Genomic DNA, 69,298 nt, shown 5'->3' on the forward strand with positions numbered 1-69,298 from the left:
ATGATTATTATTGTTTCAATCAATGTTTGGTTCTTTTTTTTTTTTTTTTCAATCAATGTCCCTATTGATCGACGAGCATTATAAAAAGGTCGAGACTTTTACTTGCTTGAGTTCACACTTCGAAAGGGAGGAAGGTTGTGTCAGCTAGGTTTTCTAGGAGACCATCGTTCTAACATAAACACTAGTTGGGAAGAAGATCACCACCTTACCACTAGATAAACTAGTACTCGATCACTATCCGACCAATAGATAACCTAGAAATTGATCACCACTCGACTAATAGATAATCTAGTACAGTTTTCTCGAGAGGTGGACAAAAGTCATGAGACACCCTAACAGCCCTTATCTGCTTAAGGACATTCATGACCTTACGATAAAATGATGAGATCTACGAAAAAACGAGTCTCCTAAATTTTCAAAACCTAAAATTGCTCTACATTTTTTAAAACAAATGGCTTAGATGATACATATTGATAGATTCCCGACAAATAGTATCAAAATCATGCTAAAAATGGAAGCTTTCAAATACGGGTATTCATATAACTCAAAATTTGATCTAACCCAAACTATCCAACCCAAACTATAAAAATTAGGTCAGGTTAGATTTTTCTTCGATTGAAGTTGAATTGAATTTTTAAAAAGTGAGTTTGACATTTGTTTTAGTCAACCTGACCAACCCAACCTAACTCGAAGATAGAGAATTTGGTTAGGTTGGATAATAAATTCTATTAGGATTGTTCGAGTCAATCCAGCTCACGATATCTCATATGGATCCATCAAGCTAAGGCCATATGAGAATCGGCTAGCCCATTGCACTAGGCCCAAAGTTAATCCATTAGCTCAATTCAATTCAAATATATTATTTATATTTTAAAATTTGCAGATTTTTATTTTTATTTTTTAAATTAATTACTTAATATATATATATATTTTTTTATTTAAAAAAAAATAATAACTTGGTCGGTAATCCTTTATTAGAGAATTAATTAGCCAATTAGCACTAAGAGAGAATTAATAAATTGATTGATTTTAACGTGTCAACTATAATTACCCTTTTATAGAAAGTCATTATTTGATGTATTTGTGGGGTTGAATATTAATATTATCAAATTATTGGATGTGAGACTTTTCTCCTAACAATCCTCCCATAATCAGGACCCGGAATCTGGATTTGGGACTTGTGTATCCCGACATTCCCCTATTTCTCCTGCAACATGAGTGAAGACTATCATTACAGACCAACACGAGCTCTTCCACAGCATGATTTGCCCTCACATACAGTTACTCAAAGCAAAGTATACTTAACCATGAAGTTTCTATGATTGAGCTATCAAAAAACAAACTGCACCTTGTTAGTATAGCTAGTAACTTTCAATTCTTTTAAGCGTTTCTTAGTCACATTATTCTCATGATCGTTTTTATTTGAATATGATATTGGTTCATTAAATATTTTATTAATAAAGAGGTCGAAATTTTCAGTTATATTTAACATATGTTTTACCTAACATTTAAAAAAAAATCACAGAGCTATTTAACACAAAATTTATTAAAAATTATATTATGAAATTAAATATATACCTTTAAAAAAAATTTAAAACTAAACTAATAATTTAATTATATAAAGAAATATATTGGTAAGAACAATTTTAAAAGAAAATCTAAGCTTCTTTAATTATCTATGAATTCAATTATACATCATAATCAAATTTAAAATAGAAAAACGTGAAAATATAAATATAGAAATATAAAATATATTGGAAGGAATCTTTTGGCCGTTTCAAACTGAAATTAATAGCCAACCATATGATTTTGACAGAAGTATTTCTTTTATTATTATTATTTATTTATTTTTAAAATTACAAAAATTTATATAAATTCGGTCAAAATTAAAGTTTGACTCGTTCTCGACAATACATTTATTTATTAGATTGAATATGAATCACTATTTTAAAGATTGAACTGAACCATCCGTTGATTTATTAGAACCACAACTCGTTGAGCCACCCGTGTATTTATATATAGTTTTTAATATTTTAAAATATATATTTATGTAATATAAAATTCAAAATTTTTAAAAATAACATACTAAATATAAACTTATAATTTTATTAGATAATTAAATTGAATTTGTTAATAGATCTTGTTAGATGAACACGACTCTCCGCAATGGTATGATATTGTCCATATCGTTTACTTTTAGTATACGCTCTCATAGCTTCCTAATGCCCTAAATTAGACGATGTGGGACTTTCATCCAACACCTCCCTTCGAACAAAGTACGTCTCCCCCTAATTGAGGCTTGAACCCTTTTCTTTTGCCTTTGAGGCTTACAATACTTTTGTTCGACATTTGAGGATTCTATTGGCATGACCCTAATGCCATGTTAGATGAACACGACTCTCCACAATGGTATGATATTATCCACTTTGAGCATAACCTCTCATGGCTTTACTTCGGGTTTCCCCACAACGCGTCATACCAGTAGAAATAGTATTCTTTGATTATAAACTAATGATTATTCCCTAAATTAGCGGAGATGAGACTTTCATCCAATAAATCTGACTCAAATTCTAACCCAAAATTTGATTCAATGAGTCAAATTTAAGGATTGACTTCATAGACTTTACCGTTTAAGATGGATCAATATGATTATGTAACGACCCATACCCATAATTCAGAATCTAAATTCAGCATCCAATAGTCCCAACATTTTCTTGCATCCATTGTGATATGGTTACATTACTTACTCCTCGCTTCTCATGATGAAGAAGCACGGTTGACCGTGAAGTTCCTATGATCGAGCTACTGAAAGGGAAAGTGCATCTTGATGGTATAAGTAGTGACTTTCAAGTCTTTTTAGTTATCTTATTCTCAGGATCACTCTCATTCAAATGTGGTCTCGGTTTACTCGTATGTCACATTGAAAATTTTAACTCATTTGGATTCGAATTTAGGTGGAGTTTGAGTCGGGACCACTAGTAATCGCTCAAATTTTAAAAATATTTTAAAAAAGATATTGAGGAAATAAATGTTATGAGCCACAAGAAAATATAGGGGCGTGATGCTTGGGGCCAAGGAAAAACAGAAGGGTATTATGGTCAAATTGGAAACACACAGAGAAAAAAGAAGGGTAACACGGCAATGGTTCTGTCACGGTCTGAAATGGAGATGAATTATATGGTTCCCATGTCTAAAAGCGAACAGCCATTCTTTTTCTTCCTTTCAATTCCATTCTACCATTTCACCTCACAACCTTTTCTCCACCGATATCCCAAATCTTGCTGAATTTCAGTTCAAGTTTGATCTTATCACGGCGGTTTCTTACCTCTTGAATCTTCAAGTGAATTGAGTTCAGTAGCACACCGTCGGGATTTTGTTTCTCCGATCTTGTTCTACTTCCCACTTGTGTTCTTAGTTTTTCTCGACAATGGCGAAGCGTGGATATAAGCTACGTATCCTTTGTAATCTTAAGTATTATGATTATTGTTTTTCTTTTGCTCAGACGTTTAAAATTAGCTTTAGTTTGATGATTTTCAATTGTTTTAGCTTTATCCTCACTGGAACCAGGTTTCTCAGGCGCTTAGAAGCTCCTTGAATCTAACCCATAATCCGATTTTAGAACTGGATTGATAGCGCTAGGAATTTGGATGCTCATTTCTTATGTTCTATGCTTGATTTATCGCATAAGGAGTAGAACTTGTTTTCTGAGGAGTTCAATTCAACTTCAATCTGTAGTGTTATGAAGAAACTAAAACGATATGAAGTATTTTCTTGACCTATTTGAAACTAGAGGAAATTGCGGCACACTCGGCTAATGTAAACTGTCTGAGTATTGGGAAAAAAGCTTGCCGATTGTTCATAACTGGTGGAGATGATCACAAAGTCAATCTTTGGGCGATTGGAAAACCCAACTCTTTGATGGTTCGTTGAATGCCTCCTCTTCCATCTTTTTTATACGCAATCAGAAAGTTGGGTTCTTATTTTTTGAATTTATTCATGAACTTATTTGATGGTTGCATAAAAGAATTGTATATTTTTTATCCTCACAATGTGCTTGATGATTATTTGCTTGTAGTTATGATTTCTCTAGTGATAGACTTGGAGTGTTTTCTTGTTCTTGTGCAGAGTCTTTGTGGTCATACTAATCCAGTCGAATCGGTAGCTTTTGATTCATCTGAAGTTTTGGTGCTTGGTGGAGCTTCTTCTGGTGCAATAAAGTTATGGGATCTTGAAGAGGCTAAAAGTAAGTTTACTCGACTAGTTTCTTACTTTGACGAAATCGAATATTAAACTATTAGAGAAATGATGTGATTTACTATTGTGTCGTGTTAATGAATACCTATTTTAAACATGGTTTTCGTGATGGCTTTTCATTGTTCATTTATATACCTTCAGATTTCCACATTTCAATTGTGAAGAAAAGCATAAGATTGATTTCCTTCATTGATAACCTCTGATCTTTTGCAATGTTCTTGAAGTGCAGTAGTTCGCACTCTTTCTGGTCACAGATCGAATTGCACAGCAGTTGAGTTTCATCCATTTGGCGAGTTCTTTGCATCAGGTTCTAGAGACACTAATCTTAAAATCTGGGATATCAGGAAGAAAGGTTGCAGTCACACATACAAGGGTCACACTCAAGGCATTAGTACGATCAAGTTCACGCCAGATGGTCGCTGGGTGGTCTCCGGTGGATTTGATAGTGCTGTGAAGGTAATAACGAGTCACACTATTAAGTGTTGTAACTTTCTATCATCGTCATTATAATGGCAATAATTTTAAGTTTCTCTTGCATAGGTATGGGATCTAACTGCTGGAAAGCTGTTGCACGATTTTAAGTTCCATGAAGGGAATATTCGGTCCATAGGTTTTCATCCACTTGAATTTCTCCTCGCGACGGGTGAGTGAAAGAAAATGAAGCAATTGATGCTTAAGTGGAAAGTTTCTTGAATACAAAACCATTAGTTTCTTGGTATACTGCTTGTAATACAATACTCGCGTATTCGAATTCTAATATTACCCGCTCTTTATCGCAATACCTCTCTGAGTAAAAAGTGACTGTGTCCAGGGTCAGCTGACAAAACTGTAAAGTTCTGGGATTTGGAAACCTTTGAATTGATTGGATCAACAAGACCTGAGGTATATCTATTCTTTAAAAGGAAAAACAAGTTGCCTTAGCTTTGCAATGGATGTTCAGTTTCTAGTGCTTCCTTTAGTTGCAGAGACTGTTAAGTTCCATGTTTTCTGTGCCGAACCTTTTTCAACCGTTTCTTTAGAAGTTATTTCATTAGCATATCTTTTATACAGGCTACTGGAGTTCGTGCAATCACCTTCCACCCGGATGGGAGGACCCTGTTTTCTGGTCTGGATGAAAGTTTGAAGGTGAGGAGTGTTACTATTTCACAACTTTGTGATACAGAATAAAGTGTTACTACCTCCAAACATGTATCGGCACATTAACGTTATATCTCTTTTCTCTGATACTGAAGGTATATTCATGGGAGCCTGTCATTTGTCATGACTCCGTGGATATGGGATGGTCAACACTTGGTGACCTTTGCATTCATGATGGGAAACTTTTGAGTTGCTCATTTTATCGAAGCTCTGTTGGAGTTTGGGTAGCTGATATATCGGTATACTAACCTATATCTTTTCAGAAACTTGTTCATATTGTATTTATGTGCTGTTTTGTATTACTATTACCCACTTATCTTTCAAGTATTCTCAATTCCAGAATATTGAGCCTTATGGAGCTAGTTCAGTAACTGGGCAAAAGGAGCCAAAAGAACAGAAATCTAATTCTGCTTTCAAGAACAGTTTAGCTTCAAAAAGCTTTGGAGCTGGTTTGATGACTTCAAATTTACAATCTCTGTCTCCTGATTATGAAACCAAGGAGATAAAGAATATATACATAGACAGTAAGTCCTCATCCTTTGTCTGCAAGGAGGGGTTGTGTTAGAGGTGTTATGCAATCCTTATATAGGAGATATGTCTCTATTTGTGATGTATGCGACTCTTGGTATTATTTTCCTCAACAGACTTTGAATTGACAACTTCTTTGGGTAGAGTCATTTTTCGACACCAAGGAACAACTAATGATTTTGTGTGACATGTAGCTCACTTTGTGCATGCTTGTCTGCCTTCAAACATTGTTTTAAATCTAGTTTCTCGTCTCTTTTTTGTTTATGATAGCCACCGGTGGAAAGCCTGAGGCGGCATCTTTAAGCTCCCCAAAAGTTGTATTTGCATTGGGTTCAAAGGAGATTATCTATGATGCAAGCAAAAAGCAAAGTCCTGCATCAAGAGTAGAAACGAAATCTATTGAAGTATCAACGGTCAAACCCCCGGTTGTACCTTGTGATAGTCCTGAGGTTAAAGACTCCGCAAGCTCTATAAGGGAATCTATCACATTTTCCAAGACAAGACGTGGTATGTTACTCAGACCAGCTCATGTAAGAAAGCCATCAAATAGTAAAATGGATCTCGAAAAACTATCAGTGTCAGTTGATTCAAGTAGAAAAACTGATCTTGAGAGACTAGCAGTTGTAGATTCTGTAAATATCTGTCATACCACCAATGATTTGAATAAAGCTCCAGAACCAAACTTCGTAACACGGGTTGTATCAGAAGAAACACAAAAAGATTCTCATAGAATAAATTCTGATATCAGAAGTATCGAGACGTTTGAAAACATTCCCCGTGTGTCTTCTGAGACAACTTCAGAACAAGAAAGCTGTAAGATGTTGTCCTTCCCTTGATATTAAAATTGTTTATGTAGTTTTTCTCATGTTAATAGTATTTTCCCCCCAAACTTGCAGGCAACAAACCAGTTGTTAGTAGAAAAGGGACAAACTCTGTTAAATTTGTAAATGGAGGTTTGTCATCTTTGTCCTCTTAACTACTTGTCACTGACAGGAAATATCAAGTAAACGTGTGGGAAATTTTTGGTCTTATATCCTATTTTTGCAGTTGCAGTTGTTCCTGGAAGGACACGCACTCTTGTCGAGAAGTTCGAAAGGAGAGAACAAACTATTGATGTACAGACGACAATTTCACCATCTTATGTCCTCGAATCGGAAAAGACAAAGGAGAAAACTAATAGCTATGAAGCACAGGTGGTAACTCCTCAGATCCTTGAAACTGAGAAGTCACACGAACAAGCTAATACCTATGGAGTACAGGCAGTGGCTATACCTTCTCACGTCTCCGAAACAGAGAAGGCGCGTGAACGAACTAATAACTACGAAATGCAGGCAGTGACGATTCCTTTGCACATCTCTGAAACTGAGAAGGCAAGAGAACGAACTAATAACTATGAAATGCAGGCAGTGATTATTCCTTCGCGCATCTCTGAAACTGAGAAGGCAAGAGAACGAACTAATAACTATGAACTACGAGCAGTAATTACTCCTCGTACCCCAGAAACTAAGAGGATGACTACTAACTATGAAGCAAGAACAAGAAATAACTATGAAGCAATGACAACTCCTGTCACTTCTCTTGTCCCTGAAACAGATAAAACAGACAATTTACAGGTATGGTTACTTTGAAACATTAAATAGGCACTTAAATTATGATGATATCTGTTTACAGCATTTCATATGGGCATCCTTTTGCAAGATGCGTTTTAAAACCTATAAGATCCCACATCGGTTTCCTTTTGCAAGACGCATTTACAGCTGATCTCCTATGAGATCCCACATCGATTGGAGAGGAGAACGAAACATTTCTTATAACGGTGTGGAAACCTCTTCTTAGCAGAGCGTTTTAAAACCTTAAAGAGAAAGCCCAAAGAGGACAATATTTGCTAGCGGTGGGCTTGAGCTGTTTCATCTCCTTCTTCCTCTTTCTTTTTCTCATCTATCTTCTTAGTACTTAGAATTTTGGGTTACATTTGAAGTTATTTGAAATGATATGCATTTGAGAAATTTCTAAGCTGGCAGAAAATTGCCAATGCCAAAGAATGCTCACAAATGCGAGTCAGATGAAGATACGCATTTAAATTGTTTGTTCAAACTACGTAGTTCTGTGTTTTTTGCTTAATGACAGAAAGGAGAACCTCAAGCTTCTGGAAGAGATTCTCCCTGTGCAAATGATCGGGATGTCATTGAAGACATAATGCAAACTCATGATGTATTCTTAAGTAGCCTTCGATCCCGGTTGACAAAACTGCAGGTTATTTTCTTTCTGCATGCAGATAATACAATGAACTAATTATGAGACTGTGAGATCCCATATCGGTTGGAGAGGGGAACGAAACATTCCTTATAAGGGTGTGGAAACCTCTTCCTATCATATGCGTTTTAAAACCGTGAGGCTGACGCTGATACGTAATGGGCTAAAGCAGACAGTATTTGCTAGCGGTGGGCTTTGACTATTATAAATGGTAGTAGAGCCAGACACCAAGTGGTGTGCTAGCGAGGATGCTCAGCCCCCAAGGTGGTGGGGGGAGGGTGGATTGTGAGATTCCACGTCGTTTGGAGAGGAGAATGAAACATTCCTTATAAACGTGTGGAAAACTCTCCCTACCAGACGTGTTTTAAACCATGAGGCTGACAGCGATACGTAACGGGTCAACGTAGACAATATTTGCCAGCGGTGGGCTTGGATTGTTACAGAAACAAATTGTGAACTACAACTATGGCTTTTAACAGCGGTTTTCTTAACATTCACTTGGGGGGCGGGGTCATTCAAAAGGAGAAAAAACAAGGAAAAAAACACAAGAAACGTTGTATTTCACCGAAAAAGCATGCCGACTAATTAATGAGCTTGGTTTGAAAACAACTTTATTCTGTGACTTTTATGTCTGTGAGGATTGGAATACAGCTGATAAATCTTAAAGGTTGTTTTTTTGGACCATTAACTTTTCTCGAACGTTACGTTCATATCAACGACTGTACTGCAGGTGGTACGACACTTTTGGCAGCAGAATGACATGAAAGGTGCCATCAATGCCATGACAAAACTCCCGGATCATTCTGTACGTATCTTTTGAGTTAGTTTATCCGTGTTGCTTTTTTATTTTATGCATCTTCAGTTTCACAAGCAACTAGTATCTTCTCTGTTCTCAAATGGGGCTTTTCTAAGAACCATGTCATGATGCAGGTGCAAGCAGATGTGATCAGCGTTCTCATCGAGAAGATGAATGTCCTGACTCTAGATTTATTCTCGTGCCTACTTCCCGTACTCGTGGGTTTATTGGATAGCAAGATAGAAAGGTAAGACAACGGCATAATGCACGTCGAAAAAACTGCTAATTTCAACAGTTCAAAACTATCTTCCTTAAGATATAAGTTCTTATGGCTCACATTGTATCCATAGGCATGCCAGTTTGTCCATGGAGATTCTCTTGAAGCTTGTAGCAGTTTTTGGTCATGTTATAACCTCAGCAGTATCAGCACCTCCAGTAGTTGGTGTTGATCTTCATGCAGAGCAGAGGTGAATACATCTCGTTTTCACAACGTTTCAAATATGTATTAACCGAACTAAATATCGTGTTATTTGCTTGTATCTCGAACTCAGGGTACTTTGCTGCAAGCAATGCTTCACCCATCTGCAGAAGATTCAAAAAATTCTTCCATCATTTGCAAGGTATAATCATTTTCTTCTGGGAAACTGTCGATCAACATCTCAACGTGCATCCCAAGCGCCCAATAGGACATTACCGCTCAAATAACTCATTTTTCCTGCATAATTTTGCTGCAGGAGAGGTGGTTCACTAGCAAGAAGTGCTCAAGAATTGAATCTAGTACTTCAACAATGTTAAGTTTCGTTCACTATGTCAAATTTTTGGCAAAGAACAGATAAATAGTTAGGCTGATACCTCCAATAGAAAGAACTTGGAGATGCAACACCTTTACAAGTTGAAGCCATAAGCCATGTCCCACAATTTTGTGATTCATGGAGGGTGAAGCCGAGCAGAAAGACAACGGAAAACCTTAGACGACGAACGTGAAGTCGGCAGGTCGGGTTCTTCAGACGGAACAATGGAAGCCCTCCTCATTTTGATTCTTCATATTCCAGGTATTGTCTGTATCTTCTAATCAACGTCTTGTAAGTATGTGCCAATTCAAACATGTAATGCATGGAGATATTGAATGCAAGCATATGGGTAGAGCTGTTTGCTTCTGCTTGAAAGAATGTTATGTCGCTGATATGCCCTATGCCCAATTATGATTGTATCAGTAGCAGTGGCACATAGGAAAGTTGATGAAACTTATTATGGGGAAGGCAACTAGAGATGAACATAGTTTAATCAATAAGAAGGATAAAATTGGTTCTAAATGACAAAACAAAGGTGCCCAAAGTCCATAAGTCCAACTTGACCCGAACCGAGCCGACCTGAATTGGCTGAGTACCTATAACGTCTTACCTTTTGACTTCAATTAGCTAGCATTGGAGTGTACGTGATAAATATCATAATTTTCTTTGTTTCGCATGACACTTATTTTTTTTCCAAAAACATAAGTTAAGGGTGTTCAAATGACCTAAAAACCCGACCAACTTGAAGTACCCAACCCAAACCATAAAGATAGGGTTGAGTTAGACTTTTTTTACGTTCTGGGTTGGGTTGAATTTTTGGTAAAACAAAAAATTCGTTTACAAGTTAACATTTTTTTTTGTTGGGTTAACAAGTAGGGTTATAACCTAATACAAAATTCGAATGTTAGGAATATTTGACGTTTGTAACTGATGTTAGTGATACATTATGTCTGGTGAATGTTTTGTATTGGAATAAAATAGTTAAAAAAGAACCACCCGAACATCCTAACTTAACTAAGGTTTGAGTGGCTTGAGTCGATTTTTACAACCCCTACATTCCTAAGAACAACTCTCCTTAACAACTTGCCTCGAAAGAGTATACTTCCTCACAAAAAGTGTTGCAGTGATCAAGTTGGATTTGACAGGTGAAAAGATTTTTTTTTTAATAAAGTTGCCAATGACATCTAAGAAGCTACACCTATATTTTCAATAAATCAAATACCAAAAATAATATAAGAGTCCAAATTAATTATAATTTTTTATTAGTGAAAGGATAATCCTTATTTTAAATGGAAAGTAAAAAAAAAAAAAAAAAAAAAAAAAAAAAAAAAAAAAAAAAAAATCTAAAATATATTCAATTCTTACCCTATTAAACACAACTTCATAAATTAATAAAAAAAAATTTACACCTTATCTCAAAAACATTTTTAAATTTAAAAATTTTAAAAATAAAAAAAATACATTTATGGTTAGTTTTGAATTTTTAAAAATTTTAAAAATAAAAAAAAAATACATTTATGGTTAGTTTTGAATTTTTAAAAATTTTAAAAATAAAAAAAAAATACATTTATGGTTAGTTTTGAATGGAAAATTTAATTTTTTATTTATTTAAAGGTATCTTTCTAAATACTCTCAAAATTTAAAAGATTTCATTAATACCTCAAAATTTTTAAATTTTTTTTTATTATCAATATATGGATGGACAGATCTCGTCTATCGACCCCTCATAGATGATCTCACTCTTTAATGTTATCGGTAACATTATTTTTTTTGACGTTTTTAAAAATAAAATATTAACTGTATTGGTCCTGGTCCGACACTATTTAAAAAATAATCAATCTATCCATATCTATATATATATAATTTCAAATAAATATGTTTTTTAATGGAAAAATTAAATACTATAAAATTTTTAAAAAGGTTAAATTATTTGTTTTGAATTTAGGTGATTATTTATTTATTTATTTATTTTGCTCTTCAAACCCCTATTAAAAGCAACCAGAAACCCCAATTATCGCGATCACCAATAAAACCCCAAAATCCATTACTCACAAATAACCAATTTTTGTTTACCAAATAAAAAAAAATGAACTGAACCCTCCAACCTACCCATCACCGTCCTCGCCCTTCTAAATCCGCTAATTCGCGCACCGGAAAACCATCTTCCTCTTTCAATACCTCTACCTTAAACCGCTTTTCGCTTTACTTTTAAAGGCCAGCTAGGGTTCCGGTGACTAATACGGAGCGAATTCTTTCGTCGGCGCTTGTGAGAGAAACATGGGAGCGGAGGCGATACAAAAGCAGTGGGATACATGGGAAGAACTTCTATTAGGAGGAGCCATACTCCGCCACGGAACCACCGACTGGAACCTCGTCGCGGCGGAGCTCCGGGCACGGATTGTTCGTCCGTGCGCCTATACCCCCGAGGTAACTGCAATCTTTTTTTTTTTTTTTTTTTTTTTTTTTTTTTTTTTTTTTTTTTTTGCCTTAATTATTTTAAACAAATAACACGAAGAAATCGTGTAATTTTCCTCGCAAATTTCAGCTAATTTATTAAATAAATTTAATAATTAAATTATAAATTTTAAAAAGAAAATTAAAGATATTTGATTATCGAAAAAAGGATGTAATCTGATTCCTCTGGTGTTCGTTATTATTATTATTTTATTCCTTACAAAAAAATAAATAAATGTGTTGACCTGTTCAATTCAACCATTTGAACAGCGTATTTATTTATATATATATAATGAATGTTTATAAATAATTTTTTAAAAATTGGTATGTTCATATTTGCAGGTTTGTAAAGCCAAGTATGAAGATTTGCAGAAACGTTTTGTTGGATTCAAGTATGGGCAAAGTTTGGAATAACTTTCGATTAAAATACTTCTGAAAGAAAAAAGTTTTTATATCTTTACAAATTTTCAGAACTATTTTTTGGAGAATAAATTATAAAAAATTCTCAAAATTATGTGTTTGGAATCTGAAATATAAATTGTTTGTTGGGTATATCATTAATAGAGCTTGGTATGAGGAGCTTCGGCGGCAACGAATCATGGAGCTAAGACGAGCTCTCGAGCACTCTGAAGACTCGATAGGGTTAGTATTATGTTTTGTTGCTCATAAACGCTAATGTTTTGATTTGAAATTGTGAGATCCTATATCGGTTGGAGAGGGGAACAAAACATTCCTTATAAGAGTGTAGAAACCTCTCCCTAGGAGATACGTTTTAAAATCGTTAGACTGACGGTGATACGTGGACAATATCTACTTGTGGTGAGCTTGGGCTGTTACATATACTATCAGAGCTAGACACCGAGTGGTGTGTCAGCGAGGACGCTGGCCCCCAACGGGTGGAACTAAGCATTCCTTATAAGGTGTGGAAACCTCTCCTTGGTAGATAACATTTTAAAACCATGAGGCTGACGGTCATACGTAACGGGCCAAAATGGACAATATCTGCTAGCGGTGGGTTTGGGCTATTACAAATAGTATCAGAGCCAGCACCGGGCGTTGTGCCAGCGAGGACGCTGGACCTCCAAGGGAGTAGATTGTGAGATCCTACATCTGTTGGAGAGGGGAACGACACATTCCTTATAAGGGTGTAGAAACCTCCCCCTAGTAGACACGTTTTAAAATCATTAAGCTGACGGTGATATGTGAACAATATCTACTTGTGGTGAGCTTGGACTGTTACAAATACTATCAGAGCTAGACACCGAGTGGTGTACCAGCGAGGATGCTGGCCCTAAGGGGTAGATTGTGAGATCCTAGATCGGTTGGAGATGAGAACTAAGCATTCCTTATAAGGTGTGGAAACCTCTCCTTCGTAGATAACATTTTAAAACCATGAGGCTGACAGTCATCGTAACGGGCCGAAATGGACAATATCTGCTAGCTGTGGGTTTGGGTTATTACAAATAGTATGAGAGCCAGACACCAAGCGTTGTGCCAACGAGGACGCTGGACCTCGAAGGGAATAGATTGTGAGATCCTACATCGGTTGGAGAGGGGAACGGAGCATTCCTTATAAGCACTGCCAGCGAAGACGTTGGGCTCCCAAAGGGGTGGATTGTGAGATCCTACCTCGATTGGAGTTGAAGAGGGGAACAAAGCATTTCTTATAAGAGTGTGGAAACCTCTCCCTAGTAGACGCGTTTTGAAACGATGAGGTTGACGCCGATACGTAACGTGCCTAAGTAGACAATATCTGCACGCGGTTTGCTTCAATTCTATGGTAACTAATAAGGTTGAATAGATTTCAGGTCATTGGAATCAAAGCTTGAGGCTCTTAAGTCTAGGAGTGGAGACAAGTCTCTTGTCAATAGCTCTGATAGATCAGAGTCTTGGGGAGTTGTTCATAAACCAACAAATGAGCTATCTGCTGGTAGCTTTACACAGGAAAACCGAACGTGCAGCTCGGTCGAATGTCGGTCAGCTCCGTTTTTGGCTGACGAGACGGAGATTAAGCCGGAAGCGTCGCAGTTACGGTGTCTCGAATGGGGCAAGGTAGGAACAGTGAAGAAGAGATCAAGAGGGAAGAGAAAGAGGAAGGATTGTAGTAGTAGGGATGTTAAGGAAGGAAGTACTGGTGAAAATAACTTGTCTGAATCAGCTAACCCTTCAACTGTTTCTCATTCTAAAGATAACTCATGCTGCAACTCGTTCGAGCCACGTGAATCTTCTGATGCAAATGAAGCTAGCAGAAGCTCAACCATGGACGGAGTTGATGTTGATGTTCTAATGGCTGCTTTAAACGCTGTTGCCGAGAACAAAAGTGCCTTGGTATTTCGTCGACGCCTCGATAGTCAGGTACAATGCAACAAAGATGCTCTTCCTTTCATTGAATTGTGTTCATTGCTGATGACCATGTGAATATGCAACAGAAGAGAGGAAGATATAAGAAACTAATACGGCAACATTTGGATATTGAAACAATAAGGTCAAGAGTTGCAAGTCATTACATAACAACGCAAAAGGAGCTATACAGAGACCTGCTGTTGCTTGCTAACAACGCCCTCGTTTTCTACTTGCCGAACACGCGGGAGTATCGGTCTGCAGTGCTTCTCAGACGCCTCATTACGAGTACATTTCAGAAGCTTTTCAAAAACTCCCACGACAAAAGAACACAAACACGTGATCAGATGGCAAAACCGCATCGTTTGCAACCTGCTAAACGTAATGAATCTAGAAAAGAAGTCAATCCAGGGGATGCCAAAACTCCTAGTGGGAATAGAAGGAGAAGTAATGCTAATTCTCATTCCTCAGTGGGATTAGCGAAGACAGAAACTTCGGCTTCAACAGTAAAGAGAGAGCCTCGTGGGACGAGAAAGAGTGTCGTTGGGACGTCGAAAAGTGAACGGTCTGCAGCAACGGTCGCTCGGGGAAGAAAACGAGGGAGAACGAAGTAAACGGTAAGAAATTTTGAAGTTTGCTGTTGTAGATTCTGAGCTAGAACTTGTAAGTTGATTGTAAACCAGGTAGGTTTAGGCTTTAGAAAGATAGTGGGAGTGAAATGGAGTACTCATTGTGTCATTTCGTTAGCTTGGAATGATTTATATTTTGAGTTTATCTGTTTCAAACAAAGCAAATGGAATGTGTTTCGATTTATGAAGAACATGAAACTCATTTTAGTGATGCAAAATTTAGAATAACTGAAGTAGCTTTTGTTTTATTTATTTGATAATCTTCAGATCTCACCTTGGTTGGAGGAAGAAACTTCTTCTTAAATCACTCATTTTAAAATCGTGAGGTATGGTAACGACCAATGCGGACAATATTTGTTAACAGTGGGCCTTTGGAGCATTAAAAATGGTAGATATGTAACGAGTTAACGTAGACAATATTTGTTAGCAGTAGGCTTTTGGGGCATTACATATGATATCAGAGCCCAACATCGGGCGGTTGCTAGCGAAGATGACGATGATATGTTATGTAATGGCCTAACGCAGTGGGCGGTTGCTAGCGAGGATGACGACGATATGTAATGGCCTAACGCAGTGGGCGGTTGCTAGCGAGGATGACAGACGATATGTAATGGCCTAACGCAGTGGGCGGTTGCTAGCGAGGATGACAGACGATATGTAATGGCCTAACGCAGTGGACTTTTGATACATTACAAATGGTATTAGAACCGAACCGATTGGCTTTTAGACATTACAAATGGTATTAGAACTTGGGCTGGGCTTTTAGACCTTACAAATGGGGCTGGGCTTTTAGACCTTACAAATAGTATTAGAACTTGGGCTGGGCTTTTAGACATTACAAATGGTATTAGAACCGTTGATCAGCCTATCTCACCTGTGAGAGAAACCTCTAAAATTAAAAAATTAATAAAAAAATAATTTTATTAATTTAATCCATTTAAATTCAAAATTAAAAAATTAATAAAAAAATAATTTTATTAATTTAATCCATTTAAATACTTAAATGAAGGGAATAATTAGCTATAACTCAAAAATGATGATAATAATAATAGTAATAACAGTAAATTCCATGCATGATTGACACTTGTGTCACAATGACCCTGCCCTTCCATGCATGATTGCCACGTGTGTCACAATGACCCCTGCCTAGGTCCACTTGCATTTCTGTCTTACACTTTTCTTTTTTTAAATTATTTACCAACCAAATATAAATATTAACTAATTCCTAATATTTTATAATTTCAACCGTCATTTTAACGTCATCAAGTGTGATACATGACAGTTAAAAGATGTACGGCTACGATTTTCTGACAGCTTTCAGGTCCAAGATTCGCACACGTGACATGCATACGAGGTTTCATTTTAATATTATTAATAATATTCCTCTAATTCAAATCAAATTAATTTAATAGCATATTAACATCATAATCAAGGTTTCTCCTTATTCAAATAATTACCTACGAATTATATTTTATTTTAATTTTTTTTATTACCTTTGTCTATTTATTTTGTATTATTATTATCATTATTACCTTGTTTAAAAAGTTCCTCTAAACCTGAAAATATAAGAGTATTTTTTAAAATAAATATTAATGATTTTTTACTATTTCTCTTCTTATATATATAGTTAAAGAGTATATATATATATATTTTTAATTATATTAATAGTTTTAAAAAAAATAAAAGGTTTTAAAATATTTTTATTAATTTAACTTTTTTGTTATTAAAGAATAAATATTAAATGGAAGAAAAAAAAGACATTACACATCAAAGTCAGAATGAAGGTGGCAAGTTGGAATGATTTGATTCAAATTGTTCATATCGAGATATATGAGTAGAGATATCGTATACAATGAATTCGTAGTATTAATTAATCATATTAATAAATGAAGCTAACTGATCTCTACAAACTTAAAGTTCTTGCTCTCATTCAAATGCTTTATTTTTAGCTATGATATTTCTAATTGTTGGATCTTTGAAAAGCAATTTTTGTTTGAGTTGGTTTTTGAGTTTGTTGTTTGTTCTCTTATTTCTTGGGTTTACACTGTCACGTAACCCTTATTTCTTGGCTATTGCTCATATGTTAGCGTTCTCCCTGTTGAGTACGGTTAGCAGAGGAATACATCTCTATTTGGTATGAGTTGGAACCAAAAGTAAAAGTACGAGAGCCCATACTCAAAATGGATAATGTCGTGCTGAGTCCTTGTCCTTTTATTTCGACGGGCTGCCCTGGTCAGTACCTAGCCGGGCTCTTTTTGTTCCAATGAATCGTAGATTGTCCTTTTATTTCCACGGCCTGCCCTGGTCAGTACCTAGCCGGGCTCTTTTTGTTCCAATGAATCGTAGATAAAATTATTGATTTTATTTGAAAGCACAAGATGTTTTTGAAACAAAAAAAATCGAAACAACAAGAATCATAAGAAGATTTATTATTTGATTCCTATGATATAGAATCAAGGTGCCATTCCTTATCATTATTTTTTATTTTAGTACTCTACTAGAATAGAATTAAAAAACTTGTTAATTTTTTAATTAAAATCAGTTCTCTTTTCCTAATCTCATTAGTCGAAAATAGGTCAACGTTCTAATTTTCATGATTCTTTTTTGATCCGATCTTTTTATTATTTATTACTACCACTTATTTTCGTCTTCGACAAAAGATCAATTTATATGCAATAATTGCATTGTAGCGGATATAGTTTAGCGGTAGAAGTGCGATTCGATTAATTTATATGCAATAATTGCATTGTAGCGGATATAGTTTAGTGGTAGAAGTGCGATTCGTTCTATTAATCCCTCAATATTAAGGGATTGGTAATGCTGTATTCGCAAGTCTAATAAATAATGTACACAGTTTTAATAGGAAATAGATATACTTTTTGTGCTGAATTCGGAAGTCTAATAAATAATGTACACAGTTTCAAAGTTTTAATAGGAAATAGATATACTTTTTGTGTTGATGTTGATGCAAAATGGTGTTTTTGCTCCCCTTAAAACGTGGCGCTTCCTTCTATTTCGTTCTTGACTCACTCTTGCTTTCACCCTTTTCTCGCTCTCTCTCTTTCTCTTGCTCTGTTTCTCCGTCGTTTCCATTTTTTTGCTCATCGATCCCTTTCTTTTCCCCTTTTCATGTTTTCTGTGATTCTTCACTGTTTTTGATCCACTGGGGCGTGACCCTTTACTGGGTTTAGCCAAGGATCTCTGTTCTTTGCATTTGGCGTTTCAGCTGGACTTCTACAGATCTCTGTAACTGGGAATCTTGAAGGTAAATTTGTAGTTCTTGGGTCGATTTTGTATGCAAAGATCTGGCCCCACTGCCCATTTTTGGACCTGCGGTCGGGCCCCTTGCATTGTATGGTCTGTTCGTAAGTTTGGGTTTCGAAATGGGGAACAACTTTGAGATTTAGCCTAAAACATGCCTTAATCTTCCCATTTTCTGAAGTTTTCTTCGTCTTTGATTTAGCAATTTGGATCTTGTGGGTTCTTTCTTCTAATCCTCATAGATTAGCATCTTAAATGAATTGTGGGTATTATCATGAGACGGATGACAGATATTGTCCTCTTTGGTCAGTTACGTATCGCTGTCCGTCTACTAGTAAGAGGTTTCCACACCCTTATGAAGAATATTTCCGTCACTCAAACCTGTGCATTCTGCATATGAAGGGGACAGGGGAGTTGCTGCGTGCAAGCTTCTCTTGCTTTGTTTCATTCTTATCTCAGCTGTCCATGATCATGTGACCATCCATTTTACATTTAGTCTTGGATTTGTGTTGGGGTTTCCTTGTATATAACAAATTATTGTTCTTAAGCTTGTTGAGCTTCTGTTGATTGGATTGCTTTTGCTTTGGTTACTAATGATGTGATTTCATCTTGTTTGTGTAGTTATGGTGGCCTCTATGAACTCAATATAGGAGGGGTTGATGTCTATGAAGCCACATAAATCATGGGACATGTTCAGAGAAAGGATAGGAATCTACCTTCTGATGGGGTTTGTTCATTACTTTTTGCTATTAGGTTTTAGGTTTAGTGGAACTATGCTTTGAACTTTTCGAATAAGATGTACCCGTTCTGCCTATGCGATGTTTGGTTTTCTTCGAGTATCCTAAGCGTACGATGGTTGTGTAGGGCAAATACGGCTTCAAAATGAAGCAGCTTCCATTTATGGGTGTTATTTGTACTGTAATGCTGTTCATTGTATACAGAACTACAAATTACCAATATTATCAGACGAAGGTAAGGTTGTTTTCATTGTATGGGAATTTTATGTTTGTTTGGAACAGTTGAAATCTGATATTTCCGGGGAACAAAACATTCTTTATAAGGGTGTGGAAACCTCTCACTAGTAGACGCGTTTTAAAAATCTTGAGGGTAAGCACGGAAGGGCAAACCCAAAGAGAATAATATTTGCTAGTGATGGGTTTGGGTGGTATAGAGCCGGACACTAGGCAATGTGCTAGCGAGGAGGCTGAGCCCTGAAAGGGGGGTGGACACGAGGTAGTGTGCCAGCAAGGATGCTAAGCCCCGAAGGGGATGGATTGGGGGGTCCCACATTGATTGGAGAGGGGAATTAGTGTCAGCAAGGATGCTGGGCCCCGAAAGGGTGTGGATTGTGAGATCCCATATCGGTTGGAGAGGGAAACAAAGCATTCTTTATAAAGATGTGGAAACCTCTCCGTAGCAAATGTGTTTTAAAAACCTTGAGGGGAAGTCCGGATGGGAAAATCCAAAGAGAACAATATATGGTAGCGGTGGCCTTGGGCTGTTACAAATAGTATAAAGCAAGACACCTGGCGATGTGCCAGCGAGGAGGCTGAGCCCCGAAGGGGGTGGACACGAGGCGGTGTGCTAGCAAGGATGCTGGGCCCTAAAGGGGGTGGATTGGGGAGTCCCACATCGATTGGAGAGGGGAACCAGTGCTAGGGAGGACGTTGGGCCCTAAAGGGGGATGGATTGTGAGATCTCATATCGGTTAGAGAGGGGAACAAAACATTCTTTATAAGGGTGTGGAAACCTCTTCCTAACATACGCGTCGCGTTTTAAAAGTCTCGAGGGAAATGTCACCTTTGAGGTTCCCATCTGTAGTGAATAGATCATACACAGATACTCATCCAGTTTGGTCTATAAGTTCAAGCTATACTTAACTCTTTTTCCCTCTACAGATTGAAACAATCTTGCAGCCCTTCGAGAACGCAAAGGTAAAAATCCTGTCATTCCTGCCCATGTTTGACGATATCGGTTCCCTCCCCGCCTCCCGTTCCGGTGTTAAAATTACAATTCTCGTGATTATCATAAGTATTTAAATTTTATTCAGTAGTCAAGAAACTTTGTTGCTGTATCTACATGCTTGAATAAGGAGCATCGAAAATAAATTCTCACCATCTTCACCAATTCTTGTAAATGCCCTTTTAGGACTTCATAGAGGAGTCTAAAACCTTGAATGAATTGCCTCGTGGCATAGTAGAAGCTAGATCAGATCTGGAGTTGAGACCTCTATGGGGAACTAGTAGTTCGAGGTTACAGGTTGAGTTCTATTGCTATTTTGTTTCGTAAGGCTTATACTACAATGTGTTCTAGGTTGAGTTGTATCGTAAGGCTTATACTTATACTACAATGTATTCTAGTAGTTCATGTCACGCTCGTATAAATTTCAGGCTCATGATCACAGCAACCGTAATTTGCTCGCAATGCCAGTTGGCATTAAACAAAAGGATAATGTTGATTCTATTGTACAGAAAGTATGATCTTGCTATCATTTGATATTAATCATATTCATTGGAGTTATTCTGTATCTAACTCCTTTCATTCCAGTTTATTCCAGAGAACTTTACTATTATACTCTTTCATTACGATGGCAATGTCGATGGATGGTGGGATCTTGACTGGAGTAACGATGCTATACATATAGCTGCTCGGAACCAAACGAAGTGGTATGTTCGACTCCTCTGCATTTTGCCCCTCTATAACTAAGAAATTGCCAATCGTGTATGGACTTAGAACGGCTGCTGCTTGATTTTAATGGTTTCTCGTCTTTTGTTTCTCGTCAGGTGGTATGCAAAGCGCTTTTTGCCACCGGCAGTTGTGGCCGTTTATGATTACATATTTCTTTGGGATGAAGATTTGGGGGTCACAAATTTCAATCCAAGAAGGTATAGAAATAAACTCGTTTATCTTTAAATGTTCTTATCATGAAATCATCAATACTCGTTCTTTCCCTCATCATCACATTTGTGAGATCCCACATTGGTTGGAGAGGGGAACGAAGCATTCCTTATAAGGGTGTGGAAATCTCTCCCTAGTAGATGCGTTTTAACACTGTGAGGCTGAAGGCAATACGTAATGGTGGGCTTGGGCTGTTACAAATGGTAACGGAACCAGACACCGAGCAGTGTGCCAGTGTGGATGTTGGGCCCCAAGGGGGTGGATTGTGAGATCCCACGTCGGTTGGAGAGGGGAATGAAACATTCCTTATAAGGGTGTGAAAATCTCTCCCTAGTAGACGCGTTTTTAACCCGTGAGGCTGACGACGATACATAATGGGCCAAAGTGGACAATATCTGCTAGCGGATATCAACGTTTCAAGTTATCCTGATTAAAATATCCTGATCAACCATGTACACACACCTAACCTATCTGCAACCACCTAACCTAACTGCATCAGACCCTCACATTAGGATGAAACATCTCATTTGATAAATTTCAGTTACCTGGAAATTGTGAAGTCTGAAGGGTTAGAAATATCTCAGCCTGCATTGGACCCGAATTCGACTGACATACATCATAGAATTACTCTTCGTTCTCGAGCAAAGAAGATGCACAGGTAAAAGGAATGGTTTAACAGAACTCTATGAAGCATACGTAATCCACATAAATTTTTATCTAACGTTTAGTAGTCCGTGCAGACGAGTTTTTGGTCGTAAAGGCCATACGAAATGTTCACATCATAGTGAGCAGCCACCTTGCGTTGGGTAAGTGATTGTTGGATGCACTTACGTTTTCTCGCAAATGCTATTTATTTCGTCTATTATAATAAAACAAATCACATTACTTTTCTACCATGTATTTTAAAAAACATTCGGACACGTCGAGCAAAAACTTAGTAATATCTCGGTTTTGATTCATCAAATATAAATGCAAGCAAGATTGGTATCTCTTCTTTTGTGAGATCCCACCTCAGTTGGAGAAGGGAACGAAACATTCCTTATAAGGGTGTAGAAACGTCTCCCTAGTGGTGGGCTTGGGTTGTTACAATGGTATCAGAGCTAGCCAGCGAGGACTCTGAGCCTCCAAGAGGGCTGGATTGTGAAATCCCACGTCGGTTGGAGAAGGAAACAATGTATTCCTTATAAGGGTATAGAAACCTCTCCCTAGTAAATGCGTTTTAAAATCGTGAGGCTGACGGTGATACGTAACGAGCCAAAGCGGACAATATCTACTAGCGGTGGGCTTGGGCTGTTACAATGGTATCAGAGCTAGACACTGGGTGGTGGGCCAACAAGGACGCTGGGCCTCCAAGGGGGGTGGATTGTGAAATCCCACATCGGTTGGATATGGAAACGAAGCATTCCTTATAAGGGTGTGGAAACCTCTATCTAGTAGACGCCGTTTTAAAATCGTGAGACAGTGATGCGTAACGAGCTAAACCAGACAATATCTGCTAGCGGTGGACTTGGGCTATTACAATGGTTTCAAAGCTAGACACTGGGCGATGTGCCAGCGAGGATGCTGGGTTTCAAGAGGGTGGATTGTGACATCAGTCGAAGAAGGGAACAAAGCATTCCTTATAAGAGTGTGGAAACCTCTCCCTAGTAGAAACGTTTTAAAACCATGAGACAACAATACGTAACGAGCTAAAGTTGACAATATCTATTAGCAGTGGACTTGGATTGTTACATCTTTCGTCTCGATTTCCTATCTGTATGGGTAGATAAACTAATATTTGAAATATTCCCGTTTCTAGATTTGTAGAAGGTATGGCTCCCGTATTCTCGAGAACGGCTTGGCATTGTACTTGGCATCTTATACAGGTAGTTTCTTTAATCTAGATCAACAATTGAGCTTCCTCTCCCTAACCACCCCAGTTTCATTCTAACATGTTATTTTGTTTATCCAGAATGATCTTGTCCATGGATGGGGAATGGATATGAAACTTGGCTACTGTGCACAGGTAAGGCTTTCTTGTTCATGTGTCACTGAACTAGCACACCCCTCACACCCATGCCACCCTCCATGTCCATATCACTGCACCAGTATCTTGACTGATTGACACAGCTTAAAATGAAACAGGGCAGCTAAGTGTTATTCTCATCTTCCCTTTCGAAATTTGTTAACATGTTCTGCAGGGCGATCGGACACAGAACGTGGGAGTAATTGATAGCCAGTATGTTATTCATAAGGGCATACAGACTTTGGGTGATGGCGAAAGCAAGGTAATTTCATCGCTCGGTTATGATTCGAGTATATCATATGATCGGTACCGTTCTCGACATGCTTAATTTTACTGTCCAAGTTTTCTTGAAAATCTGCAGAGTACTCAAATGTAACAATAAATTCTAAATCTCTTGCTGTTTTTACTCAGAAACATAGCCACTCCATACCAACCGGCGATGATGTTCGAGCCGAGGTTAGAAATCTGAAGTTAATTACATGGTTTCCTTCTCATTATCAGTTCCAATATCATAATGAGTTCTGATATGAACATGAGCAGATAAGAAAGCAATCGACATGGGAACTTCAGATCTTCAAGGATCGATGGAACAAAGCGGTATCTGAAGACGAGAATTGGGTCGATCCGTTTAAAGAACAATCAGTGAAAAGTGACCAAAGACGGAGGACACAAAGAAACCACCACCGCAACCGCCGCCACCACCGCCACTTTGTTTAGTATCTAGCAAGCAAGCATCCTAGCAGAGATTCATCAACATGGCGGTTTTCACTTCCTTCTCCCCCATAGCAGAAAGAAGAAAAGAAAGAAATTTGTAACTAATGGTATTGTTCTTCTGATCCCTAATGCCAACTGGTCTGCTTTTGACATGATATATACAATCAACTGGCTTCTTTCTAACTACCCATTGCTCTTTCTCGAGTGTTGTTGAGTGTTGTCAATTGAGCTATACTCCGGTTGGCACAACTAGTGATTTGCCATCTTATTCAAGTATTTATTATTTCATCAATTTTTGTAGTATAAGGGATGGAAACGTCGACATGTCAATGAAAGTTTACCTTAAATTGTGAGTTACAATTTCTATGAGATCCTACGTCGGTTGGAGATAAGAATGAAACATTCTTTATAAGATTGTGAAAATTTCTCCCTAAAAGACACGTTTTAAAACTTTGAGGAGAAGCTCAAACAGGATAATATCTGCTAACGATAGACTTTGGCTATTACAAATGGTATTAGAACCAGATATTAGGGGATGTGTTAGTGAGGAGATTGAACCCTGAAGGGGGTTGGACACCAGGCGGTGTGCCTACAAGGACTCTGGGCCCTAAGGGGGGTGAATTGGAGGTCTCACATCGATTGGAGAGGGGAACGAATGCTAGCGAGGATGCTGAGCCTCGAAGGGGGTGGGTTGTGAGATGGATTGGGGAGTCCCACATTGATTGGAGAGGGGAATGAATGTTAGCACACTGGGTCTCAAAGGGGGGTGGATTGTGAGATCTCACATCAGTTGGAGGAGAGAACGAAACATTTTTTATGAGGGTGTGGAAACCTCTTCTTAATAGACACGTTTTAAGAAAATATCTTTTAGCAGTGGGTTTGTGCATTTGGGTTTAAATGCAACGATTAAAATGAAAGGATGTATAATAACAACTCGAGTTTAGGACCCCTTTGCAAATTTTCCTTAGAAAAAGTTTAAAAGATGAAGAAGCTTCATTCATACTATAGACATGAGCACGTTTTTACAAGTACAAGCCTATACGGTAGCTTCCATGGAAGTCCTAGCAGAGATTTATTGAAAAGTGTCCAAAGATGGAGGTGATGATATCATATAATGAAGCCATGATATCATAGACAAGACGAATTCCAGCTAGCGTCAACAGCTCTGATTATCTTATCATGCAGGTTAGCTCCAGAGCAAGCAATGACTCCTCGGTCGAGACCTTCCAAATACATACCGTTCGAGAAGTTGAGCGGACGACCTCTTGCATCCGTGACAACACCACCAGCTTCTTGTATGATAACCACACCAGCTGCATGATCCCATATCTTCTCCTTGTAACCAGCCTTGGCAAACTTCATGAAGATTTCAGCATCACCACGAGCTATGGCTGCATACTTCACCATGCTGTACACTCTCAATGGTTGGTTTCTACAGCCAAACATGTAAACATAATCATATGGCATGTTTGGACGATTATGGGTTTATAAGTAAAGAATACATCTCCATTGGTACGAGGCCTTTAGGAGAAACCCAAAGCAAAGCCATGAAAGCTTATACTCAAAGTAGACAATATCATACCATTGTGGAGATCCGTAGTTTCTAAGAAATAGAATACAAGAAAAGCTCGGTACCTAAGTCCGACACTATGAGCAAGTCCTGCTGTGAATGAATGGCTCGAATTCGCTTTCTCAACTGGTTCACAGAACGTCGCTATAGCTGGATCGTCAACGGAAGACACTTGAATTGGTATAGCATAGTTTGGCCATACTAAGCTTTTATTTGCACAAACTAATGGTTGCATCCACGCTACACCGCTACCCTTTTGAGCATACACCACGCAGCCTTTGTCCCAACACTCCGATGTTGCAGCTGATAGCTTCGATATGATCCGATGGTAACGAGGATGGTAGCATAGCCATTCTCTTCTCATTGGGTAATTTGGACATCCCAGGACGCCCAGCACCACTTCCCCATCTTCTATCAAGGCTAGAGCTACAGCATATTGGTCGCCTCGTATGAACCCCAACGTGCCATCCACAGGGTCAAGGGTCCAAAATCTTGCAGTTGATCCATCAGATGAGTGGCTGCATTGGGCGATGGCTTCAAGAACCTCAGAAGTAGAGAGGGTTCTTTCTGGACGTTCCAATCCAAAGCGATGGGCTTCAGAAAGACACTCATTCACGGTTTCCACTACACATGCCAAGAGTTGGCCTGCATCAGGCTTGGAAAGAGTCTGGACATCTTCTTCAGCAACAATTGACACGTTTTTACTCCCAAAATATTTGGATAGAACCCAGCTGATAGTTGCCTGAACGCTCCAATCTGAAAGCAAGAAACCGAAAATCATGTCTCAAATGAACTAACAAACCGATAATTGTCCACTTTGAGCATAAGCTCTCGTGGCTTTGCTTTGGGCTTCCCCAAAAGACCTCATACCAATGGAGATAGTATTCCTTGATTATAAACTCATGATCATTCCCTAAATTAGCCTATGTGAACGATACTCAACAATTCTCCTCTTGAACAAAGTACACTATAGGAGCCTCGAACAGCCTCCCCTTAATCGAGGCTCGACTCCTTCTCTGGAGTCTTTAAACAAAGTACACCCTTTGTTCGACATTTAAGTCACTTTTTACTACACTTCGAGGCTCACAACTTCTTTGTTCGACATTTGAGGATTCTATTGACATGACTAAGTTAAGGGCATGACTCTAGTACTATGTTAGAAATCACGACTCTCTATAATGATATAATATTGTCCACTTTGAGCATAAACTCTCGTGACTTTACTTTTAGTTTTTCCAAAAGGCCTCATTACCAACGTGTCACTCTCTCTCAACAATCTAACCGTTATGCGAAAAGAAGAAAACCCAAACGAATTACCAGCGACAGTAACAGGGGAATGGTCATCCTTGGCTTGAATATGGGCGTTGTTGTTGTTGAGCAAGTTGCTCTGAACTCGCTGACAAAGAAAGCAAGCCATCTGAACAGCTCCAACAGCGATTTGAAGTTCTTGAGAAAGTGATTCCGACCCAGAAATCAAAGGACCGAGCTGTTTAGATGTTGTACAAGAAATGCGAGATGGGAGGTTGGGGGAAGAATTATGGAGGTCTGCATAGTTGGGTATGTTAGTGCTGTTCATTCTGCTCAAATGGAAGCCATGGCGGACATTAATGCCCAAATTTGCAGTATGTAAGGGCATAATCAGTGGAAGGGGAAGAGGAATTCAAACAAAGGGAAGCTCGAAAAGGGAGAAGGAGGGCTTGAAGGTAGCTGGAAGAGGAGCGAGGAGCGAGTGTATATATAGTCTCCGAACAGAGGTTTTCACACTCTCTACTCTAGTTCTATTAGAATTTAGTATAAACAACCAATAATTAATTAGATATAATTATTGAAAATTAACTTGAAAATGACGTCTTTATCATGTAATAAGTGTAGATACCTTTCAAGTTTAAACTCCTATTTTAACGAGTCTTTGTGGACAAAGTCTTGAATAGGTCATTTAATCAAATTTTCGCGTACCCAATACATAGTACAAATCAATTTAGGGATTTTAAGTCTATTTTGCACTTTAGTTGGTTAGTGTGTAACCCTTTCTTCAAAACTCGAGTAAGTTCAGCTACTTTCATCGTTGATGAACACCTGCGATAATAAAACTTCTAAAACATGTTTGTGACTAACATCTCGGCATAATACATGTCTTAGTTTCGTTAAGAGTTTAAAACTCTTCCTAATCTTTACATTACAAGATTCCATTGCTTCTTGATTGGTTTTGGGGTCACTTTCAAAATCCAATAAAATGCTCATGCTTTTGCTTATGTTACGATTACATAAGATGAACATCACTTCTCAACGTTGATAGATTTAGGCTCCTTTGGATAGCAATGTGTTTACGATCCACTTTTTTTAGGGTCGAGCGTCTTCACTAGCACTACACTCGATATTTGGATTTAATACTATTTGTAATGACCCAAGTCCACTGTTGGCAGATATTCTCCGCTTTGACCTATTACGTATCGAAGTCAGCCTCTCAGTTTTAAAATGTATCTACTAGGGAAAGGTTTTCACACCCTTATAAGAAATATTTTGTGCCCATCTCTAACCGATGTAGAATCTCAGACTAAAGTTCTCAACGTGTATCAGTTTTCACCGTGAATTTTTCAATTACTTTATTGAAGTGTTGCAATTTTTTTACTTCGAATAAATTCTAAAGCTGAGGTTATCAACATGTAAGCGAGATGTTTGCCATTAGATTAGCTTCAATGTTACTCACAAACAAATATATTTGAAAGGGTAAAAACTAAAATGGTCTATTAATTTACTATTGATGGTTAAAATTCTTGAATGTTTTCATTCTATTGGTAACTTTGTAAATGGAAAAGAAAACCCCATTTTCCCATGAAATCCAAAACACAAGAAGATTAGATTTTTTTTTTTTTCCATTTACATATGTCAAACAAAATAATAAAAAAGAGTCATTATGACCTCATAATGACGTCATTTTATTAAACATAAAGTGGGAGACTGAAAAATATAAAATAGAAAAAAAAAATGTCTCGATTAAAATTTGGAATATAGATTTGACACCTAATAATTTCGTGTACGGTAACATACTCACGTTATTTATTCTTTATTTCTAAAAGTCAAGACTATTCATAACGGTCTAATTTCACCGCTAGTAAATATTATCTACTTTGACCCGTTACGTATCGTCGTCAGTTTCACAGTTTTAAAACGAGTCTATTAGGGAGAGATTTTCACACCCTTATAAAAAATGCTTCATTCCCCTTCTCCAACTGATGTTGGATCTCACAATCTACCTTTTTGGAGTTCAACGTCCTCGCTGACACACAGCTCCGTGTGTAGCTCTGATACCATTTGTAACAGTCAAAACCCACTGCTAGCAGATATTGTCAACTTTAACCGGTTACATATTGTTGTTAAAGAGAGATTTTCACACTACTTGAAGTATGTGGAATGAATGAGATATGAGAAGCTCACCAATAATGGATTGAAAAAGATGGCAAACTTATCTTTGGTGCTTCCCTTTACATTTTTAGGAACGACATCACTTCTCAATAATAAAAGATCGAGTTAGGTCCCATTTGGTAATATTATCTTTTGTTTTGGATATCAATATGTTCATGATGATGTGTGCTTATGCATACACTCACGGTTTTGTTTTCACGGAAATAAACAATATTTATCTCAAAAATTGTATCAATTTTGGTAAATCAGACTAACTCAAAATAGAGTTCACAACTCAACTTGACACAATCTAACCCAAACCTCTCTTTTTTGGATTGGGTTAATTAGATTATAGTAGGAATTCAGTAACAGCCCAAGTCCACCACTCGTCGATATTTGTCGATTTGGCCTGTTATATATCGTCATCAGCCTTACGGTTTTAAAATGCATCTGTTAGGGAGAGGTTTTCACACTCTTATAAAAAATGTTTCGTTCTTCTCTCCTGCCGATATGGGATCTCACAAATTTATACCTGTAAAAATATTGGTTCAATGCTGATGTCATTATCGTGTAAGCTCGAAGTTGGCCTCAATTTTTGACTTTAACATTATCTTTGGATTAACTTAAACGTCATTGATTAAGACACATTAGACTATATATATATGAATTTTCCACCCTAAGCTAATTGGTTTAGTGTTGATTAATAATGAAATTAATCAAACTAATTATATTTTCAATTCATAATATTTTAATTTAAAAAGAGAAGATGATGAAATAAAGTGAAAAAAAATGACATGAATGAAAGTAACATTTTTTTTTCCATTGATTAAAGTTTAAATATTACTTAAATACATAAAATTAAATGAAGGAAGGAAAAAGAATTAAAGGTGATTATTATATTATTTTCCACTAAATGACAAGAGTTGAAAATAACAAGCTAGGGTTATTGCCTAGAAATGGCCACATAGCATTTAATTTATGAGTCGGGATACATGAAATAAAACATTTTTGTATAGAGGTGTGAAAACCTCTACTTAATAAACGCGTATTAAAACTGTAAGACTGGCGGGCCAAAGTGGACAATATTTTTCAATGGTGGACTCGGGGTGTTATAAATGGTATTAGAAGCCGACACCGAACGATGTGCGAAAATATTCCTTATAAGGATGTGGAAATCTCTCTATAATAGACATGTCTTAAAACCGTGAGGCTAGTACGTAACAGGCATTATAAGGGTATGGAAACTTGTCCTTAGTAAACAAGTTTTAAAATTGTGGGGTTGATATGTAACGAGCTAAAGTGAACAATATATGTTACGTTAAAAATATTAAATGACAAAAAAAAAAAAAAAGGATCAATTCAGTTTAATTTGACAGTTCGAGTTGGATTATGAACTTATTTAGATTGAGTTTGATTCAAATAAATGAAAACTTTATCGGTTGAGTTGGCTTATACCGTGCTCTAAAACTAAATTGGGTTAAACCCAACCAATCTATTCAAGTTAAATCCCCTCTTACTTTCTAATATGATATGATCCACGCCCTGTAAAAGGGCAACTTTCTTAGTATCATAAGTTGGAGTTTCATATTGACTAATTAAGGAGAAGATCATAGGGGTATACAAATAAGGGACATTACACTATTGTTGAAGTTCATTGTTTTTATTAGTTGCACGATCCCACATCGGTTGGAGAGGAGAACGAAACATGCTTTATAAGGGTGTGAAAACCTCTCTATAGTAGACACGTTTTAAAAACCTTGAGGAAAAGTTCGAAAGGGAAAACTCAAAGAGGACAATATCTGCTAGTAGTGAGTTTGGATCGTTACCAATGATATCAGAGTCAAACACCAGACGATGTGTCAGCGAGGAGACTAAGCCCCAAAGGGGATGGACACAAGGCGGTGTGCCATCAAGGACACTAAGCCCCAAAGGGGATGGACACGAGGCGATGTGCTATCAAGGACACTGAACCTTGAAGGGATGTGGATTGTAAGATCCCACGTCAGTTAGGGAAAACATTATTTATAAGGGGGTGAAAACCCCTCTATAGCTGAAAATCCCTCCATAGCTGAGGAGAAGCTCGAAAGGGAAAACTCAAATAGGACAATATCTACTAGTAGTGAGCTTGGACCGTTAAAAATGATATCAAAGCCAGACACGGGGTGATGTGTCATCGAGAAGGTTGAGCCCCAAAGGGGGTGGACACGAGGCGGTGTGCTATCAAGGACGCTGGATCTCGAAGGGGGTGGATTGTAAGATCCCACATCCGTTGGGAAGAAAAACGAAACATTCTTTATAAGGATATAAAAACTTTTAAAGGAACGTTGTCGTGATCGGGGTAAATTTTGATTGGTTGGCGGAGGAAATACGAAATTTCTTTATTTTTATAATGAATTGAATGGATACAAAATGAATGAAAATAAATGTATTTGATGTTTGGCTGTACATTCATGTTTCCAGCAACTAAGAAGACATCCAAATCCAAAGCTGAGGATCCAATTGCAAGAAAATTTCTATATGAACACATTTACAGCTATGTACCAAACCCCCAACCAAACCATCCTCAGAAAACGCCTCTTTCACTCACACCAACCAACCGACCGACCGACCGACCGACCGACCAAGCAACCAACCAAACAAATGTTTCTACAACAAATGAGGCAAAATGACATTCAATATTGGTAGCAGAAGAATGATGAGTAGAACGATACCCAATATGACGGCATAGCAAGTCCATTTCCTTGAGCTTTTCTGATACTCCCGAGCTTCTTGGAGTTGCTCTGTTCCTCTTCTAACAAAGGAGTTGGCATGAGCCACATGGCTTTCGATGTCATTCAGCTGGTGTCCTTGGGCCTCCACCAGTGCTGCCATGTCCAAGAATATCTGATGCAGCTCAAGCAGATTCTTCTCGATCTCCTTCACTGCGTCGTGTCGTTCTTGAATCTCTGAAATGGTATCCATTATTTGACCTCTACCCTGTTCTTGAATTGCTTTCTGAAGGAAGCTCTCGCTTTCCCCACTTGATATCAAATTCTCTATTGTCTCTTCGTCTGCCTTCTGCCCTGTCACTGTGAAGTACCTGTTTCCAACCAACAAACAAACAAACAAACCACTTCATTATGGTTTTTTCATGTACATCCTCGTCTCGACCCATTATGGGGTTTACGCCTTTTGGGTCATACCATCGTGGAGTTTTGTGATTTCTTACATGGTATCAAAGTCATGCCCTTAACTCAGCCAATTAAAAAGTTGTGAGCCTCAGAGGTGTAATTAAAAGTGATTCAAGTGCTGAACAAAGAGTGTATTTTGTTTTGTTCCAGGGCTCTAGAGAAAAGGAGTCGAGCCTCGATCAAGGAGAGGTTGTTCGAGGGCTCTATAGGCTCAGGGGAGGTTTTATGGTGTACTTACGTTGGCTAATTAAGAGATTGCTCTTGTATTTATAAGAGTAAGGAATACATTTTCATTGGTATGAAGCCTTATAATGAAACTAAAAGTAAAGCCACGAGAACTTATGCTCAAAATGAACAATATCACCGTTACGGAGGTTCATGACTTCTAACATGATATCAGAGTCATACCCTTAACTTAGTCATGTCAATAGAATTCTCAAATGTTGAACAAAGAAGTTGTGAGCCTCAAAGGTGTAGGCAAAAGTGACTCAAGTGTCGAACAAATGATGTACTTTATTCGAGGGCTCTAGAGAAAAGGAGTCGAGCCTCGATTAAGGGGAGGCTATTCAAGGGCTCCATAGGTTGATTAAGGACAGGCTGTTCGAGAGTTCCATGTTCGAGGGGAGGATTGTTGGGAGAGGAGTCCCAATGATCACTAATTAAGAGGTTGATCATGGATTTATAAGTAATAAATATATCTCTATTCGTACGAGGCCTTCTGGAAAAACCAAAAGTAAAGAGATGAGCGTTTTATGCTCAAAGTGGACAATATCATACCATTTTAGAGGATTGTGATTCCAAGATGATATCAAAGTCATGCCCTTAACTTAGCCATGTCAATAGAATTCTCAAATGTCGAACAAAGAAGTTGTGAGCCTCAAAGGTGTTGACTCAAGTGTCGAACAAATGATGTACTTTATTCGAGGGCTCTAGAGAAAAGGAGTCGAGCCTCGATTAAGGGGGGCTGTTCAAGGGCTTCATAGGTCGATTAAAGGCAAACTGTTCGAGGGTTCCATAGGCTTTATAGGAGACTTTATGGTGGGGCTGATCATGGATTGATTACAAGGAATACATTTCCATATAAGTAAAACTACGGGAGCTTATATTCAAAATGGACAATATCATATCATTGTAAAAGTGGTAGGTAATTACCTGCGCTCGACGGTTTCTTTGTACTCGGCGTTCATTCGAGCTCTAAGCCCTTGAAAATCATCCATAACATCCTTAAGCTTCTTTCCCAAACCGCTAACAACAGAGGTTCTGGTACGATCAGCAGAGGAGCCAGGGCCACAGCCAGGGAGGTTCCGATGAGCAGCATTAGAACGCTCAAGAGCCTCAAGCTTCCCTTTGATCATTTTAACACGCTTTAAAACCAGACCCACATCGCCCTCCATTCTGGACCTCAGCTCCTTCATAGTCTTAGCATTATGCACAATCTTACACTCCTCATTGTCCTGCTGCAATTTCTTGTACAAACTCTCAACCTGTTTCATATCATCCTTAACATTCTCAACCTCCTCAAAGAATTTGTCCAAATTCACACTCTCATTCCCAGGCTCCATGCTGTCCAGAAACGCCTGTTCCTTCAGATCAGTGTATTTTTTGAAGGAATTGGAGAATAAATCATTCATTTTGGATGGTTTTTGTTTGGTTTTTTGTCAATCAAATGTTGTCCGAAATGGGTTTTCAAGGGGGATTATGGGTGTCCTTTTCTTTCCCTAGACGAAGCTGTGGGTTGATTGGCTTCGTCCAATGAGGAAGAGAAAAGGGTGGGTTTGGGGGTGAAGGAACAACCCAGAAAAAGAACAAAAGAAAGTGAAGTTCCAACACCCCAAGATGGGTATAGAGAAATTAGAGAAGATTTGTGAATGGAATTGGTGTAATTAGAGATTTCAATAGGGATGAGCGTTTGAAAGGATTGGAGGGAATATCAACCACTTGGCGCCATTGTTCATCATGGCTCTTGACTTGGTCGTTTCTTTCCCTCAATTTACTCATCATTGCCTTCATATTTTTGTCCAATCAATTCTTTACGATATCATCTTAAATTTTGGTGATATCATATAGAAATAGATGTTGATATGGTGGTCGTGCCCATATGGTCGATCCGGTATAAGTCTTCGTAGCTAAAATTTTTATGGTAATATGGTTAAATTGAGTGTTATGGTCGAGAAGATTTAAGCGTGACAATTAAGTATTATGATATATGATATGTATTTGGGTGACTGATCTGTAATAGTGATGTTATTAATACTCAATATATATATTTTTTAAATAAAAATAAAGATATACAAAATAAGTGAGCTATTCTGTGGCACATACATATAGTGTGGGTGAGTGTATGTTCTGGAAAACTTCCTTTGAAATGGGTTTTTCAAGGATAGTATTGGGCGGGTGTGCCGGTATTCTGCCCCAGCCCGCGTGTTGGAGGTTGCTACATACACCCGCTATCTGCTACAGTATTTGTAAATGACATGGAATGGGTACGAGAGGGCCAATGCCTCGATAGAACCCGAATTGATGGATGGATGTTCGAGATGTCGTGCTTAAATTGTTGACTTTATTGCATGGAAAATTAAAAGGAATGATGACCCTTTCTACTAAATAAAAAAAAAAATGAATTCCTAATTTTTCATAATTATCCCGTGAATTTTCTTGTGATACATGTGAGTAAGAACAAATTAAAAGTAAGTATAACGTCACTATGTCTAAGGAGATACAGAAGAAAGTTAGAGTCATCGAATGTCGATTCTAATTTCCAAATCTTCACTATCGAACGTATATCTAGTCATTGAAAATATTTTTCGATCGTATGAAATACAATATTGAAATGTTTGTATGAAATAAAATAATTTTTGGTATAAAATTACTATTTATAATTAATGGTTAACTAGGTAGATTAGTAAATTAAATAAAGAATAAAAGCGTTTAAAAGTATTTTTTGAACACACCCTCACTTTCCAGCGCAACAAATAAAGAAGGAATAAATAGGAACGAAATATTACAAAGAATAATAAAATTAAATCAAGAACCGCCGTTGCCGGGGATCGAACCCGGGTCACCCACGTGACAGGCGGGAATACTTACCACTATACTACAACAACTCGTTGATTACTTTTACCAAAATAGTTATTACTATAATATTCAATATATATAGTTAAGCTTTTATTGGGCCGGCATGAGAAATTAATGGGCCACACCAGTGTGTCGTGGGGGCCCACTACATCACCGTCGTATGGGTACATAGCCCAAAATACCGCTCCCTCCACTTAATTTTTTTTTTTTTGGTAATTATTTAGTCGATAATATATATTTTACTCGTTCGTCTAAGTTTCACATTTATTTGTATGGTTTAGTCAAACCCAACGAATGGTCGCTATCATTTCTATATCGAAGAATATGTTAACTGATAATGCGTTCGTGCGTTCCAACTCAGTTGACTGTGTTATATATATATTAGGGGTCTTAGTATAAAAAGTTGATATTCGAGACGAATTTGAAGCAATGAATTTGGAGGTACATTTTTTACATAATGGGTGGGCTGGCAAGGAAGTGTGAAAAGAAAAGAAAGTTTTTTATCTTCAAAGCTAAGCCACACTCCATACATTTACATATGTTCTCTAACTCTCTCTTGTCCCATTTTTATAACAATTTCACTTCTTTTCTACTCAAAGGTTGTTCCATCCCCATCACTCTTTCTACCCTTTTCGTACCTAACACTCTCTCCCATGACGGTGTCTTTTTCTTACCAAATTGACTATGCTCGAAATAATTTCTAGGGTTACGAGAGTATTATATTCTCTTTCTGTAACAGCCCAAGTTCTCCGCTAGCTAACATTTGTAACCGTCTAAGCTCACCGCTAGTAGATATTGTTCTCTTTGAGTTTTCCCTTTCGGGCTTCCTCTTAAAGTTTTTAAAACGCGTCTGATAGGGAGAGATTTTCACACCCTTATAAAGAATGTTTTGTTCTCCTCTCCATTGATGTGAGATCTGAAAATCCACCCCTCAGTATCAAGCGTCCTCGATCTCACAATAATTGTGAGACGAACAAAGCAAAAGGAAATTGTCAATATAAACATAACTCCATTGATAAGATAATACTAATGTGATCTAAATACAGAACTATCGTATGAACAAAGTGTAACAGCCTAAGCTCACTACTAGTAGATATTGTCTTTCTTTGGGTTTTCCCTTTCGAGCTTCCCCTTAAGGTTTTTAAAACACGTATGCTAGAGAGAGGTTTCCACACCCTTGTAAAGAATGCTCCGTTTCTCTTTCCAACCGATGTGGGATCTCACAAATATGTGAGATCGAGGACGCTTGGCACCGAGGGGGTGGATTGTGAGATCTCACATCAGTTGGAGAGGAGAACAAAGCATTCTTTACAAGAGTGTGGAGACCTCTCTCTAGCAAACGCGTTTTAAAAACCTTAAGGGGAAGCTCGAAAGGGAAAACCTAAAGAAGACAATATCTACTAATAGTGAGCTTAGATTGTTACACTTTGTTCATACGATAGTTCTGTATTTAGATTGCATTAGTATTATCATATCAACTGAGTTATGTTCATATTGGCGATTTCACATTCTTTTTAACGTATACCAAGTAAATGAAACGAGTATCTACACGTGCATATGGGTTCGTTAAATGTTGCCCTATGCAAGTGAAAGACAACACAAATCTTTCACCTCACTCAACGAATTGCCTAACACATGCACTTCACTTCACATTATTGCACTCCCCCATCAAACATTGGTTGCCAAACAAACCAACAAACCCCATTTCCTTTTCCTTTTGCTTTATCAAACAAATTAATAAATGGGGTTTGAGTTTTGGATTTTGGGTGTTGAAAAAATGAAAACTTTAATATGAATGAACATGTTTGGAGTGAATATATGGGTCGCTATTTTAGGTTAGTAAGGCATGTGCAGATGTTGCAAAGGGCCACAAATGAGAGAAAATCAATGCTATATTACAACAAATACGTTTCATTAGTCCCACCAACATGTTGTCCTACGATCCCCATACTAACTCTTTTGCTTTTTTTAATTCTTTTTATAATTGGAACGAGATAATGTTGTCGTTAGCTCTCGAGACATCTAAATCGACACCGAACGAGTTCTTCTTCTTCTTCACATGGTGATGGTCGGGACAACCTCAAGTTTGTCATATGACTCAACACATTTTCAAGTCCTAGTTGAAAGCTCTACGATTTTAGTTGTTTCTTGATAGTTGAAAAGTTGCATGTCGTCGGTTAATCTTAGTAATCGTTTATTTTTAGATGTTTATATAACTCGAGAATCCGACGGATTGGGACTACTCAACTCACACCATAACTATTGAGTTGGGTTGAATTTTTGAAAAATCGAAATTTCGAGTCAATTTGCGAGTTCGACATTTTTTTTGTTAGGTCAATTCGACCAACCTAAAAATATGATTACAACACAATCCAACTCTACTTTAATTTTAAGATGATTACGAAGATTAAGAATATTTCATAGTGTGAATATAACATTATTATAGATAAGTACAATTCTTTTTTAATAATTAAAAAAAAAATAATAAAACCCGACAATCCAACCACATCAAAAACAAAATAGATGGTTGGGTTGTTCTATCACTAACTCAACCGACCTAAAATTTCAAAAACAAATTTCAACCTAGTTCAATCCTGTTGGATGAAAGTGACACATCGGTTAATTTAGGAAATGATCATGCTTCTATAATCTAGGAATACTATCTCCATTGGTACGAGACCTATTGGGAGAAGCCCAAAAGAAAATCACGAGAGTTTATGCTCACAGTGGACAATATTGTACTATTATGGAGAGTTGTGTTCATCTGACAAATCCAACTCAATCAGTATACACTCAAAACCGTACGTTTCTTTTGCTTGGCCATCAAAACTGTACGTTTCTCTTAGATTGCTTTCTACTTGAAAAGCTAATTATTTGAGAATTTAATTGGAAATGAGATTTAAAAAAGTTTGTAGTTAAAGGTCTCAAAAAGTTTGGACACGTCATAATCAATGGTATGTTACGCTCTCCAACCGACGTGGAATCGATGTAGGATCTCACACCCTTGTAAGAAATCTTTTGTCTTTCTTTTCAATCTACGTGAGATTTCACATTTCATCTCCTTTGGGGGCTCAGCCCCAACCTCATCGCTGTCACATTGCTCGGTGACAGACTCTAATACTATTTATAACCGTCCAAGCCCACAGCTAATAAATACTGTCTGCTTTTGCTCATTACATATTATTCTTACCGTTTTAAAACACATCTACGAGAGAGAATTCCACACTTTTATAAGAAATGTTTTGTTCCCTCCTCTAGGGGATGTAAGATTTCACACTAATCCCACCCCTCTGGGATCCCAACATTCTAGCTGACACATCACCCGGTTACCCGGTTACTGACTCTGATACCATTTGTAACAGCTCAAGCCCAAAATTAGTAAATATTGCCCGTTTTGGCCCGTTAGCTTCACGGTTTTAAATCACGTCTATTAGAGAGATGTTTTCACACTTTTTTAATAATGCTTTGTTCCCCACTCCAACCGATACCAAATCTCACATTAATTTTTGTAAATGAATTAATCTCCTAATCATTTTAAATAATCAAATTTTTGAATTACATTCTAGTAATAATTTTGAGCATGATGACGAATATATTATTGAAATATAGATGTATTTCAATAATAATAATAATAAAATAATATTTTTTAACTACTTTTAAAATTATGGTAAAATAGTTTGGAAAAAGTAAAAATGATTGTTCTAAGGTTTTTACATTTTTTTTAGTAAGTTATAAAAATCAATAATTATTAAAACAAATTAAGAGAAAATAAAAATTTAAGAAATAGTTATGTGAATATATTTTATTTATTTATTTATTTCTTAATAGAAAAAAACTTTTAAAAGTTGCTTTTACAAAGCATTCTCATCATCACACATAGAAAAAAATAAAAATAATATAAAATAAGTGAATTTTTATTTAAAAAGGTTAAAAATTAAAATTTAAATTATTCTTATACATCAATAATTTGTCTTTAATTCAATAACTATAGCGTCGTGGAATAAACTTTTAAATTTTAAATACTTTATTTTCTATCATAACCTTATTATTTTCGTTTTAATTAGGTTAAAGCTATATTTTTAAAAGTATAAGATGCTAATTTTTTTTTAAAGTTAGCTAATGTTTAGAAATTTAGCAATTTTTTAATTTATCCTATGAATTTATATTTAGTAAATATGTACTAACCCATGCCCTCCATTTGATTTTCAATATTCGTGTGCTGTGCATTCACTACAACATGGTCACTACTTCTCACTACAACATGGTCACTACTTCTCACTACAACATGGTGCTGTGCATTCACTACAACATGGTCACTACTTCTCACTACAACATGGTCACTACTTCTCACTACAACATGGTCACTACTTCGCTGGAAGACTCTTTCCACAAACCAACACGAGTCATTCCAGCATACTTTATCCTCACTCACATGCACGCTAAGAAAATTTGAGGTCACCCAACATAAAAATTGGTCCTGCACTTGATGACCCCGACATCCCGTGCATCCACGGCAACATGGTCACTACTCCTAGTTAGGAGATTATCCTCATAGGCCCATATGAGTCATTCCTACATGTTTTGTCCTCACTCACATACATCCCAAGAAAATTTGAGGTCACCTAATATAAAATTGATCCAAATAGAGTACAATGTCCACGTTGTTGGTATAGATAGGTATGTTAGATGAACACGACTCTCCACAAGGGTATGATATTGTCTACTTTGAGAAAAAGCTCTCGTGACTTTGCTCTCGGCTTCCCAAAAGGCCTCATACCAATGGAGGCCTCATACCAATGGAGTTAGTATTCTCACTTATAAACTCATGATCATTCCCTAAATTAGCCGATAAGATACGGGACTTTCATCATCCAACAAGGTAAACCTTCAATTATTTTAAGTTTTTCTTAGTTATTGATTTTGTAACTAGCCCAAACCCAACTTTTGCAGATACCCACTTTGGTCCATTACTTATCATCGTTTCATGGTTTTAAAACGCGTCTATCATGGAGAGGGTCCAACCAGTGTTTCACACCATTCAGTGACTATCTCTGATACCATTTGTAACAGCTCAACCCCATCCCAACGCTCGCTAGCAGATATTGTTCACTTTGACCTGTTACATACCATAACTGTAACACAGCCACCGTCAAAGCAGATAATATCAGAAGAAGAAAAAAAAAAAAAAAGAAAAAGAGGAATAAATCCTTCTTTTAAATTCTAAGCTACAAGAAGAAATTTGGAGTATTTTCCAATTTTGACCTTAATTAATGTGATATTGAATTTTTAATCCTTTGAATTAAAATATAGTTATTTATTTTTCTGTTAAAAGAAGACATGGGAAAGCCTGTAGTAACCACAGACCTGCAATCTTGATAAGTAGCTCTGTATCACGGAGTTTCCGTTTTGCTTCCACAGAACTGATTCTTCGCCGGGGCCTGCACCGCCATCTCGCCGGAAAATGATTGTTCTCCCTTTCCAGTGACTACTAAAATGAGAAAAGAACGGAATCCCAGACCTGCGGAAACGGACCCGACGAACTCACCGGATGTCGCACTCGACAAGCCCAGTCTCCGGCAAGTAATTTTACTTATTTCTTCCTTGATATCTCTTTCTCATTCCGTTAAAGTATTTGCCTCCAAATGGAAATTAATCCGTGACAAGCTTGAAGAATTGAACTCCGGCTTAATCGCGGCCGATAACTGTGATTCCGACGAAACTCCCGCAATCTCAGACTTAATCCGGAAGATTATTGGAACGGTTACGGAATGCGACGATCTCGCTCGCCGCTGTGTTGACCTCTCTTTCAGTGGGAAGCTATTGATGCAAAGTGATTTGGATGTAATCTGTGCGAAATTTGACCGCCATGCGAAGAAGCTTTCGGAAATATATACTGCAGGCATTTTGTCGCAAGGTTTCGCTATCGTCGTTTCTAGGCCTGGCCTCGGAGCTTGTAAGGATGATATGCGGTTTTATGTGAGGGATATTGTAACGAGAATGAAGGTTGGTTGTTCAGATCTGAAGAGGCAAGCTCTCGTTAATCTTCTTGCCGCTGTAACTGAAGACGAAAAGTATGTGAAAGTGATAATCGAAATCGGCGAGATAGTGAATCTCCTAGTTAATTTTCTTGGTTCTCCGGAGACGGAACTTCAAGAAGCGGCGTTGCAAGTGCTTCATATAATTTCTGGATTTGATTCTTATAAAGCAGTTCTAGTCGGGAATGGGGTAATTGCGCCATTGATTAGGGTTATGGAATGTGGGAGTGCGGTGGGGAAGAAAATAGCCGCAAGGTGTTTGTTGAAATTCACTGAGAATTCTGAAAATGCTTGGTCTGTGTCTGCTCATGGCGGAGTGACAGCTCTGTTAAAAATCTGCTCCAATTCTGATTCTAAAACAGAATTGATCAGTCCTGCGTGTGGGGTTTTAAACAATCTTGTTGGTGTTGAAGAAATTAAGAGATTTATGATCGAAGAGGGAGCAATTTCAACGTTCATCAGGCTCTCTCGATCTAGAGAGGAATCTGTACAGATAAACTCCATCGTTTTTCTCCAAAACATAGCTTACGGGGATGAATCAGTAAACAAATTGCTGGTTAAAGAAGGTGGAATTCGTGGATTAGTTCGTGTTTTGGATCCAAAATCTTGTTCTTCATCCAAAACCCTAGAGGCAGCGATGCAAGCAATTGAAAACATCTGTTTCTCATCAATTAATTATGTAAATATCTTGATAAACTACGGATTCATGGAGAACCTTCTTCATTTCTTACGAAATGGGGATGTTTCTCTTCAAGGAATAGCTCTGAAAGTTGCAGTAAAGCTATGCGATACATCAGAGGAAGCCAAAAAAGCAATGGGGGATGGAGGTTTCATGCCAGAATTCGTCAAGTTTCTTGGTGCAAAGTCGTTTGAAGTTCGGGAAATGGCAACCGAGGCTCTATCAGCGATGGTCATGATCCCCAAGAACAGGAAGAGATTTGCTCAGGACAATCGAAATGTGGAGACGCTTCTTCAAATGCTCGACACAGAGGAGGTAAATTCAGGTAACAAAAGGTTCCTCTTCTCAATATTAAACTCATTAACAGGAAGTAGTAGTGGAAGAAGGAAGATTGTGAATTCTGGGTATATGAAAAACATCGAAAAACTTGCAGAATCTGAAGTTTATGATGCCAAAAAGCTCATCAGGAAATTATCCACAAACAAATTTCGTAGTCTGTTAAATGGAATCTGGCATACTTGAATCTAATCTCCCTGTTTGTGAATACCCATCTCTTCTTCTTCTTCTTACATGATTGTTTATTGAATCCATACCTGATTTGATTCACAATACTTGTTCATTCAAAAACTCAAAAAACTTAAGAGTGTAGTGTTAGGATCGATAGGAGGGAGTCCAAATGATCATGAGTTTATATGTAAGGAATACATCTCCATATCAAAAGCAAAGTCACGAGAGCTTGTACTCAAAATGGATAATATCATACGAGATTCGTGATTCCGAACATAGCTCTAATTTAATGATTCTTAAAGAGCTAATCCATTGAAGAGAGGCACATGGGGGAAGAGAAGACATTGAATAGAACAGAGGGGAAGATGAGGAGTTGTAATCAAGCATCTGCCCATCTGCCATCTTCGGACATTGACCCTGAAACGACAGTGAACGTGCTGTATTTTTCTTCTGTAAGTTCCTTTTCTATATCCCATTTGTTGTGGCAGACTTCGCCAGTTTCTTATAGTATCAACAAAAATTGATGTAACAGCATGAATGGATGCTCTGTTTACCTTCAACAATGCTTACTTTAGTCTGCTAATTAATGTGATTATAAACCCTAATCAGATGGATTAGATTCCTTCATGTCAAGTCCATGGCGGTTTCAATTCAGATTCTGCAATCTCTGTCATAAATGTATATAATATATAGGGTTTTAGGGACGAGGAGTAGTGGACAATTGGGAAGCAGGCAGCATAGGGTCTGACACAGTGGACCATTCGTTTACATTACAATCTTCTTGCAAATTGCAACCAATAAATATGATTTTTTATTTTAATGAGACCGTCCCCGTCATAGATTACAAAATCTGCATGTCTCTAATAATCACCATATATAGAATCGATACAGGATGGCTTATGTGAAATCTCACATCGGAGAAGTGAACTAATCATTTTTTATAAGGGTATAAAAACCTATCTTTGGCAGAGGGAAAGCTCAAAAGGGAAAGTCAAAAGATGACAACATTTGCAACTTGAAAAGGAACGTCTAAACAGGACAATACTTGCTAGTGGTGGGCATGGGCTGTTACAAATGATATCAGAGTTAGATACTGGGTAGTGCGTCAACGAGGATGCTAGGTCTCAAAGGGGGTGGACACTGGGTGGTATGTCAGTGAGTATGCTGGTTTGGGGCGTGGATTGTGAGATCTCACATCAATTGGAGAGAGGAACAAGTGTCAGTGAGTAACGTTGAGCCCAGAAGGGAGGTAGATTGTGAGATCCCACATCGGTTGAAGAGGGGAACGAAGCATTTTTTTATAAAGGTGTGGAAACCTTTCCTGAGCAAACGTGTATTAAAAATCTTGAGGCGAAACCCAAAAGGGAAAACCCCAAAAAAACAATATTTGGACTAAAGAAGACAATATAAGGGAGGTGGATTGTGAGATCTCACATCGATTAGAGTGAGGAAGAATTATTGTTTATAAGGGTGTGGAAATCAAGACAATACCTGCTTGCTAGTGGTGGGCTTGGACTAAAGAAGACACTATAAGGCAGATGGATTGTGAGAGCTCATGTCGGTTGGTGGGCTTGGACTAAAGAAGACACTACAAGGCAGATGGATTGTGAGAGCTCATGTCGGTTAGAGAGAGGAACAAATTATTGTTTATAAGGGCTCATGGTCGGTTAGAGAGGGGAACAAATTATTGTTTATAAGAGCGTGGAAACCAAGACAATATCTTTTAGTGGTAGGGAACAAATTATTGTTTATAGTGGTAGGGAACAAATTATTGTTTATAAGGGCATGGAAACTAAGACAACATCTGCTAATAATGAGCTTGAGTTAAAAGAAGACAATGCAAGAGAGGTAGATTGTGAGATCTCATATCGGTTAGAGAGAGGACCGAAGATAAGGGAGGTGGATTCTAAGATCCTAAGAGAGGGGAACAAAGCATTTTTTAAAAACCTCAAGGGAAAACCCGAACAAGAAAGCCCCAAATGAGATAGGGGAACAAAGCATTCTTTAAAAACCTCAAGGGAAAACCCGAACAAGAAAGCCCCAAGTGAGATAGGGGAACAAAGCATTCTTTAAAAACCTCAAGGGAAAACCCGAACAAGAAAGCCCCAAATGAGATAGGGGAACAAAGCATTCTTTAAAAACCTCAAGGGAAAACCCGAACAAGAAAGCCCCAAATGAGATAGGGGAACAAAGCATTCTTTAAAAACCTCAAGGGAAAACCCGAACAAGAAAGCCCCAAGTGAGATAGGGGAACAAAGCATTCTTTAAAAACCTCAAGGGAAAACCCGAACAAGAAAGCCCCAAATGAGATAGGGGAACAAAGCATTCTTTAAAAACCTCAAGGGAAAACCCGAACAAGAAAGCCCCAAGTGAGATAGGGGAACAAAGCATTCTTTAAAAACCTCAAGGGAAAACCCGAACAAGAAAGCCCCAAATGAGATAGGGGAACAAAGCATTCTTTAAAAACCTCAAGGGAAAACCCGAACAAGAAAGCCCCAAGTGAGATAGGGGAACAAAGCATTCTTTAAAAACCTCAAGGGAAAACCCGAACAAGAAAGCCCCAAATGAGATAATAACAGCTAGTGGTGGGCTTGGGCTATTACAACTCCAGTATTCTCCTGTGACGTGACCACATTACTTGTTTTGACGATTCAATCACTGAAAAAGGAAAAGGGAAGGTGTATCTCGTTGATATAGGCACCCAATTGGACGTAGAAGTTGAGTTTGTATATCATCATAGGACGAGTCATTTAATCACAAAACATGTCTCATTTTCATTAGATTGGCTCAATCATTGAAGCATAGAATCTTATTAATGAATCATGTGAAAGTTTATACTAATTATGCACTAAATGAATAGAATATTGCTCAATCCAAAGCCTTTGTAGTTTTTATTCATTTGACCTTATGAGACGAAAATGAGCCACCACTGAAAGGCCATGCCCCATATGTACCTTTCTAACTTGGCCCAAACCTACACATACATAGCAATCCCCTACTTTAATAATACAATATAATAATACAACATTCTCATATTTTTCTCTCTATTTATAATATCTTCCTTTTCAAAAAATAAAATAAATAATTATATTGTCTCATCTAATTTAGTAGTGTTTTTATTTATTTATTTTAAATTTAAGGTCCCGTTAATTTTTAGACTCTGACTCAATTATTGTTAGAACAAACACGCCCTCAAACAATGTATGCCTCCCTTTAATCGAGGCTCGACTCCTTTGGAGTCTTAATCATTTTTTACTGCTTCCCTCGGCACGACTAAGTTTAGGGCATGACTCTGATAACATAACCTCCCCTCGAACAATGTATGCCTCCCCTTAATCGAGGCTCGACTCCTTTGGAGTCTTAATCATTTTTTACTGCTTCCCTCGGCACGACTAAGTTTAGGGCATGACTTTGATACTATGTTAGACGACACAATGGTATGATATTGACCACTTTGAGCATAAGCTCTCATAGCTTTGCTTTGGTCTTCCCCAAAAGGTCTCGTGCCAATAGAGAGTGTATTCTTTGATTATAAACTCATGATCATTCCCTAAATTAACCGATATGAGACACTTTCATCCAACACATCTAACAACCATAAGTTCATATTAATTCAATTTCACTCGATTTAATTTTTAAAAAATTTATGAAGTTATCCAATCTAATCCGACTCATATTCCTAATGTAATCCTTGACATACAGGTTAAGTTAAGTTGGGTCGAGTTTATCCAATTGAGCTGTTTTAAAGCTCGGTTCCAAAAATAATGGGAATTTATTAAACTTTCTGTTTTGGTGTGAAAGTGTGAGTGTGAACGAAACCGCGTGTCCGTTGGCATTGCCATGTTCAAAAAAGTAATTTCACACCATAAATTCCATTTTCCGCAAGAAAATAATTGTCTTTATTTAATTTTTATTTTTAATTTTTTTTTGTTGAATAAGTCAATATAAATTATAAAAATAAATAAATAAATAAATAAGAAATAAATATGAATGGATTATGGCGGCAGATGAGGAAATAAAGCAAAATTAGGGTAAACAAATTGAGGAAACAGCTTCCATTGTTTCATCCATTTCAGAATCACAGGTTTTGATCATGTGAACACCTCACCCACCATTTTCCCATATTCTTATCTTTTTTTTTTTTTTTTTTTTTTTTTTTCTATTTCTTTTCCACCTCACCACAATTTAATTATTCCCAATTTGCCCTTTTTTCTATTCCCGACATTCGGAAAAAAAAAAATGTGTAATAGCTCGAGCTCACAGCTAATAGATATTGTCTACTCTGACCCGTTACGATTTTAAAACATGTCTGTTAGAAGAGGTTTGTTTCCACACCTTATAAAGGCTTTGACCCATTACATATCAATGTCAGTCTCACGATTTTAAAACGTGTTTGTTAGGGAGAGCTTTCCACGCCCTTATAAATAATTTAGTCTTTCACACGTTTATAAAGAATTCAGTATCATGGTTTTAAAACGCTAGGAGTAGGTTATCAGAGTAGGTTATCACACCTTATAAAAAATGTTTTGTTCCTCTGTTCAACCGATGTGGATCTCACAATCCACCCCCTTTGTAGACCCAATGTCCTCGCTCTGATACCATCTGTAACAGCTTAAGTTTACGACTAGCAGATATTTTACGCTTTGGCCTGTTACGTATCGTCGTCAGTCTTACAATTTTAAAACGTGCCTGTCAAGAAGAGGTTTCCACACCCTTATAAAGAATTCAGTCTTCCACATGTTTATAAAGAATTCAGTATCACGATTTTAAAACGCATCTACTAGGGGTAGGTTACCACACTTTATAAAAAATGTTTCGTTCCCCTGTCCAACCGATGTGGGATCTCACCATCCACCCCCTTTGCAGATCTAGTGTCGCTCTGATATCATCTGTAACAGCCTAAGTTCACAGCTAGCAGATATTGTTTGCTTTAGCCTGTTACGTATCGTCGTCAATCTCACGATTTTAAAACGTGTCTATCAAGGAGAGATTTCCACACTTTTATAAAGAATTCAGTCTTCCACACATTTATAAAGAATTCAGTATCACAGTTTTAAAACATGTCTGCTAGGGGTAGTTTACCATACCTTATAAAAAATGATTTGTTCTCCTCTTCAACCGATGTGGGATCTCACAATCCACCCCTTTTGCAAACCCAGCGTCCTCGCTAGCAAACCACATGATGTCTGACTGTGATACCATCTGTAACAACCTAAGTTCACCACTAGCAGATATTGTCCCCTTTGGCCGGTTACGCACCGTCATCAGTCTCACGATTTTAAAACGCATACACTAGGGAGAGGTTACCACACGTGTATAACGAATGTTTCGTTCTCTCTCCCACTGATATGAGATCCTACAAAATATTTTCTAAAACATGAGCGAGTAAATGAGTTGAAAACTAAACAACAACCAAAACTTGGATAGCATATAACTCAGGTAAAAAACTCGGACCCCGACCCCATTTATCTACGGAGGACAAATCTCACTCTAGTCTTTCCTTATTTTTGGTTTAAACTACGTCCTTATAAAGTCCAGCTCAGATGAACGATGACTTATGGGTATTCTTATTTATTAATATTTAAGATACTAAGAGGAATAGGAAATTATGGCGTTGAAAATTATTAATTTCTATTAATAAAAATAAATGAAAATAGTGTGGGACAGCTATGGGGTCCCCGGTTTAAGTTGACTTTGACCTTTTCGCGGTTTATCATACCGACAGTCTGGCCTTGTATTTCTCTTACGTCATCATAAAATTTTTATTATTTTTTATTTCTCTTCCAATTATTATATATTTCATTATTGTTTCATAATAATTTAAACTAATTGGAATTAAATGCGTTTTTTTAAAAATAATTAGTGTTTTTAAATTGGTGGTAAGTACAATTTTTGTATTGAGAAAAAAATAAATTATTTGTCTACGTCGGAAAAATATTATTTGATATCTTTTTCTCTCGTTATTTATGTTATAACATGTAATGGATGTGCTCGTTGATAGATTCGTTAATTTTCTTTAAAAAAAATTAAATTTAATAAAAAAATTATAAATATATATAAATAAGAGATACTGTCTTTATTAGGGTTTAGGGTTTATACTGAGACATGTAAATAGAGCGACAAGATTAGTAATATGATTTTTCGTTTTTTTTTTTTTTTTTGGAAAACTAACATTTTGGGATCCCGTTTAGATAGGGAATGGGGAGGTAGTAGGGAACATTTTTTTTTCCATTAAATAAACAAGGTCGGGGACGGAATTATATTCCCTGTCCTCTCTCTGATCTAAGTATATTTTCTATACACAGATAAGTATATATATATTAAAAAATAAATTAGTTAATTTTGAGACTCTAATTATAATATTTAAATTAAAAATGTTGTACATTTTTAAATGGTTAAATACATTGATCCCCGTGAATTATTTGAAGAATCTCTGCTATGATCTCTGCAAAAATAAATGGATTATTTCGTAGGGATGGAGACTAAAATAGGTGATAAGAAAGAGGGACAGGAAAGGTTTCCCGTCTATGCCCCGTGGACATGCAACGTCGACGCTTGTAGCAATTGTCTATGCTACATTCTAGTATCAATAATTCATGTCGACGCTATTTGGGTAGCATTCACAAAGGTATAAAATTGTCGACTATTTATTACAAACCCATTCGTAATTATTTTGATTAAATTATATATATAAACACTACTCGGGTTTTCGTTGTTATTAATAATTCAAAATTTGTTGGACCTAAAAGCATTGTTCATGAAAGTTTATTAAACCAAAATCAAAATTTTATATTTTTTTTATATAATATGTTTGTAGAAAGTCCACACAAAATAAAATAAAACTTTAAACATTAATAAACTTAAAAGTAAAATCTGAAAAGAAATCTTTATTTATAGTTATGGTCAGCTTCATAGACAGCAACTTTTGAAAATAATATTGACTCAAAGCACATAAAGGAAAATCAAACCAATATATTTATAATATCATCCAACCACTAAATTTATAAAATTTATGAACAATAAACTTAAAAATATATATAACAATAAAAATAAAATATAGACAAAATTGTCACGAGCATTAGTTATAATACACATTAAATTATAACAAACCGTCGAATTTGTAACCGAAATCCACGGATGGCAATATTGCCCTCTTTGAGCTTTCCCCTTAAAGTTTTAAAACGCGTCGTCTAAAGAAAGGTTTCCACACCCTTGTAATAAGGAATGGTTCATTTTCCTCTCCAACCAATGTAGTATCTTACAATCTTCCCCCATAGGGGTCCAGCGACGTTGACACACCGCCTGGAACTTGGCTCGAGGTTTCCACACTCTTGTAAAGAATGATTCATTCTCCTCTCCAACCAATGTAGAATCTCACAATCTACTCCCTTTGTGGCCAGCGTTTGCCAATGTCCTCGCTGGCACACTGCTTGAAAACCTGGCTCTGATACCATTTGTAAAAACTCAAGTTCACCGATAGTAGATATTGTCATTTTTTTATTTTCTCTTCTGGGTTTCTCCTCAAAGTTTTAAAACACGTCTTCTAGGGAGAGGTTTTCACACCCTTATAAGGAATGTTTCGTTCTCCTCTCCAACCAATGTGGGATCTCACATAACTTAATTTATGTATCTAAAACCTATGAACAAAATATCAAAACTAAACTGAAGTTTATGAGTTGACTATCACCATAAGAACAAATGAGCAAAAACTCTTAAATGAACGAGTTGAGTATCTTCATATTTCAACACAAATAATTTCAATTTCATATCCGAAAAACAAAAAAAACTCTGAAAATTCAAAGATCTCGTTCCTCACTCCATTGAACAAATTTTCAACCTTCAAAAAGCATCACACACAACATAGTAGACTTAGACTTGCAATCACAAAATGATAGTAATTACAATGTTATATGCTAAGCTTTTAATGCATTTTCAAAGTAAACTAAGAAAATTCAAAGTGTATTTCTTTGACTTCCATATGATATCAAAACTAAAACTGTTATTTTCCTTTCCTTCACATTATAATTTGGTACTTATAAATTATTTTTTAATAATCCGTGGAGCCTACCTAGACAAACACTTCACATAATATAGCTCACATTTAAACGTCTCATTTCGTTCTTTTTCTTGACTTGTACTATTATTATTATTATTTTTTTTTTTTTGTACAATATTGAATATGGTATTCATAGGACCCGATAATCTAACGAGCTTTAGTTACTTAATTCAAACCATAAACATTGAGTTTGTTAATTCTTGTTCAGTTAAAGTTGGGTTGAAATTTTGAAAAATCGAAAAATTTAGATCCGTTTGTGGGTTAACAATTTTTAACCCTAACATTACGAAGATTAAGAATTTGACATTTGTAACGGATGTTGGTTATGTATTGTGACTTGTGAATGTCTAATATTTGATCTTTATAATATTTTAGTTATTAATGTAACATATATTTATAGATAAATAATTTCTTTAAAAAAAAATAACTGGATAATCCAACTTAATCCAACTGAAAAATATATAATTGAGTTGTGACCAACGGCAACCACACAAAATTTTGGATTATTTCAAAAAAAAAAAAAAAAAAATTCTCCAGCTCAACTCAATCCAACTCAACTCATATATAGGTATGATCCGAGTGGTCTTGCTTGGCGCGAAGACTGTTGGTTTGGGGGTAGGGTAGGGTACTAAAGGTCCTCGGACTTCCAGGCGGTTTTTCTTTTGGGCAGTTCCCTGAACCGCTCCGTGGGGACTTTTTTTTAGCGCTTGCTTACTTTTTAAAGTCAGGATTAAAGATGGAGGAGCTTTCTCCGAGTAGGGATTGGCTATTAGACGAGGCCCAAGTTATCAAGGCTCAAAATGACAAGGACTTCTGATTGAGCAGGGTCAATACTATCTTAAACGGTCAAGAGAACGAGGGCGGATGGTTGACTTAAATGATGGGATAAGCTTATCATGAGTAGTATTGCATAAACTCCCTACCATTTTCCACAAACTTTGTTTTATTTATTTATTTATTTATGGTAAATGGAAAAAATATGGACGAAATAATGACGTATGCACTTAGAATTAGCATTCCCATTTGACCGGCGTTGACTGGCTATTGCCGGTCACCTCCAACTTGCATGATTCAGCTGATCTCACAACTTGATATTCCAACAATAATAAATAAATAAATAAATAAATAAATCTTAAATTCAAAATTTCATGATCTTATCTACAGCATTTATTAGGGGGTTAAAAGCTTATGGTATTGACCCATCATCAAATTAATTAATTATTATTATTTTTTAAAAATATATATATATATCTTTAACAAAACTCAATTTTTTATAAAAATAATTTTAAAAAATAAGAACACAAAATTTCAACGCATTGATTTAAGGAAAATAATCCTTAAATTACAAAACCCATCTGTTCTTATCTAGATTTACCATGTCTACGCTAAAATATTATCTATAATTCATAATTATTTTTCAATAATTTATTGCTCGGAGTTGTCCATCTTCTCTATAAATAACATTTTTCAACTCCAACCCTGTCGCCATTCTCTCTCATGCTATTGAATTTCTAGTTCATCTTGTTTTTGTTTGAGCTTGATCCAAAATGCCGGCTGTCGGAATCGCCGTCGGCGGCAGTAAAAAGGAGTATCCCGGCAACCTTACTCTGTATGTCACTGTAACATGTGTCGTTGCCGCCATGGGCGGTTTGATTTTCGGCTACGATATTGGGATTTCAGGTACGGATTCTTCAATTTTATTTGACGGATTATGAATTAGATGGGTTTTTTGTTGATTTTGTTTTGGTGGGTCGATCGGTGTAGGTGGGGTGACTTCCATGGACTCGTTCTTGAAGAAATTCTTCCCGTCGGTGTTCAGGAAGAAGCACGAGAACCAAACGACAAACCAGTACTGTCAGTACGACAGTGTAACGTTGACGTTGTTCACGTCGTCGCTTTACTTAGCGGCGCTGTTGTCGTCGTTGGTTGCGTCGACGGTGACGCGTAAATTTGGGAGGAAATTGTCTATGTTGTTCGGTGGTGTCCTGTTTTGCGCCGGTGCTATCATTAATGCCGCTGCTAAGAACGTTGAGATGCTTATTATTGGGCGTATTTTGCTTGGTTTTGGTATTGGATTTGCCAATCAGGTACCTTCCTCTGTTTTTTGCTCTGTTTTGACCCCACAGAGAGCGATGGCGAAACATTTGGACAAACACAACTGGGGTTGTTTTTTTTTCATTAATTTATGTTGTTTATATGTCATAATCATGAAATAAAAAATGGGTTTTGTTTCTTTTTTGAAATCAGTGGATATTTCTCATTGCTCTGTTTTGAATTGGTTGTTTTTTTGGGTTTTTTTTTACAGTCTGTGCCGCTTTATCTGTCGGAAATGGCTCCATACAAATACAGAGGAGCTCTGAATATTGGTTTTCAATTGTCGATTACAATTGGGATTTTGATAGCCAATGTGTTGAACTATTTCTTCGCGAAGATCAAAGGTGGTTGGGGATGGCGTTTGAGTTTGGGCGGCGCTGTGGTGCCTGCTCTTATAATCTCTGTTGGATCGTTGATTCTTCCCGACACTCCGAACTCCATGATCGAGCGAGGACGCAACGACGAGGCTCGACAGCAACTGAAAAGAATCCGTGGAGTTGATGACATTGATGAAGAGTTTAATGATCTTGTTGCAGCCAGTGATGAGTCGAAGAAAGTGCAGAATCCATGGACTAATCTTTTGAAGCGAAAATATAGACCTCATCTGAGTGTGGCTATCTTGATTCCCTTCTTTCAACAGCTCACTGGCATCAATGTCATTATGTTCTATGCTCCTGTTCTTTTCGACACGATCGGGTTTGGAAGCGATGCTGCTTTGATGTCGGCTGTGATCACCGGTTGCGTTAATGTTGCTGCTACCGTCGTGTCGATCTATGGCGTCGATAAATGGGGACGGAGGTTTCTTTTCCTTGAAGGTGGAGTTCAAATGTTTATCTGTCAGGTATGTAATTAGTTCAAATCAATCTTGATTTTGTTAGGAACCACGACTCTCCCTATATGATATTGTTCACTTTGGATATAAGCTCTCATAGTTTTGTTTTGGGCTTCCCCAGAACGTCTTAGATGTATTCCTTACTCCCTCCCAACAATCCTTCTCTTGATCAAAGTATACTATAGAGCCTCCCGTAAGACTTATAAAGCCCTCGACAATGTGAGACTCCCTCCCAACAATCCTCCCCTAAGGCCTATGGAGCCCTCAAACAGTCTCCCCCTTAACCGAGGCTCGACTCCTTCTCTAGAGTTCTCGAACAAAGTACACCTTTTGTTCCACACTTTAGGATTCTATTTAATACCATGTTAGAAACCACTAATCTCCACAATAGTATGATATTGTAGAGCTTTGCTTCAGGCTTCCCCAAAAGGTCTCATACGAATGGCATGATCATTCCCTAAATTAGCTAATATAGGACTCCCTCCCAACAATCCTCAAGAACATGAAGTTCAAAAGTTGATCGTGTCTGATTTTTTGCAGGGTGTCGTGGCGGCCGCGATCGGAGCAAAATTTGGAGTAAGTGGGAACCCGGATACGTTGCCCAAATGGTATGCCATAGTGGTGGTGTTGTTCATTTGCATATATGTTGCAGGGTTCGCATGGTCATGGGGGCCTCTAGGTTGGCTTGTGCCGAGTGAAATCTTTCCATTGGAGATTCGTTCAGCTGCTCAAAGTGTAAACGTTTCAGTCAACATGTTCTTCACGTTCGTAATTGCACAAGTGTTCTTGACAATGCTGTGCCATATGAAATTTGGGTTGTTCATATTCTTCGCCTTCTTTGTTGTGGTCATGTCCATCTTCGTAGCCTTGTTCTTGCCTGAGACAAAGGGCATTCCTATTGAAGAAATGAGCCAAGTTTGGAAGAAGCATTGGTACTGGAGAAGATTTGTTCTTGACACTGATTTCCCTGCTAAGAACAGAGGAGTTGAAATGGGAAAAGGAGGAGGAGGAGGATATGCTTAGAATGCTTATTATTTTAATGTAATCACTTTGTAAGTGTTACTTTTTACCATGAACTTCACATATCAATATCAATTTGTCATTTAGACTGTGTAATTATCTTTTATGAACAAATATGGTGTCATTTTGTGAGATCTCTTATAAAGGTCTAGACGCTTCAAACCGATACATAATGGGTTAAATCGAACACTATTGTTAGCGGTGGGCTTGGACAGTTACAAATGGTATCCAGACACTGAGCGGTGTGTTAGTGAGGACGCTGGCCTTTAAGGGGATAGATTATGAGATCCCACATTGATGGGAGAGGGAAACGAAAGATTCTTTATAAATGCTTAGACGCGTCTTAAAACCGATACGTAACGGCTTGAGGGGTAGGTTGTGAGATCCCACATTGATTGGAGAGGGAAACAAAACATTACTTACAAGGGCAGAGATTAGATTGTGAGATCTCACATTGGTTGGAGAGGAGAATGAAACATTCCTTATAGAAACGTAGATACATTTTAAAACTGATCCGTAACGGCTCCAGGAGGTGGCTTGTGAGATATCACATTAATTGGAGAAGGGAAGGGCAGAGAGTAGATTGAGACGTGTTTTAAAACTGATATGTAACCGCCTCAAGTGGATGAATTGTGAGATCCCACATTAGTGGAGAAGAGAACGAAACATTGTTTATAAGAGCCTAGACGCATTTTAAAAGCGACACATAACAGCCCTTTGGGTGGATTGTGAGATCTCTCATTAGTTGGAGAGGAGAACGAAACATTTCTTATAAGAGCGTAGACGCGTTTTAAAATCGATATGCAACCGACTAAAATGGACAAGTATCTGCTTTCGAATGGTGTCGAATGAATCGGTGGATTTTGTAAGATCGCATCATGAATAGCAGCCATTGATTTTCCTTTGTCAACGCACTCCCACGCCCAAAAAGAGGAGGGTAATGAGTAGTTGGTAGAACATAGGTCTTTAAACCAAGGCCATGGGCTTGCAATGGTGTGCGTATGGATGGGTGAAGAGCACCACCTACTTCCCCCATCATTTGAAAACAACTTTGCACATTGTTTTGAATATCTCAATTATGGGTACATTTTCTTTCTCTAATCGATTACATTTACACGAGTCATTTTTAATGAACAGTTAAATCGTACGTCATTTTTAAAGACTAAACTTTTTGCAAAACTATCAAATAGACATAATACTTACGAGTTAATTTTCACACCGTCGTTTTGTAACAGCTCAAACTCACTACTAATCGATATTGTTCTCTTTAGTTTTTCCTTTCAAAGCTTCTCCTCAAAGTTTTAAAATAAAGTACGTCCACTATGGACAAAATCTAACCCTACTCCAACCAGTGTCTTGCACTGTCCGAGGACTAAGTCTGATATCATTTGTAACAGCTCAAAAAAGACAATATCTATTAGCGGTGGACTTGAACTGTTAGACGTGAGACAACAAATACCCAACTTTATAAAAGAATATAAGTAGAGGGGAAGAATATGGAGTGTGAAATTAAGAAATTAGGTTAGGAGAAAAAAAAAGAGGGAAATGGGGATCACAGTATTGGTATGAAAGATTGTCACGACAATGAGAATGGCATGAATTGTGTCATTGAACGTATCCTACTTTTAAGATAAAGCGTTCATTTTGTCCCATTTTATTCGTTCGTTCATCCATTCATAATCCATTTTCATCTTTACCATAATTTTCATAGTTTTAATCATTATTTTTTTTTAATATAAGTCTATTACTGATAGATAATGATTACGTGCATTCTGTTTGAAATCCATCGATGATTATGTTTGGTTGCCGATATAGACGATGTTGTATTGAGAAAACTAATTTGAACGAGGTACGTCCGTGAAATTTTTGTCTCTCTTTCTGCATTGAAACAAAAAATGAAATCTTTATTGGATATATAAGTGATAAACTGATTTTACTTGTATCTTTTTTCGTTACCTTAAATTTACTTTTGAATTGGGCCGGTCGACGGGCCCAAATCAATCGGCCCATGAACGTGCTTGGGGTGGCCCAAATGGACAGGCCCATTATAAAGACAGCCCAGTTTCTATATTCATATTTCACGTTGACATTTGCTTGAATTTCATAATCCACCATTTTGAGTTTCTTCTAAAATTACTATAATTTGCATAAATATGTGGCAATCCTATCCTATAACAAAAATTGTTATAGCAAAATTACCATAATACCCTTGAATACCCTTGAATCTTGTACGACATAAAAAAATAGGTGAAAGGGACGCGCCCTATTGAAAATGTTTCTGAAATGCATGTGAGTGAAAATAAAATATGCTAGAAGTCCTCGTGTTGATTTGTGAGGATGTAAGGAAATGTCGAGGCTATCATGTGTCAAATTTCGATTCAAAATCTTGATCTGAATTCTAAACATGAGCGGTTACAAAATTTGAAGTCATTCCCAGAAGACATTCATTCTCGACGTATATGTAAATAAATTACATATTAATTTAATAGATTATTTAACTTTCACTTGTATTACAAAAAAAAAAAAAAAAAAACAAAAAAAAAAAAAGTCTTTGACCTATCAACATTTCTAAACTTGCTTACACTCCAAACGACATCGTTTCGAGAAGAAAACGACGGCGTTTAGTTAGGGCCCCAACAGCTCAAATACATAATCGTTCTGAGAGACTCCTCCGCCCGCTTAACCTTCTCCGCCTTAGCCGTCATTGCTGCACTCGAACCCACAGCACTGCAAAACCCCGCCGTCTGGTTCGAAGATCCAGAAGGGTCCCTCAGCCCCTTCGCCGCCGGTTCACGCTCCGCCCTCTGATCATTCATTCCGCCGGTCTCGCCGCCGTAAAAGAGCAGCGACAATGGTCTGTAGAAGAAAGTAGTAGAGTGGAGCTTGCTCAGCTGAAACGACCGGCGTCTTCGGTAATCGGTGTAGGATTCGTTTAAATGGGCCGACTTTCGATGAAAACTAGGGTAGCTGGTGGGGCCCATATTGCCACGTTTCGCTTTTTCCAAAACATTTGGATAAGGACAACTGAATCGCCACGTCATTTTCTTGGATGCCTAGTTGTCATCCACGACGATTAATTATTTTTTTAATTTGATATATTAATGTAAACTGACACTGTCCCGGTTAAGATATAAAAAAAATACGTTTAATTTATATGATAATAAGATATTTATCTGTATTATTTATGAAAGAATGTCGTTTTATAACAAAATAAAAGTTTTTTTTTTAAAGCAATGACAAATTTAATAATATTTATTATAATATAATATGGATTATCTTAATTGATTGGTTTGGTATAATTTACGCTAAATTAATAAAAATATTCATAAATTTTCAAAATTTTTAATAATACCTTTAAATTTTAAAATACTCGTTAGTTTTGTATGAAAATCGTTAGCATATTGTTTCAAAAATACCGTTGAACTTTTAATAGTATTTCAAAAGATATCAACCATATATATCATATTTAATATTTTATTATAAGGCAAATATCTTCTGTATATTGTTCTTTCCATTTATTACTATTTCCATATCCTTGTAATTTATTTGATTATGAATAAGAACTTTCACACACTATGTCAGGTGTGGTTGATTAAGCAAACATTCTCATGGTATCAGAACACTTTTGGTTTAACAACCCCGATCCCTTATTTTTTATGGCTTCTGAATCCTCTGCTCATCTTCTTTTCCACCACCCCTGCTGGCTTTGAAGCCACAGGGGCAGTCTCCATGACTACCACATGCGAAGCCGATTGATTACTCTTTGGCTCCACCCCTTTGACCTCCAAATCACCCTTTGCCATACTTTGCACATACAACTTCACCTTTTCCAACACAATTGATTTTCCCTCAACCAACATAGTCTCTTTTATTTTCTTCCCAATCTTCCCTTCATCTTTCACAAAAACTCTAACCTAAACCTATCAACCATATGCAGAGATTTACCTTTGGAATCTGGGCGCCGCACTGGCCTCTTCGCCAACCAAGTCGTCGCTGCCCTTCTAGCCAAAATTAGCTCATTCGCCCACTATGGCGACTCTTCCGGCTTCAACATTGTTTTTGTCCCTAGGTTTCCCCTTCTAATTCGTGGGTTGACATATTTTCATCAGAGCCAAGGCAGCATCGTCGGTAAGCGACAATCCCTCTTCATGGGTTAGACATATTCTCGCCGAAGCCAAGGCAGCATCACCGCTGAGCGACGATCCTTCTGCAGTTTTTGATGGTCAAGAAAGTGTTTCTCTACGCCTCCTCCGAACCAGGTTGTTGACATCTTCATGGAAAGTGTTTCTCGACCTCTCTTTGAATTTTTCAGATCTAAGCTTCACGTTCGTTCAAATTCGACGCTCAGCTTCCGGGGGGTGTTGATGATATTTAGTACTAAATTATAGTTTACCACATATAATATATATTTAATGTTACTTTTCAAATGCATGCATGTTTTTTAAATTGTAAGGATATTTTTAATTATTTTTTTTTTTTAAAGTAAAAGTGTTTTTGAATGGTATAGACTATTATTTCAACATCATACATTGAATGTTCTCTCTAAATTTATAAACTCTAGTAATTTAATGTATGTGACAAGTATAGTTTTGGAAGACATGAGACTTTAAATATTAATATTAAATATTAAAAAAAATTAGAAAATATAGAAAAAAAAAAAAAAGAATATTGAGACTATGGCCAACTCGGACTATCCAACCCTGGACCATAAAGGTCCGATTGAGTTGAATGTTTGGGATATTGAAAAATTAGGATTGGTTCGCGAGCTGACATTTTCTTGGTCGAGGGTCGGGGCAACTCGACCAACCTGAAAATAAGGTTACAACCCAATCTAACTGTACCCTACTTTTAAGATTATTATGAATATTAAAAATATTTGACGTTTGTAGTCGATGTTAACGATGCGTTATGACGTGTGAGTATTTGATATTTAAACTTTATGAGATTCTAGTTAGCAACCCGACAACCTAATCTAATCAAATTTGAAAATAGAGGTTGAGTTAGGTTGGATTGTAATTGTGTGGGACACCAACCCAACCAGTTTTAAATGAAAATAAATAAAACTTTTAAATAATTAGAAAATTAGCCTGTAATTATTTATTAAACAACAATTAATTTATAATTTACACCTCAGCTAATAAAGAGATGAGTGGTTGAGATTCAATTTTTATGTTTTAATATTAAAATTTAAAAAATAAGATAATTTTAAATAGCACTTTTAAACTCACACCACCCAACCCTTGGATCTCATATCTTATTTCAGCATTAAAATATGTAACCTTTACCAAAGTCAGCACTTTATTAATTATTAATATATTTTTTTATATTAAAATTTTAATTTTATATAATTTTTGGTAATGTAGGTTGCTTTTTTAGGTAATTCAATCACAAATATAATAATCCGAACACGTAGTTTTAAATACGGTTACTTAGGTGTATACATGGATTGGGTTGGGTTGAGTTAAGTCAATAAAATCTTTTGAACTGACTCGCGAGTAAAGCCTTTTAGACTAACACGAAATATTTTGGGTATGTTAGGTTGATGACTCGAGCAACCGAATAGAGTTCACAATCTTTGAGTTGGGTTCAGTTGTTGAATTATTCTTTTTTTAGTTACATGTACGTTAATAACTAAAATTTCATGAAAATCAAATACGAACCATTCATAAGTCACAATACATTATTAACATTGATTACAAACGTTAGATATTTTTAATATTCATGATAATCTTAAAAGTAGGATAAGGTAGGATTGAGTTAGGCTGTAAATTTATTTTTGGGTTGGTGGGGTTAACCCGGAAAACTAACCCAACCCAATGTTAATGGTTTGTGTTAGATAGTTTGAATTGGTCAAGATCTCGAGTCGTCATAGAATACGGCTTATTTAATTTATTAATTTTAGTTTTAAAATTTCAAATCTCTAGAAAAAACAATTATTAGAAACACATGCATAAAAATAATGATACAAAATATTATAATAAATGTCAATAATTATGTTATTTTTTTATTTATGATAATATTTTATAGAAAAAGAAAATTATCTTGAAATTAGTGAAGAAAGAAAATGGAAAAATGTTGATTGGTTGGAATAATAAATGTTTCTAAATTTCGGAAAACACCCAATTATTAATTGCATTGTAAGGAAATGACCAATTCGACATTGGGTATATTCCGTCCGAAATTAATAGGTGAGGGATAAAATTGTCAATTCCTAAATATATATATATAATAATATGTTTTAGTCAAACTAATTAATGGCTACAGTGGCAGAGTGCTGAAAAAAGTGTGGATTACGTGGCTTGTTTTTATTCGTTACAGCTGGAGTTCTTTATTTCCCAATAAAATGTGATCCACCAATTTATCTTGAGGACATAAGTCAAGGGCATTTACATTATTAATTATATCCTTAAAATTATTTGAATTAATTTTATAAAATTTGGAAAATATACTATTAACCCATCAATGAAAAAATTCAGATAACTGTAGTTGGTGTTGAACGGAATAAGTTAGAATGGTGTGGATGATCCGTACTCCCATGGACATCGGTGCACTTAGGTTGTCAAGCTTATGGGTAATTAGTACGTGTTATTGTGAGTTAATTAGCTCGACTTGTTTGTCCAAACTCGAACATTAAGCATCATGTTGAAATCATTGTAACTATTGGATGATGAAAGTCTCACATCGACTAATTTAGGGAATGATCATGGATTTATAATCAAGGAATACTCTCTCTATTGGTACGATGCCTTTTGGAGAAGTCTAGAACAAAGTCGCCAATCCCTAAAACGGACAATATAATGTCTCTATTTGGGTTACACTCCAATCCCTAAAACGGACTATGTAATGTACTTTATCTGCTGGGTTACACTCCAATCCTAAAACGGACTATGTAATGTACTTTATTTGCTGGGTTATGCTCCAATCCTTAAAACGGACTATGACTGTGTAAGGTACTTTATCTACTGGGTTACGCTCCAATCCCTAAAACGGACTATGTAATGTACTTTGTCTGCTGGGTTACGAGTGGAGTGTTCGTCTAACAATAACAGTCATGAAACATTTCTAAGAGAAGAACGGTTAGTACTTTTGGGTTGAAATGTACAAAGTATGTTTTATGAGTATTTTTACATTCAACTAATCACATTTGAGCTAGAGCATAGACACGATTCGGGTGATTCTGTCACGATCATACTTTTTCAACCATGTAGCGTCGTGATTTTGACACGCTCATGACCAATCTTAGACAAGGTTTGTCTTCACCAACCGAGCGTCGCTTGTGCAGAATTCAAGCTTGTTCGACCACACACGCCGCCTTCGCGTGTATGTTCAATCGTTTGCAACACAACCAACTTACTTCTACGCTCGACCTTACCTATACACGGCCCAATGTCTCCCAAACTTAAACATATGTAAAGTGCAGAAAATGAAAGTGATGAACACGTGCGAGAGAGAGAGAGTAAAAATCACAATCAGCAGCGCTGTAAAGGAGGACACGTCTCCATATTGAGTCACAAAGAGCTGCCACTAAACCCATCAATCTTAGCCTTCAATTCTAAGCCTTCCTTTGCTTATATATACAACTCTCTTCCATTAGGACTTAATGTCCTCTATTTCTCCCTCCTGGATTTGAAGAATCACCATGGGAAGAACACCTTGCTGCGATAGCACTGGGCTCAAGAAAGGGCCATGGACGCCTGAGGAAGATCACAAATTGGTTGATTACATACACAAAAATGGACATGGCAACTGGAGGAACCTTCCCAAGAATGCAGGTACCATACGCCTTTACTTGTGTGTGCACCATATTCTTCTTAAAAATCCAACCTTTTCTATATTTGGAAACTTTTAGGGCTCCAAAGATGTGGGAAGAGCTGTCGTTTGAGATGGACGAATTATCTAAGACCTGATATCAAACGAGGGAGATTTTCGTTCGAGGAGGAAGAAACCATCATTCAACTCCATAGTGTTTTAGGCAACAAGTAAGTCTAAATCTTACTTTTTCTACGACTCTCCATAATAGTATAATATTGTCTGTTTTGAGCATAAGCTCTCCCGGCTCTGCTTTTGAGGAATTTTCTCAAAAGGTTTTACAGCAATGGAGATGTATTCCTTATTTATAAACCCATGATCAACCCCTTAATTAGTCGATGTGGGACTTCTCCCCTCAAACAAAGTACACTGTAGAGCCTCTCCTGAAGCGTATAGAGCCCTGAAATAGTCTCCCCTTAATCGAGGCTTGACTCCTTCTCTAGAGCCCTCGAATAAATTACACTCTTTGTTCGACACTTGAGTCACTTTTGACTACACCTTCAAGGCTCACAAGTTCTTTGTTCGACATTTGAGGATTCTATTGACATGGCTAAGTTAAGGGCATGACTCTGATACTATGTTAGGAATAACGAATCTCCACAATAGTATGATATTGTCCACTTTGAGCATAACCTCTCGTGGGTTTACTTTTAGTTTCCCCGAAAGATCTCTGAAGATAGTATTATTTGCTTATAAACCCACCATGATGATCCTCTTAATTAGCTAATATAGAACTCCCTTCCACAACAGTTTCACTGAATATCATAACAATCATTCAGGTGGTCTGCAATTGCGACACGATTACCAGGAAGAACGGACAACGAAATAAAGAACTATTGGAACACCCACATAAGAAAAAGGCTTCTAAGAATGGGAATCGATCCAGTAACCCACAGCCCGCGTCTCGACCTTCTAGACTTGTCCGCCATTTTACGCTCGACTCTCTACAGCTCTTCACAAATGAAGGTTTCAAGCCTGCTAGGAGTACAACCATTAGTCAATCCGGAGCTTCTGAAATTGGCTGCCTCATTAATGTCTTGTGAACGTAAAAGTCCAAGCTTTTCGCCTCATAATTCTTCGCCAACCATTCAATTTCCTCATGAACAACAGATGGTGGAGCCAACTGGAACTGAATTCAATGATGAGTGGCTAAGTGGCCCGATTTTGCCGTCATGTTTGAACCTGGATGCTAATTTTGAGTTGCTGGGTTATGACTATCATGGCTTGGATCAGCAAGAGCTCGCACCGACCGAGGGCAAGAACAAGAACAAGAACAAGAACTTATGTTCGCCTTGTTCTTCAAGCCCGACACAGATGAATTCAAATTCAACGAACTTCACAAGTGTGGCGGAGGATGAAAAAGAAAGTTACTGCAGCCAGATTTTGAATTTTGAAATCCATGATATCTTTGATGAAGCTTTCATGTAATGAAAAATCAAATAAATCCGAAAAATTTAAACTTTCGAAAATTTGAACCATAGCGAAATAGTTACGAACTCGTCGTGAAAACAAAAGTAAAAACTACCATAATCGTCAAATGGGTTCAACAATTATGGCTTTATTGTTCGTTGACCCGTACGTTCAAAACCTCACGATACAATTTCTTTGACACTCCCAACAATCCTTCTCTCGAACAAAGTACATCATAGAGTCTCTCCTGAAGTTTATGGAATTCTCGAATAACATTTCTTTAATCGAAGCTCGATTTCTTTATTGGGGTCCTCGAACAAAGTACACATTTTGTTCCACACTTGTAATTTTTTACTACATCTTCGAGACTCACAACTTTTTTATTCGACATTTGAGAATTTTGTTGACATGGTTAAATTAAAAACATGACTTTGATACTAAATTCACGATGGTATGATATTGTCCATTTTGAGTATAAACTTTGATGACTTTACTTTTAATTTTTCTAAAAAAAACTTCGTACTAATAAAAATGTATTTCTTTTCATATAAATAAGCTCATGATCATTTCTTTAATTAACCAATATAGGATACACTCTCGACAGTCCAAGTCCAAGAAGAACTCTTTGAACGAATTTAGAGAAAAAGACCAAAAAACCATGATTCCGGCGAGGAGACAGAGCGGTAGGTGGCGGAACTGACGGTGGCTAAATGGTGGTGACATGTGTCGGATTCAGCTCCTGTTTATAGTAAAAAGTGATAATCAGCCAAGCGGATTATTACGATAATTTTATTATATATTTTTTATTTTTGAAAAAGTCAAAGGCTACGTGGCGGGAATACGGTGGGGACCACAAGGCAGACGGCGTTAAATGCTTTATTGACAATCACGGCATGGTTCATGTGTGATTATGTCACTTCCGACCCCACATTTTGTATTTATTGCTTTTTTAGTCAAATATCTCAAAACCGCGACCTTAATGAGTCCTACGTCAGCATATTCGGACACGTAGTCTCAATAATGCAAGGCCATCATCTAATATGAATTAAAAAAAATTCAAACTTTAATATTATAATATAGTTTTCGATCATTAAAAAAAAATACTATAAATATTATAATTAGACGGGGCGGGATACGGCTTTAGATGGAGATGAAGAATATAATCTCATTCTGATTCCATTTATCTAGCGGAAAAAAAAAAATCAAAAGCAAAATCATAAAAGCTTATACTCAAAATATACAATATTATACTACTGCTTAGATTCGTGATTCCTAATATGGTATTACAATCATGCCCTTAATATTTAACAATGTAAATAGAATCCTCAAGTCTCGAACAAAGTGTGAGTCTCGAAGGTATTGTCAAAGTGACTCAAGTGTTGAATAAAGAGTGTAATTTATTGCTTATGCTCAAAAGGAACAATATCACACCATTATGAAGGTTGTAATTCATAACAATGGCTATGAGTAGTTCAGTTATTAGTCATAATGATTTTAATTAGGCATATTTGAGTGATTAACTTAACGATGTAACTTAAACTTGATCAAAGCAAAACACAAATGAAATAACAACCGAAACTAGAGCTTACAAACTTAAATTCATATGTAAAACAAGGTTTACTTTAGTTGTAAGATCCTACATTAGTTGGAGTTGGAGAGGGGAACAAAACATTATTTGTAAAAGTGTGGAAACCTCTTACTAGGAGAAAAGGAGTTTTAAAATCTTGAAAGGAAGCTTGGAAAGGAAAACCCAAAGAGGACAATATCTGCTACAGTGGGTTTGAGTTGTTACAACTGGTGTTAGAGCCAGACATTGAGTAGTGTGTCAACGAGGACGCTGAGCCTCGAAGGGGGGATAGACACTAGGTGCGTGCAGTGAGGACGCTGAGCCTCGAAGGGGGGGATAGATACTAGGTGTGTGCAGCGAGGACGCTGGCCCCTGAAGGAGGTGGATTGTGAGATCTCACATCAGTTGAAGAGTGGAACGAAACATTCTTTATAAGGGTGTGGAGACCTCTCTCTAGTAGAGATGTTTTAAAATCTTGAGGAGAAAGTTTTTCATGAATGCATATGAGTGAGGACAAAACATGCCGAAAGAACTCTTTGTATATGAGTGCTTGGATTGTTACATTCCTAGTCGGGTAACCTACTGAAAATTTTCCTCAAATGTAGTGAATGAGGATAAAACATGCTGGAAGAACTCGTGTTGGTATACGAGAATAGTTTTCATTCTTAGAAGCGAGAAATAAGTAATGTGACCACGTAGCAATGGATATTGGAGAATGCCGGGATCATCAAATATATCGAATCCAGATTCCAAATCCTAGACATGAATTGTTACAAAAAGTTACAATCGAGACTAGAAAATTCATTCGAATGTTCGATTCTATCTTTCTTTCATATTTGCGGAACACTGCCCTCGTCGGAAGGCTCCGACCACCCACACCCGCAGCAACTTCAGCACCATTGCCTCTCAAAACGCACCCGACCTTCCCCTCGCCGCCGTAACACAACACAAAGTTCTTCTTTTGCGAATTTGGGGTTCCCCCATATTCTCTAATACACACAAATAAAGAATGGCATACCTGAAAGCAGCTGCAAAAGTAGAGCCAGAAATGAGGAAGAAACGTGATTGAATGTAGCGCTGATGGAAACATGGAGTTATAATTGGTGTCATTACATCAACGCTGCACTCAATGACGTATCTTTCAATCTGGTTTGAGATAATGGAGGCCGTTCCCTTTGTTTATGGATACTTTTATATTGAATGGTGGAGGGGCTGCAGTACGCAGCTAGTTGTATACATTTGTACTATCCCTTATGGGTTCCTTCTTTTGGATGTTCTAATTAATTGGATGTTTGATGACTTTGGTAAAAGATATGTTTTTGTACTACTTTTTTTTTGTTTGTACTACAACCTAGCCTTGTACTCCCTTTTCTTTAGAATAATTAGGAACTAACCAACATTCCCACCAAACCATTTCTTTAGTAGAGTGTATACGGGTTCGGTTGGAGAATCTTTTTGGACTAAACCGAGTAATCCTAACTTGTTTCACAACCCAACTCTTTGTTTTTGGATTGGGTTAGGTTGAGGTGTCGGGTTAAGACGAAAGGTTTAGAATAGTTTACTTTCATTTGTTGGTTGGATGTGTAACTAAGGGGGAGTAGGAGCAACGTGTGACTACATACATCATGTGGCGGCGAGTGACGAGTGAGATTGGGAGTGGTGGAGTTTGTTCAGTGTCATGGTTATGCTTGTACAAGGCGTGTTGTCTATGGCCACATGTCAGATGTCCAGGTCATGTTTGTCTAGGATGTGGTGTCCATGGGTGCATGCCTATTCTAAATCCCTTTTACATATTTTCTTCTTACATAGGCATTTACCATTTCATGTTGTGTCAATACGAGGGTCTATGACCGTTCACCAAAATCATATCTATACCCGTCAGGGCTAAAATACTCCAAAGTGTACTGTATGGGGATATGACTAATTATCACTTGTTCATACCTTGAATTATATGCTATTTAATTCGTGGTGTTTCTTTCTTTACTTATAGTCATATAGCATTGCTTTCTTCAATTCTTCAATTTGTTTTCAAATGTATTTCCTCGCTCACGTTTTCTAAAACATTTCTTGCAAACATGATCCGAGGCTCGAGCATACTCCGATTTTGTCCGCGAAGTCCAAATTTGTCACAGCTGACTTATTCACTGGATTAAAACAAGTGCAGTACAATCGCTGTCCTGGTGTCACAAGAGTGCAATTGTGACACTCAGCCTATGTCTACGAGCGGGATGGGCATGGTTTTTGGTTGGATAGGGTTCTTATTCTTTCAGTATAGTCGCACCATGTTTTATAATGGATCAAATTCGGTTTGGGTTTACTTGATTTTTTTTCTCTTCGAATCCAAAAGAATTTGGTTCTAGAAAAAATAACCTTACACGACCAAATATTTTATGTAACACAACCCAACTCTTATAGTTTTTTTTTTTTTTTTTTTTTAATTAATGAACGTATGGAAAGTTATTTATAATTGCCCATATTCTTAGTATGGAAATTATTTATAATTACCCATATTCTTAGTTATAAGATACGATTTGTAATTATTTTAAAATAGTGAAAATGAATTGAGACCATATCCAAATAAGAGTAATCCCAGAGGATAAGATGACTAAAAAAGATTTTATCAGAAGAACATTTTTTTCAATGACTTGATCATAGAAACTTTATAGTTAAACAAATTTTGCTTGGAGCAACTCTATATTAGATGAATTCTTAGAAATTTTCTTAAAATACATGTGAGTGAGAACAAAGTATGCTAATAGAAGGACTCGTGTTAGTCTGTAAGGATAGTAAAAGCGAAAAAATAAGTAATGTGACTATGTCGAAGGAAAACGCTGGAGCTATCAGTGAGATTTTTCTTAAGATGCATATGAGTGAAGACACCGTATTTTAGCAGGGCTCTTATTGGTATGTGAGAGTAGTCTTCACTCTTAAACGCTAAAAGCGAAGAATAAGTAATGTGATCATATCGAAGCTATCAAATATCAAATTCTGAACATAAATCGTTACAAAGTCTAGGAATAGCGAAGACTAGGAGTTGTGGGCAATATTACAACAGACACAGGGAAGCAAGGTAGTGACTGAAATTAGAACCAAAAGTTGGTTCATTCGGGGCTTCTTCAGCACTTCACTGTGCCTATTGTAATGCTGCCTGCACTCCCACCAAATTCAATCTCCAGTTCTTAAAGAAACAAACCAAAAGGCACACCTCGGTATGTTCAATCTTGCATTGACACTGCTACTTATAGCAAAACTGGTGTGGATTTTGCAGTACAAGCATTGGCTATGAAGAACTCAATGAATTGTTGTACTCAGTCCTTTCCCATGGCTGCTGATTTGATCTCTTGGGTTACTTTTGCAGTACATTGTACTGGTTGAGTACTTGTACTGCATTTTCTCATCTTATTTCCACACATTTCCCTATTAATTGAACACAAAATGAACATATTTCCCCACTTGTTGACATATCATGAATAAGACAGTTGGATATTGAAAATTAATCATATCACGTGGAACACAATAAGTTAACAACTATTAACAATAATATAAATCTAACTTAGTTGGGATTTAAAACTTTATTTTGAAGCATCTTAAAAGCTACCTAACACATCCTAAAGAAGCGTTTAGGCTAAACATGTTCCAATAAAAAGCGTTGAGGAATCCTGTGAGATCCCACATCGGTTGGAGAGTTGGAAAGGAGAACGAAACATTCTTTATAAGGGTGTAGAAAGCTCTCCCTAGCAGATACGTTTTAAAAACATTGAGGGAAAGTCCAAAAAGGAAATCCCAAAGAAGACAAGTAGTGGGCTTGAGCTGTTACAAATAGTATTAGAGCCAAACACCGTGCGATGTGCAAGCAAGGACACTGGGCCCTGAAGGAGTGAATTGGGGGTCCTGGAGAAGGGAACGAGTGCCAGCGAGAACGCTAGGCCTGGGGGGGGAGGGGGATGAATTGTGAGATCCTACATCAATTGGGAAGGAGAACAAAACATTCTTTATAAGGGTATAGAAACCT

General features: G+C 37.0%; 9 protein-coding genes across 15 annotated transcripts in view; 6 read left to right on the forward strand and 3 right to left on the reverse strand.

Annotated features, from left to right (window-relative positions):
- The first annotated feature begins 3,121 nt into the window (after positions 1–3,121).
- Positions 3,122–10,167, forward strand: LOC111802441 (katanin p80 WD40 repeat-containing subunit B1 homolog KTN80.1). Of its 2 annotated transcripts, none has more exons than XM_087127101.1 (18): positions 3,122–3,452; positions 3,791–3,921; positions 4,126–4,243; positions 4,484–4,710; positions 4,795–4,897; positions 5,066–5,136; positions 5,305–5,379; positions 5,487–5,630; positions 5,732–5,915; positions 6,190–6,732; positions 6,816–6,872; positions 6,973–7,532; positions 8,047–8,172; positions 8,903–8,977; positions 9,103–9,215; positions 9,319–9,435; positions 9,520–9,588; positions 9,703–10,167. In XM_087127101.1, the coding sequence occupies exons 1-18, from the start codon at positions 3,428–3,430 to the stop codon at positions 9,761–9,763; spliced, it is 2,799 nt and encodes a 932-aa protein (XP_086983227.1). In that variant the 5' UTR covers positions 3,122–3,427; the 3' UTR covers positions 9,764–10,167. The 2 variants fall into 2 exon arrangements, with proteins under 2 accessions (XP_086983227.1, XP_023542575.2); XM_023686807.2 differs by having other exon boundaries at positions 3,124–3,452; positions 6,967–7,532.
- A 1,619-nt stretch (positions 10,168–11,786) lies between these two features.
- BRD4 (bromodomain 4) lies at positions 11,787–15,325 on the forward strand. Of its 2 annotated transcripts, XM_023686901.2 has the most exons (5): positions 11,787–12,186; positions 12,556–12,605; positions 12,778–12,855; positions 14,022–14,568; positions 14,643–15,325. In XM_023686901.2, exons 1-5 carry the CDS (start codon positions 12,037–12,039, stop codon positions 15,165–15,167), a joined length of 1,350 nt encoding a protein of 449 aa, XP_023542669.2. In that variant the 5' UTR covers positions 11,787–12,036; the 3' UTR covers positions 15,168–15,325. The 2 variants fall into 2 exon arrangements, with proteins under 2 accessions (XP_023542669.2, XP_086982773.1); XM_087126647.1 differs by lacking the exon at positions 11,787–12,186 and having other exon boundaries at positions 12,556–12,652; positions 12,687–12,855.
- Positions 15,326–18,257: 2,932 nt separating this feature from the next.
- On the forward strand, positions 18,258–24,348 carry LOC111802517 (uncharacterized). Of its 4 annotated transcripts, none has more exons than XM_023686917.2 (15): positions 18,258–18,447; positions 19,065–19,170; positions 19,308–19,415; positions 20,342–20,377; positions 20,592–20,702; positions 20,834–20,917; positions 20,991–21,109; positions 21,227–21,328; positions 21,883–21,999; positions 22,082–22,147; positions 23,140–23,206; positions 23,293–23,346; positions 23,522–23,608; positions 23,758–23,802; positions 23,887–24,348. In XM_023686917.2, the coding sequence occupies exons 2-15, from the start codon at positions 19,126–19,128 to the stop codon at positions 24,061–24,063; spliced, it is 1,218 nt and encodes a 405-aa protein (XP_023542685.2). In that variant the 5' UTR covers positions 18,258–18,447; positions 19,065–19,125; the 3' UTR covers positions 24,064–24,348. The 4 variants fall into 4 exon arrangements, with proteins under 4 accessions (XP_023542685.2, XP_023542689.2, XP_086983039.1 ...); XM_023686920.2 differs by lacking the exon at positions 18,258–18,447 and adding an exon at positions 18,746–18,916; XM_023686921.2 differs by lacking the exon at positions 20,592–20,702.
- A 676-nt stretch (positions 24,349–25,024) lies between these two features.
- Positions 25,025–27,339, reverse strand: LOC111802509 (3',5'-bisphosphate nucleotidase AHL). Its single transcript, XM_023686905.2, has 3 exons — positions 26,948–27,339; positions 25,696–26,386; positions 25,025–25,492 (listed from the first exon to the last, which is right to left on the reverse strand). Exons 1-3 carry the CDS (start codon positions 27,264–27,266, stop codon positions 25,189–25,191), a joined length of 1,314 nt encoding a protein of 437 aa, XP_023542673.2. The 5' UTR covers positions 27,267–27,339; the 3' UTR covers positions 25,025–25,188.
- Positions 27,340–31,390: 4,051 nt separating this feature from the next.
- SYP124 (syntaxin of plants 124) lies at positions 31,391–34,022 on the reverse strand. Its single transcript, XM_023686956.2, has 2 exons — positions 33,355–34,022; positions 31,391–32,111 (listed from the first exon to the last, which is right to left on the reverse strand). The coding sequence occupies exons 1-2, from the start codon at positions 33,831–33,833 to the stop codon at positions 31,679–31,681; spliced, it is 912 nt and encodes a 303-aa protein (XP_023542724.1). The 5' UTR covers positions 33,834–34,022; the 3' UTR covers positions 31,391–31,678.
- Positions 34,023–40,659: 6,637 nt separating this feature from the next.
- LOC111802469 (uncharacterized) lies at positions 40,660–43,131 on the forward strand. 2 transcript variants are annotated; one of them, XM_023686852.2, is made up of 2 exons: positions 40,660–42,316; positions 42,801–43,131. In XM_023686852.2, the coding sequence occupies exons 1-2, from the start codon at positions 40,771–40,773 to the stop codon at positions 42,812–42,814; spliced, it is 1,560 nt and encodes a 519-aa protein (XP_023542620.2). In that variant the 5' UTR covers positions 40,660–40,770; the 3' UTR covers positions 42,815–43,131. The 2 variants fall into 2 exon arrangements, with proteins under 2 accessions (XP_023542620.2, XP_023542619.2); XM_023686851.2 differs by having other exon boundaries at positions 40,660–43,081.
- An 8,891-nt stretch (positions 43,132–52,022) lies between these two features.
- On the forward strand, positions 52,023–54,596 carry LOC111802494 (sugar carrier protein C). The gene is made up of 4 exons (XM_023686885.2): positions 52,023–52,234; positions 52,319–52,641; positions 52,860–53,489; positions 54,021–54,596. Exons 1-4 carry the CDS (start codon positions 52,102–52,104, stop codon positions 54,501–54,503), a joined length of 1,569 nt encoding a protein of 522 aa, XP_023542653.2. The 5' UTR covers positions 52,023–52,101; the 3' UTR covers positions 54,504–54,596.
- A 7,499-nt stretch (positions 54,597–62,095) lies between these two features.
- On the forward strand, positions 62,096–63,817 carry LOC111802549 (transcription factor MYB102-like). The gene is made up of 3 exons (XM_023686957.2): positions 62,096–62,272; positions 62,350–62,479; positions 63,089–63,817. The coding sequence occupies exons 1-3, from the start codon at positions 62,140–62,142 to the stop codon at positions 63,735–63,737; spliced, it is 912 nt and encodes a 303-aa protein (XP_023542725.2). The 5' UTR covers positions 62,096–62,139; the 3' UTR covers positions 63,738–63,817.
- A 4,411-nt stretch (positions 63,818–68,228) lies between these two features.
- Positions 68,229–69,298, reverse strand: part of LOC111802547 (E3 ubiquitin-protein ligase CSU1) — a 3,616-nt gene continuing 2,546 nt past the window's right edge. Inside the window, exon 3 of the mRNA XM_023686955.2 lies at positions 68,229–68,703. The gene's annotated coding sequence lies outside the window, so the exon portion shown is untranslated. The remainder of the gene's footprint in view (positions 68,704–69,298) is intronic.

The sequence above is a fragment of the Cucurbita pepo genome, chromosome 9 (assembly GCF_057944985.1).
Source record: "Cucurbita pepo subsp. pepo isolate OVF chromosome 9, ASM5794498v1, whole genome shotgun sequence".
NCBI lineage: Eukaryota > Viridiplantae > Streptophyta > Magnoliopsida > Cucurbitales > Cucurbitaceae > Cucurbita > Cucurbita pepo.

Bases quoted from the DNA above. Each gene is read 5' to 3' on its own strand.
- LOC111802517 (XM_023686917.2), top strand. From the start codon at position 19,126: ATGGGACATGTTCAGAGAAAGGATAGGAATCTACCTTCTGATGGG. The intron at 21,329-21,882 runs GTATAGAAATAA...GATAAATTTCAG, and splicing joins ACAAATTTCAATCCAAGAAG to TTACCTGGAAATTGTGAAGT. The intron at 23,207-23,292 runs GTAGTTTCTTTA...TTGTTTATCCAG, and splicing joins GTACTTGGCATCTTATACAG to AATGATCTTGTCCATGGATG.
- LOC111802509 (XM_023686905.2), bottom strand. From the start codon at position 27,266: ATGCCCTTACATACTGCAAATTTGGGCATTAATGTCCGCCATGGCTTC. The intron at 26,387-26,947 runs GTAATTCGTTTG...TCTTGCTTTCAG, and splicing joins TTCCCCTGTTACTGTCGCTG to ATTGGAGCGTTCAGGCAACT. The intron at 25,493-25,695 runs GTACCGAGCTTT...GTTTGGCTGTAG, and splicing joins GCTCATAGTGTCGGACTTAG to AAACCAACCATTGAGAGTGT.
- LOC111802469 (XM_023686851.2), top strand. From the start codon at position 40,771: ATGAGAAAAGAACGGAATCCCAGACCTGCGGAAACGGACCCGACGAAC.
- LOC111802441 (XM_023686807.2), top strand. From the start codon at position 3,428: ATGGCGAAGCGTGGATATAAGCTAC. The intron at 7,533-8,046 runs GTATGGTTACTT...GCTTAATGACAG, and splicing joins ATAAAACAGACAATTTACAG to AAAGGAGAACCTCAAGCTTC. The intron at 8,173-8,902 runs GTTATTTTCTTT...ACTGTACTGCAG, and splicing joins CCCGGTTGACAAAACTGCAG to GTGGTACGACACTTTTGGCA.
- BRD4 (XM_023686901.2), top strand. From the start codon at position 12,037: ATGGGAGCGGAGGCGATACAAAAGCAGTGGGATACATGGGAAGAACTT. The intron at 12,187-12,555 runs GTAACTGCAATC...TCATATTTGCAG, and splicing joins CGTGCGCCTATACCCCCGAG to GTTTGTAAAGCCAAGTATGA. The intron at 12,856-14,021 runs GTTAGTATTATG...AATAGATTTCAG, and splicing joins CACTCTGAAGACTCGATAGG to GTCATTGGAATCAAAGCTTG.
- SYP124 (XM_023686956.2), bottom strand. From the start codon at position 33,833: ATGAATGATTTATTCTCCAATTCCTTCAAAAAATACACTGATCTGAAG. The intron at 32,112-33,354 runs GTAATTACCTAC...GGTTGGAAACAG, and splicing joins AAAGAAACCGTCGAGCGCAG to GTACTTCACAGTGACAGGGC.
- LOC111802494 (XM_023686885.2), top strand. From the start codon at position 52,102: ATGCCGGCTGTCGGAATCGCCGTCGGCGGCAGTAAAAAGGAGTATCCC. The intron at 52,235-52,318 runs GTACGGATTCTT...CGATCGGTGTAG, and splicing joins CTACGATATTGGGATTTCAG to GTGGGGTGACTTCCATGGAC. The intron at 53,490-54,020 runs GTATGTAATTAG...GATTTTTTGCAG, and splicing joins TTCAAATGTTTATCTGTCAG to GGTGTCGTGGCGGCCGCGAT.
- LOC111802549 (XM_023686957.2), top strand. From the start codon at position 62,140: ATGGGAAGAACACCTTGCTGCGATAGCACTGGGCTCAAGAAAGGGCCA. The intron at 62,273-62,349 runs GTACCATACGCC...GGAAACTTTTAG, and splicing joins GAACCTTCCCAAGAATGCAG to GGCTCCAAAGATGTGGGAAG. The intron at 62,480-63,088 runs GTAAGTCTAAAT...ACAATCATTCAG, and splicing joins CATAGTGTTTTAGGCAACAA to GTGGTCTGCAATTGCGACAC.